This window comes from Lolium perenne, chromosome 7 (assembly GCF_019359855.2).
Source record: "Lolium perenne isolate Kyuss_39 chromosome 7, Kyuss_2.0, whole genome shotgun sequence".
In the NCBI taxonomy this organism is placed as follows: Eukaryota; Viridiplantae; Streptophyta; class Magnoliopsida; order Poales; family Poaceae; genus Lolium; species Lolium perenne.
The window spans coordinates 211,219,818-211,291,906 of NC_067250.2; the positions used below are offsets into that span (position 1 = coordinate 211,219,818).

The window sequence follows — 72,089 nt, forward strand, 5'->3', positions numbered from 1 at the left end:
CTAGTGACAAGCATTAAGCATAACAAGTTGCAACAATATCATAAAAGTACCAATTACAGACACTAGGCACTATGTCCTAACAATCTTATGCTATTACATGACCAATCTCATCCAATCACTACCATCCCCTTCAGCCTACAGCGGGGGAATTACTCACACATGGATGGGGGAAATATGGCTGGTCGATGGAGAGGCGTCGGTGGTGATGATGGCGATGATCTCCTCCAATTCCCCGTCCCGGCGAGGTGCCAGAACGGAGTTTCTGGTCCCGAGACGGAGTTTCGCGATGGTGGCGGCGTACTGGATGTCTTCTGGCGATTTTGTCTAACCCCCCGTGCGTTTTTAGGTTGAAGGCGTTAAGTAGTCCAAAGGAGGGCGTCGGGGGCCAGCCGAGGCGGCCACACAGTAGGGCGGCGCGCCCCCCTCCTGGGCCGCGCCGACCTAGTGTGTGGGGGCCTCGGGGCCCCACCTGGCTTGCCCTTCTGGCTCTGTCAATATTCTGGGAAAATAGGACCTTTCGCATAAATTTCGAGGATTTTCCTGAAAGTTGGATTTCTGCACAAAAACGAGACACTGTGAGCGATTCTGCTGAAAACAAATTAGTCCGTGTTAGTTGCATCCAAAATACACAAATTAGAGGCAAAACAATAGCAAAAGTGTTCGGGAAGTAGATACGTTTTGGACGTATCAACTCCCCCCAAGCTTAGCTTATTGCTTGTCCTCAAGCAATTCAGTTAACAACTGAGTGCGATAAAAGAACTTTAACGAACACATTTGTTCATATGATGTAAATATTCTCATGATATGGCAAGTACTTAAGCAATTCATAATAAGATACATAAAAATAAAATCATCTAATAGCTATGTCAATCATGGAAAAGGTACCAGCAAATTAATAATGAGCATCATGAATCATGTCTATCAGCAGGATTGCAATGTTCATAGAAGGATATGATAAAGTGGTATCTCGCTTGCCCGTATTTGTACAGCAAAATATAAATGCTTGGGCACCTTTGAGGTTCATGAGAAGACTGGAAGTAAAGATTATCAAAGATAAAAGCATCAAAGTTATACCGCAATTAATCACATTTTGGGACAAGCATATTATACTAAGAATGACAGTTGTGCTCTCAAGAAAGTGCTCAAAGAAAGGATGGAGACTCAATGTAAAAGTAAAAGATTGACCCTTCGCAGAGGGAAGCAGGGATTAACATGTGCTAGAGCTTTTCATTTGTAAAACAGGAGTAAAATTATTTTGAGAGGAGTTTGTTGTTGTCAACGAATGGTAATGGGTACTCTAACTACCTCATCAACCAGACTTTCAAGAGCGGCTCCCATGAAGGACGTTATCTCTACCAGCAAGGTAAATCATCACTCTTCTCTTTTGTTTACACATATATTTTAGTTTCATTATGGATGACACTCCCCCCAACCTTTGCTTACACAAGCCATGGCTAACCGAATCCTCGGGTGCCTTCCATCAATCACATACCATGGAGGAGTGTCTATTTGCAGTTTAAGTTGCTTACTGATAAATCAGGGCAAAACATGTGAAGAGAATTATTAATGAAAGTTGATTAATTGGGGCTGGAAACCCCGTTGCCAGCTCTTTTTGCAAAATTATTGGATAAGCGGATGTGCCTCTAGTCCATTGGTGAAAGTCCGTCCGGAGTAAATGACAAGATTGAAAGATAAACACCACATACTTCCTCATGTGCTATAAAACATAAACACAAATTGAGAAGCATTTTGAAGGTTTTAAAGGTAGCACATGAGAATTTACTTGAAATGGTTTGAAATGCCATACATAGGTATTTATGGTGGACACTCTGGAATAACTTGGTTTTCAGGGGTTTGGAAGCACGAGCAGCATTCCCGCTCAGTACAAGTGAAGGCTAGCAATAGACTGGGAAGCGACAATCGAGAGAGCGAGAATCGTCATAATCATGCTTGCGGCAAAATAAATTAACGGAGGCATAAAAGTGATACAAGAACTCTGAGGTAAAGTAAATCATCGAGGCTTAATTGACTTTTGTTCAGTCATATGCATGCGTGAGCATGTGCCAAGTTGATTTAAGTGAATTATTCAGAGGAGGATACCACAATGTCATATCTATCCATGAATAAAACAATGCAAGCAAATATTTATGACATGCTACTCATATTAATAAATTGGAACTAAACATGAGAGACCATGAACTACTAGACTTTCTTAAGTGACATATACCTCACATGAACCAACTAAGCATGCTCACATGGATGAGTATATGTACAAAAATGAAAACAAATAGAGTTCATACCAGCCTCTCACCACAATCGGATTGTCGTAGATCGTCATTATTGCCTTTTCACTTGTGTAGCTTGAATAATATGGAATGAAAACCACGCTCCAGCCACCGAAAACCATTGAACTCATAATGAACTTTACAAAACCAAAGAAGAACAGCAAATATTTTTGGTGTTTTCGAATTAGAAACAAGAACAAAAGGAAACAAGCAAACAAAGCAAAATCTTTTTGGGTTTTCTTATAGCAAACCAACGATAGCAAACAAAACAAAATAAAAGCAAGAAACCAAAGTAAACAAATGGTAAGAGAAACAACAGAAATATTTTTGGTCTTTTTGTGTTTTAGGAAAGAAACAAAGCAAAAACAAGAAGATGAAAACTAAAAGAAACACAGAAAAGCAAGATGGCAGAAATCTGCCAAAACTTGACAGCAGTACAGTAATCGATTTTTACAAAAATCTTCCGTTGCTCAGTTCGAAAAGTGCTCAACTAATGAAAGTTAGATAACAACCTGGGGAACATGCACAAAAATTTGCAACTTAAAATAACGTTCTGGCTGTGCGCACGAATGTTTTTAGTAACAGTCCAGAATCTGTTTTCAGGCAGCACTTCCCCAAATATCATCCCCCTCTTATTAGAAAACCACTTAAAGAAACTAAAAAAATATGTACAAGTATCCAGCAACCATAATATGCAAAGAATGAGTGATGCTGGTATACCTTCCCCCAATCTTAGGCTTTTGGCCTAAGTGGAGATCAATCCCATGGTGCCCATGAAGTAGCACCTCCGTAGTACGACGAAGATGGATCATATTCCGGGTATGTGCTGGAAGAAGCACCCGGATACGTGACGGTGTAGTCGTAGGAGGGCTCGGCGTCCTCGGAGTCATGCTGCTGGTGGAAACCTTGTATCTTCATTTGCTCATCCACCTCCTCCTTAGAGCGCGACCATGGTTTCCTGTCAACACTGAACAAATCCGGCTGTGGCAATGGAACTTCCCTCTCTTCCCCGTCAGCAAACAACATTCTATAGACAATATTATCTGAACTAGAGTCGGTTGTGACAAATTGATGACTCTTCATAGCAGCAATATCAAGCCTTATAGGAGTTAATTTCACATCAGTAGGATCAAGAGGAAGTTCTAGATATGCTAAAATGCGTGATGCAATGATTCCTCCAAAAATAGGCCCCCTGTTAGACAAGCGGCGAGCAATAAGAGCACCAAGGTGATACGGTGTCTCTCCAGTGAGTGCAGTAATTAAGAAAGCAAGATGGTAGCTAGAAATATTGCTAGTGTTCTCCCTACCAAGAATGCTAGTAGCAAGGTAATAAGCAAAATACTTAATGGCGGGGAGTTGAATGTTTCTTATCTTGCCACGCTGAATGGTGTGGCAGTCATCATTGGTGATCTCTCGATAGAGCTCAAGCAAAACCCTGGGATTGTCCTCAATCCTCTTTGCTATACCTACAGGGGCGATATCCAATGCAGTACAAAAATCCTCCAACTTCATAGTAATAGGATTACCATAGATCCTGAATGCAACTGTTGGGTGATAGTGCTTGTTGTTGAACTTGAAGCTCTCCACAAAGATTTTAGTGAGCATGTGGTATTGCTCCCTCTCATCTCCCATGTAGGTGGTTAAGCCCGCCTTACCGACGAGGGTCAAGAAATCATCCAGCAACCCTGCATTACTCAAAAAGTCATAACATGGGAAAGATGAAGGGTTAGGGACTCCATTGTCCTCTTCGGGCTCGAAGCTTGGCGCGATGACATCCTCATTATAGGATCGCCTGAATCGGGTGGCTTCCCTTGAGGGCCTCCTCGAGCTTGTCATCTCCCCTTCAAACATTTCTCCAAAGTTATAGTTGTCCATCTCCCTTTTCTGAAATTTTTCAACAAACATTATAAAAATTGATTTGGTGACATATAATTGAGGGAAACTACTATAGGAACTTGCTAGAGTACTAAACATGCATCAAAACTAGTTTCTACAACTTAGAACAAGCATGCAAGCTCACTAAACATATTACCTACAGTAGCAAAATATTCAAGATATACTCAACCAAACAAAATTCTACTTGGATAATCGGAGGAGTCACATACCGGAGAGCAAATGTGCCAAATTTCAGACAGAAATCTGGGCTGAGCAAAGAGATCGAGAAATCTTGAGCTCTTGAGCAGAAACGCGAGTGAGAGAAAATGAGTACGAGTTTTTTCGGGAGAGAGAGTGCAATGAGTGAAAGAGATGAAGAGGTGGGGCAAGGAGGGGCCCACACAACAGGGTGGCGCGCCCCCCTTGCTGGCCGCGCCGGCCTGTGGGGTGCCACCCTGGGGTGCCCCACTGGTCATCCCCAGGTGCTCCCAGGTGCCTTGTCGAAAAATAGGACCAATGGTATAATTTTTGTGAATTTTTGAAAACTTTGAAAAATGCACATTTCTGGGTGTTAAATTTATTATTCTTTGAAATGAGAAAAAGATTTTGAAATCTCTAATTAACTAAAGAACTTTCCAAAACAAAAGTGCTACAGCAAGTAGATCAAATGGAGGAAGAAAGAGATGTTGTTTAGTTCCTCTATGCATATAAAATGAATTTGTTAACAAGGTTGATCAAGTCTTGCCACCAAATAAATTTTACATAGCATAAGAAGAAATAAACCTCAAATCAATCATGTTACCTTGTATTGTATTGATATGGATCCAATCACAAGAGTTTGATATTCTTCTTTAGGCTCATATATAGGACAATCAATGGTTCCCACTTTGATAGTTCTCACATTAGAAATTGTATTAACTCCACATGCTTTCTCAATCCTCTTGGGAAAATAAACGGTATGCTCCTTGTCATCAACATTAAAAGTAACTTTTCCTTTATTGCAATCAATAACAGCCCCTGCAGTATTAAGAAAGGGTCTCCCAAGAATAATAGACATATTATCATCTTCAGGCATTTCCAACACAACAAAATCAGTTAATATCAAGCAGTTATTAGTAACTTGAACAGGAACATCCTCACATATACCAACAGGAATAGCAGTAGATTTATCAGCCATTTGCAAAGATATATCAGTTGGTATCAACTTATCTAAATAAAGTCTCTTATAAAGAGAAAAAGGCATAACACTAACACCCGCTCCCAAATCACATAGAGCAGTTCTAACATAATTATTCTTAATAGAACAAGGAATAGTCGGTATACCTGGGTCGCCAAGCTTCTTTGGAACCTTACCATTGAAAGAATAATTAGCAAGCATAGTGGAAATCTCCTCATTAGGAATTTTCCTTTTGTTAGAGACAATATCTTTCATATACTTTGAATAAGGAGGCAATTTAATAGCATCAGTCAAAGGGATTTGCAGGAATAAAGGTTTCATCCAATCACAAAATTTATTATAGTGTTCTTCTTCCTTTGATTTTAGTTTCTTAGCAGGAAAAGGCATTTGCTTTTGAACCCAAGGTTCTCTTTCATTACCATGTTTCTTAGCAATAAAATCTTCTTTAGTATACCTTTTATTTTTAGCATGCTTTTCAGGTTCTTCTTCAACCTCTTCTTTGTCAGAAGCATCATTCTTATCGTTATCTTTATCATGTTCATTACCACTTTCAGTTTCAGCATCAGAAATAGAAATACTATTAGGATCATTAACAGGCTCAGAGGATTCTACAACAGTTTTATGTTTCTTTTTCTTTTTCTTAGATGGAGCACTAGTTTCAGTTCGTTGAGAATCTTGTTCAACTCTTTTGGGATGCCCTTCAGGATATAGAGGATCCTGGGTAGAAACACCGCCTCTAGTTGTTACTTCATAAGCATGTTTTGCTTTAGAATTTTTTTTAACAAGTCATTTTGCACTTTAGTGAGTTGATCAATTTGAGTTTGAACCATATGAAAGTGTTTAACAAGCATCTTAACATCATTGGAGGTTCTCTCCACAATACCATGCAATTCACTAATAGCTTGAGAATTTTCCATTAAATGATTCTCTACTTTCATATTAAAATTATTTTGCTTAACAATATAATTATCAAACTCATCTAAGCATTGAGCAGGAGGTTTTGAATACGGAATATCTTCCCTAGTAAAGCGTTCAAGAGAGTGTACCTCAATCATGGATGATGGGGGAGTTATCTTGCATAAATCTTCTATGGGAGGTAAATTCTTCACATCTTCGGATTTAATACCTTTCCCCTTAAGAGACTTCTTGGCTTCCCTCATATCTTCATCATTTAATTTAATCATACCCCTCTTCTTCAATATTGGTGTCGGGGTTGGTTCAGGTGTAGACCAATCATCATGATTCCGGCCTATTCTAGCCAATAATTCTTCAAATATGCCCTGAGTTCTTTTCCTGAAAACACAACCAGCACAACTTTCCAGGTATGCCCTAGACTCAATGGTTAGTCCACTATAAAATATATCAAGTAAATCATGCTTTTCCAAATCATGTCCAGGCCGAGCTCTGATAAGAGAGCAAAATCTTGCCCAAGCTTCAGGCAATTTCTCTCCATCTTCCTGGTCAAAATTGTAAATTTTCTGCAAAGCAATATGTTGAGCACTAGCAGGAAAGTATTTCCGGAAGAAAACATCAAGCAATTATTTTGGACTATTAATAGAATCATGTGGCAAACTATTGTACCAAGTTTTAGCATCATCCTTTAATGAGAAAGGGAAAATTTTAGCAACAAAATAAGTACGCTTCTTAACATCATCAGAAAACAAGCTACTCAGAGTAGATAGCTCAATCATGTGTTCTACAGCACTTTCTTTTTCAGTACCACAAAAAGGTGTTTTCTCAACAATAGCTATATGAGATAGATCAAGAGAAAAATCATAATCCTTATCCTTAATGTTTATAGGAGATGTGGCAAATTTAGGATCAGGAGACAGTTTATATCTAACAGTATGTTATGCAAGCAACTTTTTAATTTTTCTTGCATCGGTAGTAGCATTGCATTTATCAATGAAATCATCATCAAGTTCTACATAATCTTCATCAAGATCATCACTAGAGTATTCAACAGACTCAGGTGAATTAACAGGTGTAGTAACATCTTCATTAGGAGTTTCAGTATTTTCAATTTGTCTAGACCTAGCAATTGTAGCATCTAGAAAAGATCCTAACGAACCATCATTATCAAGCACAGCAGAAGCATCATCAAAATTATAAGAGGAATTTTCAGATCTAGCAGAAGTACCAGCATGTGAAGCTTGTGGTGGTGAAACAAGTTTATCTATCACAGATGGTGAATCAAGAGCAGCAGAGGTACTCAGAGTTGTACCTTTTCTTGTAGTGGATGGTGTAATATGGCGACTTTAGTATCACGAGGTTTACCCATGATGGAGAATTTGCAGCGAACAATATCAATCCAAGTGAACTTCCAAATAAAGCTATGCTCCCCGGCAACGGCGCCAGAAAATAGTCTTGATGACCCACAAGTATAGGGGATCGCAACAGTCTTCGCGGGAAGTAAAACCGAATTTATTGATTCGACACAAGGGGAGACAAAGAATACTTGAAAGCCTTAACAGCGGAGTTGTCAATTCAGCTGCACCTGGAAACAGACTTGCTCGCAATAGTTTATCAGTAGTAACAGTTTTATAGCAGTAGCAGTAGTGAAATAACATCAGCAGAGTAACAAAGACAACAGTAGTGATTATAGTAAACAGCAGGATTAAAATACTGTAGACACAGGGATGGATGAACGGGCGTTGCATGGATGAGAGAAACTCATGTAACAATCAAAGCAGAGCATTTGCAGATAATAATAAAACGGTATCCAAGTACTAATCAATCAATAGGCATGTGTTCCATATATAGTCGTACGTGCTCGCAATGAGAAACTTGCACAACATCTTTTGTCCTACCAGCCGGTGGTAGCCGGGCCCCTAGGGAATCTACTGGAAATTAAGGCACTCCTTTTAATAGAGCACCGGAGCAAAGCATTAACACTCCGTGAACACATGTGATCCTCATATCACTGCCTTCCCCTTCGGTTGTCCCAATTTCTGTCACTTTGGGGCCTCGGGTTCCGGACAACAATACGTGTATACAACTTGCAGGTAAGATCATAAACAGCGAATATCTTCATGAATCAATAACATGTTCAGATCTGAGATCATGGCACTCGGGCCCTAGTGACAAGCATTAAGCATAACAAGTTGCAACAATATCATAAAAGTACCAATTACGGACACTAGGCACTATGCCCTAACAATCTTATGCTATTACATGACCAATCTCATCCAATCCCTACCATCCCCTTCAGCCTACAGCGGGGGAATTACTCACACATGGATGGGGGAAACATGGCTGGTCGATGGAGAGGCGTCGGTGGTGATGATGGTGATGATCTCCTCCAATTCCCCGTCCCGGCGAGGTGCCAGAACGGAGTTTCTGGTCCCGAGACGGAGTTTCGCGATGGTGGCGGCGTACTGGATGTCTTCTGGCGATTTCGTCTAACCCCCCGTGCGTTTTAGGTCGAAGGCGTTAAGTAGTCCAAAGGAGGGCGTCGGGGGCCAGCCGAGGCGGCCACACAGTAGGGCGGCGCGCCCCCCTCCTGGGCCACGCCGGCCTAGTGTGTGGGGGCCTCGGGCCACCACCTGGCTTGTCCTTCTGGCTCCGTCAATATTCTGGGAAAATAGGACCTTTCGCATAAATTCCGAGGATTTTCCTGAAAGTTGGATTTCTGCACAAAAACAAGACACCAGAGCAGTTCTGCTGAAAACAGCGTTAGTCCGTGTTAGTTGCATCCAAAATACACAAATTAGAGGCAAAACAATAGCAAAAGTGTTCGGAAAAGTAGATACGTTTTGGACGTATCAGGGCCCCCCAGGCACCCCCTCGCGCCGCCCTTTCGCCTATATATTCCTCGCGATGGGAAAACCCTACATCAATCTATCATACTCCAAAAAGACTCCAGGGGCGCCGCCGCCATCGCGAAACTCCGTTTCGGGGGACAGAAGTCTCTGTTCTGGCACGCCGCCGGGATGGGGAATTGCCCCGGAGTCATCACCATCGACACCACCGCCATCTTCATCGCCATTGCTGTCTCCCATGATGAGGAGGGAGTAGTTCTCCCCCGAGGCTGAGGGATCTACCGGTAGCTATGTGGTTCATCTCTCTCTCCCATGGTGTGATCTTTATGAATATGTAGATGTTACTCTTGTCTATTATGCACTCTAGAGGTTACTTTAAATATGAACTCCAGATGTTGTGGAGCTTGTTTACTCCGGCTTGAGGGAGCTCTTGTAGCCCTACACAATGAATGGTGTTTGTTATCCAACAAGAGAGTGTTTGAGAGTAGCACTTATTTGTTCATCTATGTGATCATAGGCTTTGCAATCTAGATGTCATATGCTATTCAAGTGTTTTATTATGTGAACTTTGGAGTTACTGTGACCTCGGTGTAATGGTGACAGTGTGTGCGCCGTGTGTAACTCCCTTATGAATTGTGGTGTGTTAGTACCTCCTATGAATGCTCACGGTGACAGTGTGGGGTGTTTATTAGTACTTGGGAATACGCCTTTGAGGTGTGCTTTTGCACACTTGCCCAATGAATTTGAGTTCTTTATCCAATAGGAGATTAGTATGATGAAGTGCTTATATTTATATTCAATTATGATTGCAATGTTGAGAGTGGCCACTAGTGAAAGTAGGATCCCTAGGCCTTGTTTCCAAATACTGCAAACATCGCTTATTTACTATTTTACTGCATCTTTACTTCCTGCAATATTTACTTCAGATCGCAATTACCGTTTACCACCATCTATACCACCTGCGTTTTAATATCTCTTCACCGAACTAGTGCACCTATACATCTGACAAGTATATTAGGTGTGTTGGGGAAACAAGAGACTTCTTGTATCTTAATTGCAGGGTTGCTTGAGAGGGATATCTCTGACCTCTACCTCCCTGAGTTCGATAAACCTTGGGTGATTCACTTAAGGGAAACTTGCTGCTGTTCTACAAACCTCTGCTCTTGGAGGCCCAACACTGTCTACAGGAATAGAAGCGTGCGTAGACATCAAGCTATTTTCTGGCGCCGTTGCCGGGGAGGTAAGGTAAAAGGTATTCACATCCTCCGTCTACTAAGCTATTTCCTAGCACTGCTGCCGGTGTGTGAGTGCTCGAAGCTATCTCCTTTAGATCCTGCAATTATATCTTTTTGTTTCTTGTTTTTATTTTCACTAGTCAGGCTTAATGGAAAACAACAACAAAATTAGAGATCTTTATGAACTTTATATTGAATTAGGACATGATGTGTTTGAAGAGAGAATTAAAAAAAACCATGGAACTTTGTTTGCAAAATAGTTGTAGCAATGTTATTAGCATGAAATCTTTGAATACTATTATTGCTAATGCTATGGAAGAATTTAAGCTTGGGGAAGCTGGTTGTGATATTTTTAGTCCCCCAAGTTTTGAGGAGAAAATTTTATTTGATGATACTTTGCCTCTCATTTATGATGATTATAATGATAGTGGTATTTTGGTGCCACCTACTATGGAGGATAAAGTTTATTATGATTATACCATGCCTGCAATTTATGATAATTACAATTATGGTTGTGATAGTTTTACTCCCACTATTACTAATAAAATTGATTATGCTTATGTGGAGAGTAATGATACTTTTATGCATGTGAATAAGAATGCTTTATGTGATAGTTATATTGTTGAGTTTGTTCATGATGCTATTGAAAGTTATTATGAGAGAGGGAAACATGGTTATATGCATCTTAATAATATTAAGTTTCCCCTCTTTGTGTTGAGAATCTTGAAGTTGCGCTTGTGTTGCCTTTCGATGCTTGTTGAATTATGCTTACATGACTTGTTTATTTACAAGATTACTTTTCATAGGAAGTGGGTTAGAATTAAAAGTGTTTCTTATTTGCTTTTGATGCTCTCTTTTGCTTCAACTCTTATTTCTTGCGCGAGCATCATTAAAATTACTGAGCCCATCTTAATGGCTATAAAGAAAACACTTCTTGGGAGATAACCCATGTTTTTATTTTGCTACTGTTTTGTTGCATCTTGGAAGTTGTTACTACTGTAACCTCTCCTTATCTTTGTTTTATTGCATTGTTGTGCCAAGTAAAGTCTCTAATAGAAAGTTGATACTAGATTTGGATTTCTGCGCAGAAACAGATTTTTAGTTGTCACGAATTTGAGTAGATATCTATGTAGGAGAACCTTAAAATTCTGCAAAAATTCATGCGTGTTCCTCAGATATGTACGCAACTTTCATTAGTTTTGAGTTTTCTGATCTGAGCAAGTTAAGTGCCTCGAAAAAAATTTGTCTTTACGGACTGTTCTGTTTTGACAGATTCTGCCTTTTATTTCACATTGCCTCTTTTACTGTGTTAAGTGGATTTCTTTGTTCCATTAACTTTCAGTAACCTTGGGTAATGTCCAGAAGTGTTAAGAATGATTGTGTCCTTGCTGAACATGTGAATTTTTGATTATGCACTAACCCTCTAATGAGGTTTATGAGAAGTTTGGTGTGGCGGAAGTTTTCAAGGGTCAAGAGAGAAGGATGATATAATGTGATCAAGAAGAGTGAAGAGCCTAAGCTTGGGGATTCCCCCGTAGGTCACCCAAGCATATTTCAAGAAGACTGAAGCGTCTAAGCTTGGGGATGTCCAAGGCATCCCCTTCTTCATCAACAACTTATCAGGTCATCTCTAGTGAAACTATTTTTTATTCCGTCACATCTTATGTGCTTTACTTGGAGCGTATGTGTGCTTTTATTTTCGTTTTGTTATTTTCATTCTCTGAATAAATCGGATCCTATCATGCTTGTGTGGGAGAGAGACACGCTCCGCTTTTTCATATGAACACTAGTGTTCTTCGCTTTTACTTTTAATGTTCAATGGCGAAAGTTGATCGCTTCACTTATTGCTATTTCGTTGGAAACAGAAAATGCTTCATATTGTCTTGAATAATTTGATACTTGGCAATTGTTTTGAGCTCTCATAGATCATGTTTAAGCTCTTGCATCATGTAGTTTAAATCTATTAGTGGAGAACTACCGTAGAGCTTGTTGAAATTTGGTTTGCATGATTGGTCTCTCTAAGGTCTAGATATTTTCTGGTAAAAGTGTTTGAACAACAAGGAAAACAGTGTAGAGTCTTATAATGCTTGCAATATGTTCTTATGTAAGTTTTGCTGTACCGGTTCATACTTGTGTTTGCTTCAAACAACCTTGCTAGCCAAAGCCTTGTACTGAGAGGAAATGCTTCTCGTGCATCCAAAAACCTTTAGCCAAAACTCATGCCATTTGTGTCCACCATAACTACCTATTATGTGGTATTTTTCTGCCATTCCAAAGTAAATTGCTTGCGTGCTACCTTTAAAATTTCATTCCTTGTCTTTGCAATACATAGCTCATGGGAAAGTAGCCTAAAAAACTATTGTGGTGATGAATATGTCGCTTATGTATCTTATTTCTTATAAGTTGCTTGTTGAGCGGTAACCATGTTTCTGGGGACGCCATTAACCTATTACACCTTTGTTGAATATCATGTGAGTTGCTATGCATGTTCGTCTTGTCTGAAGTAAGGGAGATTTGCCATGAGTTAAATGGTTTGAGTATGCATATTGTTAGAGAAGAACATTGGGCCGCTAACCAAAGCCATGTATCATGGTGGAAGTTTCAGCTTGGACATTAATCCTCAATCTCTTATGAGAATATTATCTGTTGTTGAATGCTTAAGCATTAAAGAGGAGTCCATTATCTGTTTTCTATGTTGTCCCGGTATGGATGTCCTCAAGTTGAGATCTATCAAAATTGAGAAATCAAATGCGATCTATCTCCTTGGACATTTGTAAGAGTGGCATAGAGGTACCCCTTTGTGACACTTGGTTGAAACATATGTAATGCAATGATAATCCATGGAAATCCAAGCTAACTACAAGAAATCTGCCATAATATGATGTTTTTTTTATGACTGGAAATCAAAATGTCATAGCTTTATGACGTTCCTAGCTTTGACCGTCCTTGGCCACTCCGGGGGGCAAAACCCTAGAAAATCGTGACGTTATTGGGCAAAAACGTCATTGGCAATTTAGGTCAAAACATCATTAGCAAAATTAAGTGGCCTACGACGTTTTTCCAATGCCGATTGCGACAAATCAATAACGTCATTGGCATTTGGCTCAATACAATGGTATGTGTTTGGCTGCCATGTCATCCATTTTGCCTATGTGTCCCTTTTCGGGTCCCACGCGCCTCACACGTGTCACTAGAAGCAACTGGCTTGAACTAACTGACATGTAGGACCAACTGATACTTGTGGGACAAAGGCGTCTTGTTATTTTTTTTTCTCTGTGCCGTCCACCATTTTAATGGGCTACTGGTGATATCCTCCTCTTTTGGGCTGTCCTCTACTAGGCTGCTGGCTGCTGGCCTACCCCACGACGGCCCATCCGGTGGTTGAATTGCTGGCCCGACGGCCCATCCGGGGGTTGAATTGCTGGCCCGACGGCCCATCCGGGGTTGGAGTGGCTCCCGATGGAAATAACTGGCAAAAATTGCGCTTGCGGGGACTCGAACCCTCGACCTGGCGCTGCCGCACTACCACTCCTTACCGCTTTGCTACAATAGTGTTGTTGACACAAGTATGGTTGTCCATGTATATAGACATGATAGACTAATCAGTTGTCTTCAAAATCCCTCCACCTCGACCAAAATCCCTCCGACCAGGTGCATCTAGCTAGGGTTCCTCCTCCGACCAAAATCCCTCCGACCAGGTGCATCTTGCATGGCGGCGCAGTTCCCAGCCTGCTCGGGCAGTTCTTCTAGGTCAGGAGCGTCGTCGCGTCGCCGCCGGCGGCCGGGCACGCCCATCCCGTATCGGCAGCGGACATTCGATTATGAGCCCGCCGACGTACGTGGATCGTGGCGAGAAGATGCCGCAATGGATTTCTTGGAGTGATCCGAATCCTGGGAGAAGATACCGGAACTGCAAAATTCGCTCGGTTAGTCTTCGAGCACGCCCCCCCGCCCCCATTCTGAATTTCCTGGAGCCCGCCGTCTTCTAAATTTTCTTTTCTACTATGGCTTACTTATCCTCTTTTGTTCTTCATCTGTCAGATTGCTGGTGGAATAGGGTGTAAAGTGTTTAAGTGGATTGATGATCCGCTGGATGCACGTCACAAAGAGTTAGTTCGTGATCTGCGTGATGCTGTTTGGGATCGAGATGAAGAAATTGAGAGGCTCCAGGTAGAAATTGAGAGGCTCCAGGAAGAAAAGTTTCTGCTTGCTGCAAGGAAACAGAGCAACCCTGAACCAAAGAAAATGGGAGGCTTCATGGTTTGGGTGCTATCTGTAGTTTTTGTCATCTGTTGTACCTGGGTGATGTGTAGGAACTGAAATTAGGGTGAATTCAGTGATCTGTTGGTCAGGAGGAGAAGAAGCTAGAGTATATGCTAGAGTTATTGTGTTGTAATTCCAACCATTTGTCTGTTCGTGCCACAATGTTTAGTTCCTGAATTTGAACCATGTCTATGTATGTGTGCAATTCTGTTCAGTTGAAAATGTGTTCTGTTGAAAATGAGTTCTGTTGAAAATGTGTAGCAACTACTTTTGCACGGCGGTGATGGCGTGTAACTCACACGTTCATTGGGAACCCCAAGAGGAAGGTATGATGCGCACAGCAGCAAGTTTTCCCTCAGAAAGAAACCAAGGTTTATCGAACCAGGAGGAGCCAAGAAGCACGTTGAAGGTTGATGGCGGCGGGATGTAGTGCGGCGCAACACCAGGGATTCCGGCGCCAACGTGGAACCTGCACAACACAACAAAAGTACTTTGCCCCAATGAAACAGTGAGGTTGTCAATCTCACCAGCTTGCTGTAACAAAGGATTAACTGTATTGTGTGGAAGATGATTGTTTGCAGAAAACAGTAGAACAGTATTGCAGTAGATTGTATTTCAGTATAGAGAATTGGACCGGGGTCCACAGTTCACTAGAGGTGTCTCTCCCATAAGATAAACAGCATGTTGGGTGAACAAATTACAGTTGGGCAATTGACAAATAAAGAGGGCATGACCATGCACATACATATTATGATGAGTATAGTGAGATTTAATTGGGCATTACGACAAAGTACATAGACCGCCATCCAACTGCATCTATGCCTAAAAAGTCCACCTTCAGGTTATCATCCGAACCCCCTCCAGTATTAAGTTGCAAAGCAACAGACAATTGCATTAAGTATGGTGCGTAATGTAATCAACAACTACATCCTTAGACATAGCATCAATGTTTTATCCCTAGTGGCAACAGCACAACACAACCTTAGAACTTTCTCACATCGTCCCTGTGTCAATGCAGGCATGAACCCACTATCGAGCATAAATACTCCCTCTTGGAGTTACAAGCATCTACTTGGCCAGAGCATCTACTAGTAACGGAGAGCATGCAAGATTATAAACAACACATAGACATAACTTTGATAATCAACATAACAAGTATTCTCTATTCATCGGATCCCAACAAACGCAACATATAGAATTACAGATAGATGATCTTGATCATGTTAGGCAGCTCACAAGATCCGACAATGATAGCACAATGGGGAGAAGACAACCATCTAGCTACTGCTATGGACCCATAGTCCAGGGGTAGACTACTCACACATCACTCCGGAGGCGACCATGGCGGCGTAGAGTCCTCCGGGAGATGATTCCCTCTCTCCCGGCAGGTGCCGGAGGCGATCTCTGGATCCCCCGAGATGGGATCGGCGGCGGCGGCGTCTCTGGAAGGTTTTCCGTATCGTGGCTCTCGGTACTGGGGGTTTCGCGACGGAGGCTTTAAGTAGGCGGAAGGGCAGGTCAGGAGGCGGCACGAGGGCCCCACACCACAGGGCCGCGCGGCCAAGGGGGGGGGGGGGCCGCGCCGCCCTAGGGTGTGGCCACCTCGTGGCCCCACTTCGTCTCCTCTTCGGACTTCTGGAAGCTTCGTGGCAAAATAGGACCCTGGGCGTTGATTTCGTCCAATTTCGAGAATATTTCGTTACTAGGATTTACGAAACCAAAAACAGCGAAAAACAAAGAATCGGCACTTCGGCATCTTGTTAATAGGTTAGTTCCAGAAAATGCACGAATATGACATAAAGTGTGCATAAAACATGTAGATAACATCAATAATGTGGCATGGAACATAAGAAATTATCGATACGTCGGATACGTATCAGCATCCCCAAGCTTAGTTCTGCTCGTCCCGAGCAGGTAAAACGATAACACGAGATAATTTGCGGAGTGACATGCCATCATAACCTTGATCATACTATTTGTAAAGCATATGTAGTGAATGCAGCGATCAAAACAATGTATATGACATGAGTAAACAAGTGAATCATAAAGCAAAGACTTTTCATGAATAGCACTTCAAGACAAGCATCAATAAGTCTTGCATAAGAGTTAACTCATAAAGCAATAATTCATAGTAAAAGCATTGAAGCAACACAATGGAAGATTAAGTTTCAGCGGTTGCTTTCAACTTGTAACATGTATATCTCATGGATATTGTCAACATAGAGTAATATAATAAGTGCAATAAGCAAATATGTAGGAATCAATGCACAGTTCACACAAGTGTTTGCTTCTTGAGGTGGAGAGAAATAGGTGAACTGACTCAACATTGAAAGTAAAAGAATGGTCCTCCATAGAGGAAAAGCATCGATTGCTATATTTGTGCTAGAGCTTTGATTTTGAAAACATGAAACAATTTTGTCATCGGTAGTAATAAAGCATATGTATCATGTAAATTATATCTTACAAGTTGCAAGCCTCATGCATAGTGTACTAATAGTGCCCACACCTTGTCCTAATTAGCTTGGACTACCGGATCATCGCAATGCACATGTTTTAACCAAGTGTCACAAAGGGGTACCTCTATGCCGCCTGTACAAAAGTCTAAGGAGAAAGCTCGCATTGGATTTCTCGCTATTGATTATTCTCAACTTAGACATCCATACCGGGACAACATAGACAACAGATAATGGACTCCTCTTTTATGCATAAGCATGTAACAACAATTAATAATTTTCTCATATGAGATTGAGGATATTTGTCCAAAACTGAAACTTCCACCATGGATCATGGCTTTAGTTAGCGGCCCAATGTTCTTCTCTAACAATATGCATGCTTAACCATAAGGTGGTAGATCGCTCTTACTTCAGACAAGACGAACATGCATAGCAACTCACATGAAATTCAACAAAGAGTAGTTGATGGCGTCCCCAGTGAACATGGTTATCGCACAACAAGCAACTTAATAAGAGATAAAGTGCATAATTACATATTCAATACCACAATAGTTTTTAAGCTATTTGTCCCATGAGCTATATATTGCAAAGGTGAATGATGGAATTTTAAAGGTAGCACTCAAGCAATTTACTTTGGAATGGCGGAAAATACCATGTAGTAGGTAGGTATGGTGGACACAAATGGCATAGTGGTTGGCTCAAGTATTTTGGATGCATGAGAAGTATTCCCTCTCGATACAAGGTTTAGGCTAGCAAGGCTTATTTGAAACAAACACAAGGATGAACCGGTGCAGCAAAACTCACATAAAAGACATATTGAAAACATTATAAGACTCTACACCGTCTTCCTTGTTGTTCAAACTCAAAACTAGAAATTATCTAGACCTTAGAGAAACCAAATATGCAAACCAAATTTTAGCATGCTCTATGTATTTCTTCATTAATGGGTGCAAAGCATATGATGCAAGAGCTTAAACATGAGCACAACAATTGCCAAGTATCACATTACCCAAGACATTAATAGCAATTACTACATGTATCATTTTCCAATTCCAACCATATAACAATTTAACGAAGAAGAAACTTCGCCATGAATACTATGAGTAGAAACTAAGGACATACTTGTCCATATGCTACAGTGGAGCGTGTCTCTCTCCCATAAAGTGAATGCTAGGATCCATTTTATTCAAACAAAACAAAAAACAAAAACAAACCGACGCTCCAAGCAAAGCACATAAGATGTGATGGAATAAAAATATAGTTTCAGGGGAGGAACCTGATAATGTTGTCGATGAAGAAGGGGATGCCTTGGGCATCCCCAAGCTTAGACACTTAAGTCTTCTTGATATATGCAGGGGTGAACCACCGGGGCATCCCCAAGCTTAGAGCTTTCACTCTCCTTGATCATGTTGCATCATACTCCTCTCTTGATCCTTGAAAACTTCCTCCACACCAAACTTAGAACAACTCATTAGAGGGTTAGTGACAATAAAAATTAACATATTCAGAGGTGACACAATCATTCTTAACACTTCTGGACATTGCATAAAGCTACTGGACATTAATGGATCAAAGAAATTCATCCAACATAGCAAAAGAGGCAATGCGAAATAAAAGGCAGAATCTGTCAAAACAGAACAGTTCGTATTGACGAATTTTATCGAGGCACCAGACTTGCTCAAATGAAAATTCTCAAATTTAATGAAAGTTGCGTACATATCTGAGGATCACTCACGTAAATTGGCATAATTTTCTGAGTTACCTACAGGGAAAACAGCCCAGATTCATGACAGCAAAGAAATCTGTTTCTGCGCAGTAAACCAAATCTAGTATGAACTTTTCTATCAACAACTTTACTTGGCACAACAAAACTCTAAACTAAGATAAGGAGAGGTTGCTACAGTAGTAAACAACTTCCAAGACACAAAATAAAAACAAAGTACTGTAGGTAAAAACATGGGTTGTCTCCCATAAGCGCTTTTCTTTAACGCCTTTCAGCTAGGCGCAGAAAGTGTGTATCAAATATTATCAAGAGACGAAGTGTCAACATCATAATTTGTTCTCATAATAGAATCAAAAGGTAACTTCATTCTCTTTCTAGGGAAGTGTTCCATACCTTTCTTGAGAGGAAATTGATATTTTATATTACCTTCCTTCATATCAATGATAACACCAACAGTTCGAAGAAAAGGTCTTCCCAATATAATGGGACAAGATGCATTGCATTCAATATCCAAGACAACAAAATCAACGGGGACAAGGTTATTGTTAACGGTAATGCGAACATTATCAACTTTCCCCAAAGGTTTCTTTGTAGAATGATCAGCAAGATTAACATCCAAATAACAATTTTTCAGCGGTGGCAAGTCAAGCATATTATAAATTTTCTTAGGCATAACGGAAATACTTGCACCAAGATCACATAAAGCATTACAATCAAAATCTTTAACCTTCATCTTAATGATGGGCTCCCAACCATCCTCTAGCTTTCTAGGAATAGAGGCTTCGCGCTCTAGTTTCTCTTCTCTAGCTTTTATGAGAGCATTTGTAATATGTTGCGTGAAAGCCAAATTTATAGCACTAGCATTAGGACTTTTAGCAAGTTTTTGCAAGAACTTTATAACTTCAGAGATGTGGCAATCATCAAAATTCAAACCATTATAATCTAAAGCAATGGGATCATCATCCCCAATGTTGGAAAAAAATTCAGCAGTTTTACACGAGCGGTTTAGCTTTAGCGATTTCTGCAGTTTCTCGCTTTGCATTAGAAGTGGAAACATTGCTAACACCAATTCTTTTATTATTAATAGTAGGAGGTGCAGCAACATGTGTAGCATTAGCATTACTAGTGGTGGTAATAGTCCAAACTTTAGCTACATTCTTCTCTTTAGCTAGTTTTTCATTTTCTTCTCTATCCCACCTAGCACGCAGTTCAGCCATTAATCTTATATTCTCATTAATTCTAACTTGAATGGCATTTGCTGTAGTAACAATTTTATTATGATGATTCTCATTAGGCATAACTTTCGATTTCAAAAGATCAACATCAGCAGCAAGACTATCAACTTTAGAAGCAAGTATATCAATTTTCCCAAGCTTTTCTTCAACAGATTTGTTAAAAGCAGTTTGTGTACTAATAAATTCTTTAAGCATAGCTTCAAGTCCAGGGGGTGTGTTCCTATTATTGTTGTAAGAATTCCCATAAGAATTACCATAGCCGTTGCCATTATTATAAGGATATGGCCTATAGTTGTTACTAGAATTGTTCCGGTAAGCATTGTTGTTGAAATTATTATTTTTAATGAAGCTTACATCAACATGTTCTTCTTGTGCAACCAACGAAGCTAACGGAACATTATTAGGATCAATATTAGTCCTATCATTCACAAGCATAGACATAATAGCATCAATCTTATCACTCAAGGAAGAGGTTTCTTCGACAGAATTTACCTTCTTACCTTGTGGAGCTCTTTCCGTGTGCCATTCAGAGTAGTTGATCATCATATTATCAAGAAGCTTTGTTGCTTCACCAAGAGTGATGGACATAAAGGTACCTCCAGCAGCTAAATCCAATAAATTCCGCGAAGAAAAATTTAGTCATGCATAGAAGGTTTAGATGATCATCCAAGTAGTCAGTCCATGGGTTGGGCAATTTTTAACCAGAGATTTCATTCTTTCCCATGCTTGTGCAACATGTTCAGTATCCAATTGTTTAAAATTCATTATGCTACTCCTCAAAGATATAATTTTAGCAGGGGGATAATATCTACCAATAAAAGCATCCTTGCATTTAGTCCAGGAATCAATACTATTCTTAGGCAGAGATAGCAACCAATCTTTAGCTCTTCCTCTTAATGAGAAAGGGAACAATTTTAATTTTATAATGTCACCATCTACATCTTTATACTTTTGCATCTCACACAATTCAACAAAATTATTAAGATGGGCAGCAGCATCATCAGAACTAACACCAGAAAATTGCTCTCGCATAACAAGATTCAGTAAAGCAGGTTTAATTTCAAAGAATTCTGCTGTAGTAGCAGGTGGAGCAATAGGTGTGCATAAGAAATCATTATTATTTGTGGTTGTGAAGTCACACAACTTAGTATTTTCAGGGTTGGCCATTTTAGCAACAGTAAATAAAGCAAACTAGATAAAGTAAATGCAAGTAACTAATTTTTTTGTATTTTTTTGATATAGCAAACAAGATAGCAAATAAAGTAAAACTAGCAACTAATTTTTTTTGTATTTTGATTTAGTGCAGCAAACAAAGTAGTAAATAAAACTAAGCAAGACAAAATCAAAGTAAAGAGATTGAGAAGTGGAGACTCCCCTTGCAGCATGTCTTGATCTCCCAAACAACGGCGCCGAAAAAGAGCTTGATGGCGTGTAACTCACACGTTCGTTGGGAACCCCAAGAGGAAGGTATGATGCGCACAGCAGCAAGTTTTCCCTCAGAAAGAAACCAAGGTTTATCGAACCAGGAGGAGCCAAGAAGCACGTTGAAGGTTGATGGCGGCGGGATGTAGTGCGGCGCAACACCGAGGGATTCCTAGCGCCAACGTGGAACCCTGCACAACACAACCAAAGTACTTTGCCCCAACGAAACAGTGAGGTTGTCAATCTCACCGGCTTGCTGTAACAAAGGATTAACCATATTGTGTGGAAGATGATTGTTTGCAGAAAACAGTAGAACAAAGTATTGCGATGGGATTGTATTTCAAGATAGAGAATTGGACCGGAGTCCACAGTTCACTAGAGGTGTCTCTCCCATAAGATAAACAGCATGTTGGGTGAACAAATTACAGTTGGGCAATTGACAAATAAAGAGGGCATGACCATGCACATACATATTATGATGAGTATAGTGAGATTTAATTGGGCATTACGACAAAGTACATAGACCGCCATCCAACTGCATCTATGCCTAAAAAGTCCACCTTCAGGTTATCATCCGAACCCCCTCCAGTATTAAGTTGCAAAGCAACAGACAATTGCATTAAGTATGGTGCGTAATGTAATCAACAACTACATCCTTAGACATAGCATCAATGCTTTATCCCTAGTGGCAACAACACAACACAACCTTAGAACTTTCTCCTTTGTCCCGGTGTCCATGCAGGCATGAACCCACTATCGAGCATAAATACTCCCTCTTGGAGTTACAAGCATCTACTTGGCCAGAGCATCTACTAGGAACGGAGAGCATGCAAGATCATAAACAACACATAGACATAACTTTGATAATCAACATAACAAGTATTCTCTATTCATCGGATCCCAACAAACGCAACATATAGAATTACAGATAGATGATCTTGATCATGTTAGGCAGCTCACAAGATCCGACAATGATAGCACAATGGGGAGAAGACAACCATCTAGCTACTGCTATGGACCCATAGTCCAGGGGTAGACTACTCACACATCACTCCGGAGGCGACCATGGCGGCGTAGAGTCCTCCGGGAGATGATTCCCCTCTCCGGCAGGGTGCCGGAGGCGATCTCCTGGATCCCCCGAGATGGGATCGGCGGCGGCGGCGTCTCTGGAAGGTTTTCCGTATCGTGGCTCTCGGTACTGGGGGTTTCGCGACGGAGGCTTTAAGTAGGCGGAAGGGCAGGTCAGGAGGCGGCACGAGGGCCCCACACCATAGGGCCGCGCGGCCAAGGGGGGGGGGGGCGCCGCCCTAGGGTGTGGCCACCTCGTGGCCCCACTTCGTCTCCTCTTCGGACTTCTGGAAGCTTCGTGGCAAAATAGGACCCTGGGCGTTGATTTCATCCAATTCCGAGAATATTTCGTTACTAGGATTTCTGAAACCAAAAACAGCAGAAAACAGCAACTGGCACTTCGGCATCTTGTTAATAGGTTAGTTCCAGAAAATGCACGAATATGACATAAAGTGTGTATAAAACATGTAGATAACATCAATAATGTGGCATGGAACATAAGAAATTATCGATACGTCGGAGACGTATCAGGCGGCGCCGCCCATATATGGTCGCCGGCGTCAGCCATGCACGGCGGCGCCGCCCATATATGGTCGCCGGCGTCAGCCATCTATTGAAAAAATTGGGCATGGATTCCCCTAAAAATTGGGCATGGAGTCCCCAAAAAATTGGGCACAAATTCTGGGAACAAATAGCTGACATATTCAACATAAATTCTGGGAAAAACAAAGCTGGCATGTTCAACATAAATTCTGGGCCAAACAACCTGACACATAATCTGAAATAAACTGACATTACACAAACTACAGATTCAAACTGCTATTCATCCATTACACAAACTACAGATTCAAACTGCTATTCATCTTCTTCGGAAACTGGACGCTTCCTAGTCCTATTTCCTCCATCATCATCATCATCATCATCCTCATCGCTGCAATATTGGTACATTGTCTGATCAACCTCCTCCATTTCTTCGGGCACAACCTCTTTGCTCTGTTTCTTCAGTTTGTCCACAATGACTTTTTCAAGTAGCACACGTTCCTGGTCACTTCTCGTCCTACTCCGTGCAGTGCCTTCTTTTTCTTGCACAGGAACTTGACTGGAATCTTCATCTTGATATGATAGTACAGAAACACCGGGTCCCTGTTCATTTTCTTTTACACTCCATAGATGTCTATGGTGAAATTTCTGCACAACTTGCCATTTTCCTTTCAACTTGGTGTCTGGCACATAAAAGACCTTGGTTGCTTGTGATGTCAGAAGGAAAGGATCATTTTTGTACCAAAACTTTTCTATGTTAACACTTTTGAAGTGTCCATCATCGTCGAGCCCGGGTTTCCTACCACCAAGGTCAAACCAGTCACACCGGAAGAGGACAACTGACCGATGGACGCCACCGCTGGAGTTGTATTGCAATCTGATGATGGATATGAGCTGACCAAAGAAGTCAATGCTGTTGCCATCATGATCTCCCTCAGAAACGATTCCACTATTTTGTGTCTTTCTGTTCTTCTCGCGGTCAACAGTATGGTACCGAACATTGTCAACAACACATGCCGAATATAGTCTCACTCTAAAATCTGGCTTGCACGCCAAAGCATAGAGATCAGGACAGACATCATTTCGCATTTTTCCAATCTGCAAAAAATCAACCAGGGGGTGAGTAACACACACAGCAAAATTATATCATGAACTTTTCCAATCTTCAGAAATAAACCAGCTAAAGATCTCACATGAGTCTGAAACCATCTAGCAAAGTTCTTGGCAAGCCATCTATCAACATTGATCTGACCACCTTGTTGGTTCAACTCTTGTTTGCACAGGCTGGAATGGCAACAGAAAATAGATCCTAATTATTATTTGGAGAGGCTGCAATAACCTATCTATATATGGGGATGAAGAGAAACGTACTCGATGTATGGATCAACCTCAGGGCAACTTCGGAGCACATACCACACCATGTTGTCACAGTCCTCACCTGCAAACACATATTGAGAGGCTCCAATAAATTTCACACCGTGTTTGAAAACAGACACATCACCAATATGTGAATCATCCCGCTCCGGATTTCTGCTTGGACGGTTGAATCTTGTTTCAACATCGTCGAAGTATCTCGAGCAAAATGTCAGGCACTCATCAACAATATATGCTTCGGCAATCGATCCCTCCGGCCTGGCATTGTTCCGGACATAACGCTTCAATGTTAGCAACCTTCTTTCGACTGGGTACATCCAACCGTAATGCACTGGGCCTCTAAGCCTTGCCTCTTTTGGTAAATGGATGGCCAAATGCACCATCACGTCGAAGAAAGATGGGGGGAAGATCTTCTCAAGTTTGCAAAGAATAACTACGATTTCCTTTTCAAGTCTATCCAGAACGTCTCTCTTCAGTGTTTTGCAGCACAGCTCTCTGAAGAAATTTCCAAGCTCAGCAACCGCTTCATATATGTCTTCATGGATTGTTCCTCGCAGGCCAGCCGGTAAGATCCTTTGAAGCAATATATGACAGTCATGGGTCTTCAGCCCTTGAAGCTTGCACTTATCAATGACAACACACTTGGATATGTTAGACGCGTACCCATCTGGAAACCTCATAGCTTTTATGAATTCACAAAAAGCAATTTTTTCTTGTTTACTCATTGTATACCACGCCTGTGGAATCTCAAAAGAGTCAGCTGAAACAGGCTGCAAATGCAAGTCACGTCTTATGCCCATGTCTTCCAAATCAAGCCTTGAATTCACAGTGTCTTTTGTCTTGCCTTGTATGTTCATGAAAGTACCAATCAAATTGTCACATATGTTTTTCTCGATGTGCATTACATCGAGATTATGCCTCAGCTTTAGATCTTCCCAGTATGGCAAGTCCCACAAACATGATCTACGGCTCCAACACTGACCGTCCTCACGTTTCCTTTTCTTCTGAAGCTTGCCTGGTATCACATCTCTAACCCTATCAAGCTGTTGCTTCAGCTCTTCTGGAGTGAATTCCGCTGGCTTCTCACGGCTTTCAGAAGCACCATTGAATTCTTTGCTATTTCTCCAAGGATGGTGCCGAGGTAGCCAACGGCGGTGCCCAATAAAGCAGATTTTGTTCCTTAATTTCTTGGAGCAATTCTCTTTGTCACAACGCACACATGCCTGGTAACCAGCTGAGGCCCTCCCTGACAATGTGTGCAGTGCCGGATAATCATGAATACACCATAAGATTGCAGCACGGAGATCAAACTTGTCTGGACTATTGGCTGTAGGGATTCGTTGCATAGAAAACAAAAAAATTCCTACCGCGAGAACGCAATCCAAGCCAGGATGCAATCTAGAGGACGGGAGCAACGAGGAGATCATCGATACTCACCCTTGAAGATTTCCAAAGCCTACAAGATGAGGCTCTTGTTGCTGCGGTAGATGATCACTTGCCGCTTGCAAAAGCGCGTAGAAGATCTTGATCACGGTGCCACGATCGGGCAGCACCTCCGTACTCAGTCACACGTTCGGTGTTGATGAAGACGACGTCCTTCTCCCCGTTCCAGCGGGCAGCGGAAGTAGTAGCTCCTCCTTGAATCCGGCAGCACGACGGCGTGGTGGCGGTGGCGATGGAGAACTCCGGCGGAGCTTCGTTAAGCATGCGGGAGAGGTGGAGGAGAGAGGGGGCGGCTAGGGTTTGGGAGAGGGGGGCGCCGGCCACTATAGGGTGCGGCCACCTTGTGGTCTTAGGGTGGCCGGCCCCCTCCCCTATGCCCCTCATTATATAGGTGGAACCCCAAGTGTTGGACTACAAGTCTTCGAATAAGACCCGAAACCAAAACCTTCCATGTAGTAGGGAAACCTACCCAAGGTGGGACTCCCACCCAAGTGGGATTCCCACCCTTCCATGTGGGGGGGTGGCCGGCCCCTATGGTGGAGTCCACTTGGGACTCCACCCCTCTTAGGGTTGGCCGGCCATGGTGGTGGAGTCCCTCCGGGACTCCGCCTTCCAAAGTGATTTCTTCCGGACTTTTCTAGAACCTTCTAGAACCTTCCATAAATGCACCGGATCATTTCCAAACTTGGAATATGACTTCCTATATATATGAATCTTATTCTCCGGACCATTCCGGAACTCCTCGTGATGTCCGGGATCCCATCCGAGACTTCGAACAATACTTCGAACTCCATTCCATATTCAAGTTCTACTATTACAACATCAAACCTTAAGTGTGTCACCCTACGTTTCGCGAATTATGTAGACATGGTTGAGATTTCTCTCCGACCAATAACCAATAGCGGGATCTGGAGATCCATAATGGCTCCCACATATTCAACGATGACTTAGTGATCGAATGAACCATTCACATACGATACCAATTCCCTTTGTCACACGATATTTTACTTGTCCGAGGTTTGATCATCGGTATCACTCTATACCTTGTTCAACCTCGTCTCCTAACAAGTACTCTTTACTCGTACCGTGGTATGTGGTCTCTTATGAACTTATTCATATGCTTGCAAGACATTAGACGACATTCCACCGAGAGGGCCCAGAGTATATCTATCCGTCATCGGGATGGACAAATCCCACTGTTGATCCATATGCCTCAACTCATATTTTCCGGATACTTAATCCCACCTTTATAACCACCCATTTACGCAGTGGCGTTTGATGTAATCAAAGTACCTTTCCAGCATAAGTGATTTACATGATCTCATGGTCATAAGGACTAGGTAACTATGTATCGAAAGCTTATAGCAAATAACTTAATGACGTGATCTTATGCTACGCTTAATTGGGTGTGTCCATTACATCATTCACATAATGACATAACCTTGTTATTAATAACATCCAATGTTCATGATCATGAAACTATGATCATCTATTAATCAACAAGCTAGTTATCCAAGAGGCTTACTAGGGACTCCTTGTTGTTCACATAACACACATGTATCAATGTTTCGGTTAATACAATTATAGCATGGTATGTAAACATTATCATAAACACAAAGATATATTATAATAACCATTTTATTATTGCCTCTTGGGCATATCTCCAACAGTCTCCCACTTGCACTAGAGTCAATAATCTAGTTTACATATGTAAATATATAACACCTTGGCCTTCCGGTGCTTTATCATGTTTTGCTCACGGGAGAAGTTTTAGTCAACGGATCTGACATGCTCAGAAACGTATGTATTTTGCAATTCATTTGCGTCTCAACGCATCACTCATTTTCTAAATGAGTCGGCATTAAATATGTTTTGGTCTTCTGGTGGAACCTTAATTCCGCGGTCTGAAATATGTCACTAATATTATCATACACAATATAGTTTCAAAGTTCTGACACTATCGGAACTACACCAAGTTCTCAAAGAACCTCTTGACTTAACATCCTCAGTCATTGTCAAAACAATGACATATTCTGCCTTCGTTTGTAGAATCCGTCACAACATTTAGAACTCATCTAAATCTAGCATAGACAAATTCTAGCTCATTGTTCTACCTTTTAAACAACACTTAGCCTAATTTGAGATTGAAATTTTATTTTTTATATGTGACCAAACTAATATCGGTGCAACACCTTACAGCGATTTCTTTGTCATTACTCATACAAAACTATATATCCTTGGTTCTTCTAAAGTACTCAGGGATATTCTTACTGTTTATCCAATGATCATCACATGAATCATTCTGGTATATGCTCCTAACCATTTAGAGCATAGGACATCTGATATTGTACATATTATTCGTGATCTAAAATCACTCATGTGTTTTTACTCATTGTGTGTCAAATACACTCAAGTCTTGTAAAACCTTCACATGAAAAGAACACCTTCTTTATATTGAACTACTTCAATATTCATTCTATGTACTTTTTAACTTAAACGTTTATGTGTTTCAATCCATCTTCATAGATCTTGACACTAAATATGTTTCAGTTCATATCCTTTCATTGAAGTTTAATTCTCAATGAAACCTTTTTAATCAATTATATAATTACATTATTTATAATCAACAATATGTCACCTACATAAAGTATTACAAATATGTCTCAGCGCTCCCACTTAATTTCTTGCAAATGCAAGCCTCTTCATCGTCTCTGATGAAATCATAACTCTTTGATCATTTCATCCGGTGAAGATTCCAACTCCTCAATACTCACTTCATCCAATTGAAGTTTGTATTCCTATCTAGTATTCTACGGACTAGCAAAACTCTTGGTTGTATCTTGTATACACCTTTAATACACACTTCTGTTAAGTAATATATTTTGCCATCCTACTAACATATCTCATAAAAGAAATATGTAGTGATTACTAGAATAATCCACATAGACTATAAGCATTGCTACGGAAGATCTAATCTTATCGTAGTCAACTCTTTGAACTTTGTCGTAAACAACTTTTCGACAAGCCTAGCTTCTTTAAGGACATTTCATCCAAGTCTATCAATTTCATAGATTTATTTACTTTCAAAAAGTATTCATCTATCTTGGATTTCATGGCGTATAGCCATTTTAACGGAGTCAGGGCCCATCATAACTTCTTTGTTTGTAGTTGATTTATCATTGTTTAAAATCAATCCTTTGTTCATAAATCATTTATTTGATCACAAAGTAAACCATACCTACAAGGTTCAATATGTACTTCGATCTCCATGACTAAAACACTTTGTAGTCATGAGAGCTATGATCATCGTGACCGCTTCTGGAACCAATTCCAATGCTGCGCTACTCTGATCATTATGCTCAGGTTCATAAACCTTATCAAGTTCTATTGTCCTCCCACTCAAATACTTCGCTAGAAAACAATTTATTGGAAATAAGTAAGAAACATTGACAAACACTTTTGTCTTTGTCTCCATAGTGGAAAGAATTCCCAATCAATTCTTTGGGATAACCAACAAAGACATTCATCCGATTTTGGTTGTAAACTTATTTGCTTATGCTATGCATACCAAAATTTAAGAAAAGACTATCAGGGTTCATACCCTTGCCATAACTCGTATGGTGTCATTTCAACGGATCATGATGATGCTCTATTCAGTGTAAAAGCGGTAGTCTCTAAAGCATAATCCACAAAAATATAATGGCATCAATATTTTATCTCATCATTTGATCCAACAAGATTTGGATACATCTCTCGGATACTCCATCATCACTATGATACTCCAAGAAACGTGAGTTGTAGAACAACTTCATAACTCTCTTAGATGTTCGCTAAAACTCGTAATTCAAATATTTCCACTATGATCCAATCATAGATATTTGACTTTTCTATTACGATGATTTCCACTTCATGCTGAAATTTATTTGAATCCATTCAAATGTTTCAAACTTCTTCCTTATCGAATATATCCACATATACGGATGAAGCCTGGTGACCGGGTGTATACGTGAGCACGCGGTAACTGACTGACACGTGTCGAACGACGTTTGTCGTCCGTGAAATGATAACTCAATCCTCCTCTAACCACAGGCACTCGCCCAACCCAGAGCATCTATTCCTTCTCTCTTCAGTAATCATGAGCTTGCTCTTCACCGCATTCGCCCAACCGCCGCAGCCTTTGACCTGGAGAACGAACGGCTCCCTCAGCCAGAGGTGCGCCGGTCGACCATGCGAGGGTGGAGTCGTGGAGATCGAGATGGCCAGAGATGCATGGTGCCAAGAAGACGGCCACCTAAATCCAGTCAAAGAGGGACCTCGGGGCAGCCATGGTGGCCCAAATCGCACCCGTCCTCTGCTCAGCCTCGACACGGACCACCGCGCCATCCCTGGCCTCCATGCAGCCCGTCGATCCCCTTTTCCCCGCCTCTATCGCCACCTCCTGTCTACGAGCTCCTCTGGTGGAGGTCAGGGCGTTTCTTGTCCGTGAGGTGATAAGCTATTTCTTCCGATTCCTTTTACCGGTCCCCAATCCAACGTCTCCTCCCCAGTCCCCTCCACCAATTTCTTCCCCAATGTCACCATGAATGCCAGCCCAGATCTCCGTTACGAGCGGAAACAAGTTGCCGCGCAGAATCGAACCAGCACTTTGGCACCATCGAGCAGTTCTATCACGAGTGGAATTAGAGAGAGAAAGAAATTTGGCAGAGGAGTGCGAAGCTGAGGGTCCGGTAGCGGTCGTGCAGCTTGGCATGAGCACCTGCCTGCCCATTCTCCGCCGCCGGAGAGGTAGCCATGAAGCGGTGGCCCTGGGTAGCAATCCCTCTTAAAATCTTATCTATTCATTTGCATTTCACGAATGGAAGCCCATCAATCACACAATTACCGCATCCAATCTGGTCGGCCAATCCCGTGCACATTCCGGCCCCTGCCGCACGCGCGCCCGTGAGCCCCGGCCGTGCGCCGCCTCGAGCAAGCGACCTACCCCGACCCTGCGCCACCTCGACTGTCCCCTTGTTCCTTGGCCCTCTCCATTCCAGCTCGAGCTGCCTCGACCGTCCCCGACCCCGATCCCGATAGCTTCCTTCAACTGAATTGCTGGCAGCGCAGCGCGCCATATGTGTTCTCCTCCAAACCAGGATCGGCGGCAGTCCGGGTCAACCGAATCGGCTATGTAGGTCGGCTCGCGGTCAGTCGAGCTTGAGCGCTCACTGAGACAGACCTGCTCCAGCCACCAACCACCCAATCTTTGGATGAAGCTGCTGATGGTGCCAGGCCCGGGATACAACAGCTGATGGCACGGTTCGCCGCAGTGGCGGAACACGGTGGCGCGGCGGCGTAGGTGTTGGGGGCGGATCCAGCGAGCGGATGCTATCGGTCCTTTCCAAACTCCAAACAACCAGCTTGGCCCGTGTGGTCCAGAAGGGTCACATCAGCCAAAAAAGTAGATACACGCCGTCTGTCGCCGTGAGCGTCTTCGCGCATGTAGTACGAATCTGAAAGCAAATCCAATGATGATCAGTGCGTGCTCACGTATACACCCGGTCACCAAATCCACTCTCATCACATATATATACTCAATTCATTGTTTGGAAGTTTTTCATGAAGTAGAAGAATCTCCCGCACACAACTATGCCTAGTGAACGTCATACATCATCATGTATGTTTCCACTAAGTTAGTTGTCCGTTCAACTCTTGGCCTATGTGTGGGGACCCCGGACTAGCTGTCCGAAATTCCCTGTTATGTATACAGTTCACGATCCCATGATCAGTGCGCCGTAAACACATAACCGAACTGATATCAAATTACACCATCCATTACAAAGCGGAATAAGAAAATTACAACATGGTCACATGACCGATACTTACATAATAGCCTCGAAGGGCCTACCTAAACATCAGAGTAGCATCATCACTTCAGCAGCGCAGTACTCAAGTCATCGCCATAACCCTACAGGCAACTGACTGGGAAGACGTTCCTAGCTCGCATAGACGTCGTCAACTCCTTCTTCATCCATCGTGTTCCTCCAAGTCTGGCCAAGTAAATAGCCAGGGACAAAGCCGTGAGTACATTTGGAATTGTACTCGCAAACCATCAAGAAGGTACTTTGCAAGAGTGCAAGATAACAAATGCTAATCTAAGATGACAAGAGGGAAGAGCTAATTTCTCCAGTGGAAATAGCATGAAGAAGAGAAGTAGTTTCTCTTGTGGATATAGCATATGAAAGAGTAATAGTTTCTCTTGTGGATGTAGCATCCCAACATCACAATTGAAGGGGACACTAAGAAGATCATATGACATCTCTATATCTTTGTTGAAGAAGATACTTCAAAAGAGTTCCTATGACATCTCTATATCTTTGTTGAAGAAGATAATCTAAAAGATATCCTATGACATCTCAATATCTTTGTTGAAGAAGTTACTTCAAAAGAGTTCCACAACATAAAACACTAGGATGGGGTAACCCAATTTTATTTATCCTTCCCGACCATCTCCATATGGTCGACACATCCTTTCCCGTACCCTTCCGGTACTTCAAAACAAGTTCTTTCCTTTCCTTTGTCAAATTTTTTTGTAAAACAAAACTCATCAGGCTAAGCAACAGCCATTCCAACCGTCCATGACCGCGGACACGGCTATTCGAATAGATTTGACTCTGCAGAGTTTGCACACTTTCCCCACAAGATCCGCGAGTTCATCATGTGGGCATCATCCCTGCATATCAACTATGCCATGACAAAAACTCGGACATAGCCTTTCGCCTATTCGTCTTAGCACGGGATCCTACCCTATGGAGTATGTACCTCCCCGGCACCGTGGCAGCTCACCTCACTTTGAGCGTGGCTCCACCGCCAAGCCAGGAGACCCATAGTGTCTTCCGGACGGGTCAGCCCCGAAGGCCTCCCGTTATACTATTGTCTCCACCAACGACAATCCGGATTCAGGGGTAACCTTACCCTTATATAGTTGTGCGGTGTCCCATGTTAAGAAGAACAAACTACGAGCTAAGCCCCGTCCCACTCCAGGGTAATGTGGTTGCGCGGGTTAATTGTCACGGGTGAATACTTAGACGCCAAAGTTTTCGAAAACAAGATTTTCTTTCCAACCATCTTTGCCAAGATCCTTTTCTTTCATAAACACACACTTGGGTAAGTCCAACTCACCCAAGGTTTTCATAAAACATTTACAACAAGGTAAGCCTTGAGGGGTTCCCAACCTAAAGTTTCATGAGTTGAACTACTATTGCACTACGGCCGAGATGAGAGTCATCACGCCATAGATGGTGTGAAAAGGAGTAATGGAGTGGATCATACTTGCTTAAGGTAAGCATGTACTATGACCACACAAGGAGGATTATACTTTCAGATTTGTGGTGCTAAATATACAACTTAGGTAGTGGATTATCACTATCCAACATACTCTCCAATGGGTACACGGCATACTCCTCTCAAGTTGAGAATACACCAAGATCATGACATTGATACCTCTATACTACAAAAGTGGTGGGTGTAGTGTAAGTCATTATCTTGAGATGGAACATGCTCAAGTCGAGCATACAAGATAACCAAGAGGAATAGCACGGCCATGATACCATGCATCCCATAATCACAAAGACAATAGTGGAGTATCACCACTAGGAGTACTCCACTAGCAACCATACATATATGACAATAATAAGGAGAACAACACACATAGAACCAAGGTGCTTTGGACATCAAAAAATGACATCCAACTAGAGACCGAATCAGAGGTCAAAAGATGGCTTGCCTTGGCTTATTTGTCCCTGTACTTCTTCAACTCCATCAATATAAGAATTCCAACAATATAAATAATCTTCTCATCCGATTCCACTTCTTCTTCTCCGGAATTGTTCGCATCTATCGCCGGAAAATATAAAAGGAACACAATCAATCACATTGCATCAACAAGACAACATTCAACAATCAACAACTAACCATGCAGCCAAGGTATAACATACTAAAGACCTATAGACACCACAAAACAATTTTAAGAGTTTTAATTTAGAAAACCCCATTTAATTACCTAGTAAAGGTATGAGTGCATCACAACTTAGCAATTGCCTCTCTCGGTTATCACCATGGTATAAACCAAATATCCCCTGGTAGATAACATCATAAAGATGACAAGTGCATTAGTTTGGCAACAAAAACATTCACATTATAATTTGAAACATTTTTGGAAAAGCGGGCAATCATTCTCCCTATTTTAAGAAGCTTACATAACACTACACAAGAATAGGAGCAAATGATATGCCCCACCATTTGAAGACTTAAGCAAAACAAAAGAGCTAAAGTTAAATTGCAGAGGTTTTGTTTTGCAAGCATAAAACAAAGGTTGCCCATCTCTAATAAAAAGAGTTGGTCAAGGGTTTTAAATAAACCGAAAAGTTTTGCTTCAACAATGCATGTCACACATAAACATTACTAACAGCAACAAATATGTATTAACAGAGACTAATAATATTTTTCCTATATAGCCAGTACTAATACAAGACTAACCCAATTGAAATCACCCAAAAATATTAAACCTACAATTTTAGGAATTTCTTTGAATCTGACTGTACAGAAAAAAAGATCTGTAAGCCATAAATCGTAGAAAAATCCTAAAAATATGAGGTCACTTGCATTCGAAAGATATTTAAACAGAGATCCACACACAATTGGATTTGGGTTCAAATTGTTTCTGAAACTCTCACAATTGGATTTACAAGTTTACTGCATGTTTTCACCTTTTGCTTTAACTATGGAGTTGCAGAACAGATAAAGGTTTGAATCTTGTTTGAGATGATTAAGAAAAATTCAGTAATCCTACAGAATTGGAATCACTCAATTAGGTTCAAAAATGGATTTTTGATGAATTAAAAGCTAACAGCCGTGTCTGCAGAACACACAGAACAAGTTTAATTCACCACAAATCGTACATAAATCATAAAAATATGAGGTCAGCTGCATCTGAAAGGTATTGAATAGGTGTTTCTTACCCAATTGGTTTCATACAAAGATTCGTTTCCAAGCTCCTGGTTTAATTCGACAAAGTCAGATCTGACCAGATCTTGATCTGTGAACCATTTCAATTTTAGGAGGTCATTTGAAGTGAAACCAACGCCAAAATGAAGGAACTGGAGAGTGCTTTCACCCACAGTTGCGTTTGCTCAAAAAGGTTTTGTAAAACGGAAGAAATCTAACAAACAGTGATTCTGCATGTTTGCAGAACTTTATTTACCATGCAAAATCCGTAACGAATTTGGGGATCAGGCCAACGCCAAGTTTTAGATCTTTTCAATACCTATCAGTGGAACTTTGAATCACTCGATTTGGATCTGCACACGAGATTTGGCGGATTTTTCAAGTTCGTACCAGAATCTGAAACAGCAAGATACAGAAATTACTGCAAGGTTTTGGACGAACTTTGCTCAAGAACTTCAGATCTGAGGATAGCTCAACCTTCTCCATGCTTGGACCAACATGCACCTGCATCAAGATCCAATCTAGTGAGAGGAGAAAGGAGAAAGTGAGCTGGACTCATCAAAGATTAGGGGAGAAGAGAGGGAGAGAGATGCTCTCATGGTGAGGGGAAGCTTGAGGGAGGAGGGGAGCTCCATCTTGGTGGCTTTCCATGGCCATGGCCGGCCATGGAGCTAAGGAGGAGCAGCAGCTCGTGGGGAGGAAGGGGGAGGAAGGTATGAGGGAGTGGAGTGTGAAAGAAATGAGCCAAGGGGAGTGGAGGTGGCAAGCCAAGCTCTTATATAGAGGGAGGATGGTGGCTGCCTCCATTTTGATTGGCTAAGGTGGGTGGCTGCCCATTTATTTGTTGGGGTAGTTGGGAGGCAAGGCTTGCAAGAGAAGGAAATGAAGAGGAGGGGCTGGCCGAATTTCAAGTCATGGCCGGCTCCTTTCTTGTCATGAGCAAGAGAGAAATGTGAGAGAGATGCACAACATTCATGTGAATAGTTCAAGGCATGATGTTGAGAAGATGATGTCAATGAGTGACTTTGATAATGATAAAAATAGGAGTAGATACATATAGATAAAAAAGGAGTATGAAGGTGACATGTGCCATGAGAATAATCTCCACCACTTTGGTTGAGACCAACTTATGATGAAGATGGTTCCCAAGGTATAGTTGATGAATAAAAGTTTTTAATAGAATTCAAAATTGAAGGATTGGGGTTGGCCGCATGCAACAATGCATGAGCATGCCAAGGTAGATGGGATGGTGATGGTGGTTTAGTCAATGATAGAGCAAGGTTAAGAGAGAAGGTGAGTGAAGTATCCATATACTCACAAGGATGAATATATTGACATAACTCATCAATTTATGAGATCAAGGTGATGATGGAAGAGAATATAAAGTATTTGAAACACCTCAATTGTCTAGGGACAATTGGGAATGAACTCAAGTGGAATGGAATTTGAAAATGTTGAGAGAACTAGTTGGAACATAGGAGTTCAAAATGTTCTACTTACTTTCCCAAGTGAAGTAGAGTTTTCTCAAATTTAAAGCAAACAAGAAATGGTATAGGTACCATAAACAAGCCTTTTGTTAAAAAGAAGGCAAGATAGAAAATAATTGTTTTAGAAATCATTACTAGGTAGAAATGGGATGAGAAAACAAAACCCATTTCAGTTCCTTGTTTTCCTCGGAGAAATATCTTGAAAAGTTTTAGTAAAACTAGAAGTAGTTTTGTGATCAAAACTAGAGAAGGAAAATCAATAGGATTTTTGAGAGAGAAAACTAATTTAGGGAGAAGTGTTCTCAAGGGTAGATGATGGCTACAAAATGTACCCATCATTCCCACTCTTGGTTTTGTGAAGATTGATCTTGAATAAAAACAAGAGGTAAAATTGAAGGAAGTGATCTAGTGTTGAATCATTGAATAGGGTACAAGATCAAGTTGAATATATGAGCTGCAAGGATAGACTGAGACATGCAAGACGTGGAGGTTGAAGAGGGTGTTGCATAGATGAGATCCATGCATTGAAGTCAACAATAACAGTTGTGAGTGCTTAGAGATCAATTGCCAAAGTCTGGACATTTTAAGCCTGTCAACACAGATGGTCGACATGGCCTCAAAACCAACAAGGATGAGTGGGTACAAGAGAGGGATGTAGCTAGGGGTAGATGATCCCAAATTTTGAATTAAGGATGATTGAGCTATCTTGTACCACCAAGAGAAAAATAAAAATAGCACACTCATGTTGCCATGAGGAGAAGAGTTTGATGTAGTAAGAAGGAAAACAATTCTTCCTAAGCCACACATGTGTTTTATTTGGTGAGTTGCTGGTTTAACCACTAGAGGTGTTGTTCTTTGAGGTGGCTCAAGACAAAACTAAACAAGCAATCAAGACAATACATCAACCAACAGATCAAGGCAATTCATCACAACAAACAGATCAAGGCAATTCATCTAATTAGTCTTTTAGAAAAAAAATTGTCCCCCTAATTTTTGCAATAAGGACAATTAATCAAGGTTGCAAAAGTTGGGGTGTTACACTATGAACGGTATTTTAGTCATTCTCTTTAGAAAAGATTTGCAAGCGCCAAACGATTCATAAATCAAATGACTCCAAAAAACCATTTGCATGGAGTTCCTTCATGCGTTCTTCTCTAAAATGACCTAAATGGCGGTTCCACACATAAGTGGAATTCAAATCATTTGCCTTATGGCATTTTAACATCAGTATTATGTGTGTGTGTTTCACCATTAAGATTTATAATAACTTATCCATCGTACATGGAGTAATGCCATAATTTGAACAACTCATTGTTTTCATTTGACCAGAGCAAAATAACAATTATTAAGTTCTTTATTATAAATTCTAAGGGCTAGATAAAATGCCAATGATGAACATAATAACACTTTATTTTTGTTCCAGACGTGCATTCCTATCATATTTCTTGTCAGTCACTTAGGCCATTGTATTCTTGTATTGCGTTGTTTTGTATGACACTTCATACCAACCAATATGGTACAAATACCCAAGAATTTCATTGTGTGACCAAACGAGGAGTACATCCATAACATGTATATCATTTATATACACCTGAGCTAGACTTTCTAGTCTTTTCTTTCTTTCTGCCAAAAAAAAATCTTTTGTTGTTTCTCTTTTAGCTTTCCTCATTCTCAGAAAACACTTCACCTTCAATAACTTCTAGGTTTGTTGGTCAAATACCAATAACCTTGAGGTTCTTACTTTGAAGTTGATCATCATATGACAAGTGTTCAGGATTTCACTATTAGTAACCTTGTAATATGATGAACAATTTCACTCATAATTTTATCCATTGTTTCATGATGACTTACCGAGACCATGTCTGTACATGCTAGGCTCGTTTAAAGTTTAACCTCAGTATTCGCATGTGCAAATCTGACTTGCACCCGTTGCATGCACTCGTAGAATCTATAACACCCGATCATCACGAGATGCTTCAAAACAACGAGTCTTAGCAACGGTGCATACTAAGGACGATCATTTCATAGATATGCGAATATCTTTAGTGTCCAACTTAGTTGGAGGATTGGGACGCCGGGCGTCTTCAACCTTCGTACATTCCCATAAAACTTATGAGTTTATGTAGTCTCACTAGATTATATTCTATCATCTTGCAATAAGGTCTTAGATATCACATATATCTCATACCTTGCTTATTTCTGAATACTAAATTTTCAGCTCCTTACTTTTTCAAACAGATTTGAACTTCAAGTTTCATGGAGACAAGATAACTTTAGGTACTAATTGAAACCATAGCTCTCTGAATCAACAATGTGAGGTTTACTAAAAGTTTGCAATAGGACTTAATCATTTCTTGATTCTTTAACAATACGGTACCAATCCGTAAAGTTTCTTGTCAGATTTTAACAGTATTTCTATCTCAATAACAAGACTAGCGCATGGTAGAAAACGGATGCCAATACTACAAAATTAATTCAAAATACTACTCAGACTATGTTCATGATAATTAGTTCATGTTTTAATCTAATTACTAATGAACTCCCACTTAATACAACATCCCTCATAGTTGTTAAGTGGTACACGATCCAAATCCACTACACCAAAACCGATCATCACGTGAGATGATATAGCTTCAATGGTGAACATCAACATGTTGATCATATCATCCATATGACTCGTGTTCAACCTTTCGGTTTCCGTTGTCCCGAGGCCATGTCTGTACATGCTAGGCTCGTCAAGCAAACCCTAGTATTCCACGTGTGCAACATGGCTTACACCTGTTGTATGTGAACGTTGAGTCTATCACATCCGATCATCACGAGATGCTTCGAAACGATGAACTGTGCAACGGTGCATACGAGGGGAGAACACTTTATTATCTTGATATTAATGTGAGGGATCATCTTATAATGCTACCGTCGCGTTCTAAGCAAAATAAGATGCATAAAGGATTAACATCACATGCAATTCATATGTGATATGATATGGCCCTTTAGTCTTTGCGCCTTCGATCTTCATCTCCAAAGCACGGACATGATCTCCATCATCAACGGGCATGATCTCCATCATCGTCGGCGTAGCGTCAAGGTCCATGGCGCCGTCTTCATGGTTGTTCACCGCATGTAGCAACTATTACAACTACTTTGAAATAATACTCAACATGAAATATAAAGACAACCATAAGGCTCCTGCCGGTTGCCACAATACAATAATGATCATCTCATACATATTCATCATCACATCATGGCCATATCACATCACCAAACCCTGCAAAAACAAGTTAGACGTCTCTAATTTGGTTTGCATATTTTACGTGGTTTAGGGTTTTCGAGTAAGATCTAATCTACCTACGAACATGAACCACAACGGTGATACTAGTGTTGTCAATAGAAAGAGTAAATTGAATCTTCACTATGGTGGGAGAGACAGACACCCGCAAAGCCACTTATGCAATACAAGTTGCATGTCAAACGTGGAGCAAGTCTGATGAACGCGGTCATGTAAAGTTAGCCCGAGCCGCTTCATCTCACCATGCCACAAAGATGCAAAGTACTCGAACTAAAGACAGCATAAGCATCAACGCCCACAAAACAATTGTGTTCTACTCGTGCAACCATCTATGCATAGACACGGCTCTGATACCACTGTAGGGATTCGTTGCATAGAAAACAAAAAATTACCTACCGCGAGAACGCAATCCAAGCCAGGATGCAATCTAGAGGACGGGAGCAACGAGGAGATCATCGATACTCACCCTTGAAGATTTCCAAAGCCTACAAGATGAGGCTCTTGTTGCTGCGGTAGACGATCACTTGCCGCTTGCAAAAGCGCGTAGAAGATCTTGATCACGGTGCCACGATCGGGCAGCACCTCCGTACTCGGTCACACGTTCGGTGTTGATGAAGACGACGTCCTTCTCCCCGTTCCAGCGGGCAGCGGAAGTAGTAGCTCCTCCTTGAATCCGGCAGCACGACGGCGTGGTGGCGGTGGCGATGGAGAACTCCGGTGGAGCTTCGTTAAGCATGCGGGAGAGGTGGAGGAGAGAGGGGGCGGCTAGGGTTTGGGAGAGGGGGGCGCCGGCCACTATAGGGTGCGGCCACCTTGTGTTCTTAGGGTGGCCGGCCCCCTCCCCTATGCCCCTCATTATATAGGTGGAACCCCAAGTGTTGGACTACAAGTCTTCGAATAAGACCCGAAACCAAAACCATCCATGTAGTAGGGAAACCTACCCAAAGTGGGACTCCCACCCAAGTGGGATTCCCACCCTTCCATGTGGGGGGGGGGTGGCCGGCCCCTATGGTGGAGTCCACTTGGGACTCCACCCCTCTTAGGGTTGGCCGGCCATGGTGGTGGAGTCCCTCCGGGACTCCGCCTTCCAAAGTGATTTCTTCTGGACTTTTCTAGAACCTTCTAGAACCTTCCATAAATGCACCAGATCATTTCCAAACTTGGAATATGACTTCCTATATATATGAATCTTATTCTCCGGACCATTCCGGAACTCCTCGTGATGTCCGGGATCCCATCCGAGACTTCGAACAATACTTCGAACTCCATTCCATATTCAAGTTCTACTATTACAACATCAAACCTTAAGTGTGTCACCCTACGGTTCTCGAACTATGTAGACATGGTTGAGATTTCTCTCCGACCAATAACCAATAGCGGGATGTGGAGATCCATAATGGCTCCCACATATTCAACGATGACTTAGTGATCGAATGAACCATTCACATACGATACCAATTCCCTTTGTCACGCGATATTTTACTTGTCCGAGGTTTGATCATCGGTATCACTCTATACCTTGTTCAACCTCGTCTCCTGACAAGTACTCTTTACTCGTACCGTGGTATGTGGTCTCTTATGAACTTATTCATATGCTAGCAAGACATTAGATGACATTCCACCGAGAGGGCCCAGAGTATATCTATCCGTCATCGGGATGGACAAATCCCACTGTTGATCCATATGCCTCAACTCATATTTTCCGGATACTTAATCCCACCTTTATAACCACCCATTTACGCAGTGGCGTTTGATGTAATCAAAGTACCTTTCCAGCATAAGTGATTTACATGATCTCATGGTCATAAGGACTAGGTAACTATGTATCGAAAGCTTATAGCAAATAACTTAATGACGTGATCTTATGCTACGCTTAATTGGGTGTGTCCATTACATCATTCACATAATGACATAACCTTGTTATTAATAACATCCAATGTTCATGATCATGAAACTATGATCATCTATTAATCAACAAGCTAGTTATCCAAGAGGCTTACTAGGGACTCCTTGTTGTTCACATAACACACATGTATCAATGTTTCGGTTAATACAATTATAGCATGGTATGTAAACATTATCATAAACACAAAGATATATTATAATAACCATTTTATTATTGCCTCTTGGGCATATCTCCAACATTGGCATCATATGATTTTACACCTTTCCAGAGCTCCTGCAGCTCTTCCATCAAAGGCTCCATGAAGACATCAAAATCTTTTCCTGGAGAGGATGGACCAGGGATTAGCAATGTAAGCATGAAGTTGGACTGATCCATACATGCCCACGGCGGAAGGTTGTATGGCACCACGAATACAGGCCACATGCTGTAGGAGTTGCTCATATTCCCGTAGGGATTAAAACCATCCGTGGCAAGTCCAAGCCTTATGTTCCTGGCATCAGCGGCAAAGTCTTTATGAATATTATCAAAATCCTTCCATGCATCCCCGTCTGCCGGATGACTGAGATCATTCTCCACGTCTTGCCGCTTCAGTTTGTGCCACTGTACTTCCTTTGATTGCTCCTTTGAAAGAAACATTCTTTGCAGCCTTGGAATCAATGGGAAGTGCCTCAGCACCTTCTCTGGGATCTTTCTCCTACCATCAGCATCTTTCCATCTGGAGGCTTTGCACTTGGGGCAATTATTCTCCTTGGCATAATCCTTCCGGAACAATACACAGTTATTCGGGCACACATGGATACTCTCATAACCAAGTCCCAACCTGCCGACTATGCTAAGTGCCTCCTCGTATGACTTTGGTATTGAGCTATTAGGGTATTGCAAGGCCAAAATCAGGAGTATCGCGTTGAATGCAACGTTGCTAATCCGGTAGTACGACTTGGCCTGAAGTAACTTGACTGTGAGTGAAAACCTTGACATTGTACCCCCATCGTTGGCTGCGCGCTTGGCTTCCTCTATCAACTCAGCAAATATAGTGTCCTTTCCAGCACCTTGCGGTTCTGACTTGTACAAATCAGCAAGCAGATCAGGAATTCTATCATCTTCGTAACCATCTTCCTCTTGCAAACCAAAATAGTGTGCCTCTGCATTACCTCCACCAACATGGTGTGCCCCTGCATCACCTCCATGTCCAGCCTCAGGTTCACCTCCATGTCCAGCCTCAGGTTCACCTCCATGTCCATGTCCGGCTTCAGGTGCACCTCCTTGTCCTCCATGTCCATCTTCAGGTACAGGATGTAATGGTTCTCCATGGAAGACCCATCGGTCATAAGTGCTTGCCATCCCAAAAAGAAGCAAATGAGCCTCTACTACATCTAGAGGTTTTGTGCACCGGTTGAGACAGCTACGACATGGGCACACCACCTGATCATCATTGGCAGCATTCAAGCGAACAAACTGCATAAACTCTGCCACTCCCTTTGTGTGTTCAGGGGAAAGCCTTCTAATTCTTGTTGTAATCCAAATGTCCATTCATCTGCGGAAGAACAAAATGATGCAATTAGTACACACCTAACTGCACAGCAGTTCCAATTTCAAGCAATGCACAGCAGTTCAATTCGATTTTGTGAACTGATGAAGAAGAACAGATCGAGAGGGGAGAGATGAGAGGGGTGCAGACCGGGAGATGCGGAGGGGCTCGTCCTGGAGAGGGCGAGGGGCTAGTCCTGGAGAGGGCGAGGGGCTCGTCGTCGGCGAGGCAGATGGACAACAGATCCCTTGCTCGGACGCAGCGCCGGCACACCCACCACCGCCGTCACCTCGGACTCGGTACTTTAGTCCTAGTAACAACACATATTGGATCACAGAGATTCGATATTGTGAACTGACGAAGAAGAACAGATCGAGAGGGGAGAGATGAGAGGGGTGCAGACCGGGAGATGCGGAGGGGCTCATCGTCGGAGAGGGACGGGGCTGCCACCACCGCCGCCGCCGCTCGTCGTCGGAGATTCGAATTTCTGCTAGGTTATAGGAGGGAGTTGGATTCAGAAGGGATATTTGGGCTTCTCCTGGGCGCCAAAAAAAAAATCAAAAAGAGTGAGGGCTGGGAGTCGAACCCAGCACCTCTAGATATGTCAACGTGCCAGTTAACCAGTTGAGCTATTGGAGAGATCTTGTCAGCTTACCATCCTTTATCTTTTACATAGTGGAACTAAGGCAACTTCTATTTTTTTTAATTTATGGATGTGATCTTGTTACATAATCTATCAGAGGGGATACTGATTTAGGACAACAGTTAATTTTTATAGGAGCATTAGCTAAGCAACAGGCTAATATATGACTAATAATTAATTACGGCTAGCAAGCTATATATATCTATATATACTCCAGCATATATAGACCACCAAAAGCACATTATATTACACATATATAGTGACATCCTTGAGCTCAATAACATAGTACCAAAAGGACACGTTAATTACAGATACTACCGAGGAGGTTCAACGCTCATTTACTTGAGCACATTACATAGACCAACATGCCATTAGATAGTACCAGATCGATAATTAAGAGGTTCAACGCTCATATTACTTGAGCTCATACACACATATATATAGTACTACTAGCTTAATTAGAGAGGTTTAGCCAGCTAGCTCATTTCTCGAGCTTCCTGACATACAACTTGAGACCGCCCCGGGCGCGAATGCGGAACCAAAACACAAAGATATCATTTGCCTTCATCTTGCTCTTCCGCACCACAACACTCCAGTTTGTTGTGATCACTGCACCGTCAAACTTCCCTTTGCCCTGGAAAATCCTCAGTTTCACACCATGTCTCTCACTGTAAGAGACAAGAAAGTCATTATCTGGAAGCTGCATATTCGTCGAGATGTACTTCTTGGTAAACTTCCGGTTGAAGTACTGCAGATTATAAGATGCAAAACTTCGTTCAGATGAAGTAATTGTCAACATATAAAGATGCAAAAACATCCTTGATCGAGATGGAGTAATTATATTTACCATTCTGGAACTGCCTTCCACGGTACTTGCACTCTTTATAGTGCACACATAAAAAGGAATTGTGGGGCGCTTTTGGTCAACAAGATATTGATACGTCTCAAACGGATCTATAATTTCTTATGTTCCATGCTACTTTATTGATGATACTCACATGTTTTATACACACTTTATGTCATTATTATGCATTTTCCGGCACTAACCTATTGACGAGATGCCGAAGAGCCAGTTGTTGTTTTCTGCTGTTTTTGGTTTCAGAAATCCTAGTAAGGAAATATTCTCGGAATTGGACAAAATCAACACCCAGGGTCCTATTTGTCCACGAAGCTTCCAGAAGACCGGAGGAGATAGGAAGTGGGGCCACGAGGTGGCCACACAACAGGGCGGCGCGGCCCAAGCCCTGGCCGCGCCGGCCTAGCGTGTGGGCCCCTCGTGTGGCCCCCTGACCTACCCTTTCGCCTACATATAGTCTTCATCGCGAAACCCCCAGTACCGAGAGCCACGATATGGAAAACCTTCCAGAGACGCCGCCGCCGCCAATCCCATCTCGGGGGATTCAGGAGATCGCCTCAAGCACCCTGCCGGAGAGGGGAATCATCTCCCGGAGGGCTCTTCATCGCCATGATCGCCTCCGGATCGATGTGTGAGTAGTCCGCCCCTGGACTATGGGTCCATAGCAGTAGCTAGATGGTTGTCTTCTCCTCATTGTGCTATCATGTTAGATCTTGTGAGCTGCCTATCATGATCAAGATCATCTATTTGTAATGCTACATGTTGTGTTTGTTGGGATCCGATGAATATTGAATACTATGTCAAGTTGATTATCAATCTATCATATATGTTATTTATGTTCTTGCATGCTCTCCGTTGCTAGTAGAGGCTCTGGCCAAGTTGATACTTGTGACTCCAAGAGGGAGTATTTATGCTCGATAGTGGGTTCATGCCTCCATTAAATGCAGGACAAGTGATGAAAGTTCTAAGGTTGTGGATGTGCTGTTGCCACTAGGGATAAAACATCGATGCTTTGTCTAAGGATATTTGTGTTGATTACATTACGCACCATATTTAATGCAATTGTCTGTTGTTTACAACTTAATACCGGAAGGGGTTCGGATGATAACCTGAAAGTGGACTTTTTAGGCATAGATGCATGCTGGATAGCGGTCTATGTACTTTGTCGTAATGCCCTGATTGAATCTCATAGTACTCATCATGATATATGTATGTGCATTGTTATGCCTTCTTTATTTGTCAATTGCCCAACTGTAATTTGTTCACCCAACATCTGTTTATCTTATGGGAGAGACACCACTAGTGATCTGTGGACCCCGGTCCTATTCTTTACATCTGAAATACAATCTACTGCAATTGTTCTTTACTGTTCTTCGCAAACAATCATCATCATCCACACTATACATCTAATCCTTTGTTACAGCAAGCCGGTGAGATTGACAACCTCACTGTTACGTTGGGGCAAAGTACTGTGATTGTGTTGTGCAGGTTCCACGTTGGCGCCGGAATCCCTGGTGTTGCGCCGCACTACACTCCGCCACCAACAACCTTCAACGTGCTTCTTGGCTCCTAGTGGTTCGATAAACCTTGGTTTCTTACTGAGGGAAACTTGCTGCTGTGCGCATCACACCTTCCTCTTGGGGTTCCCAACGGACGTGTCAACTACACGCATCAAGCAAATTTTTGGCGCCGTTGCCGGGGAGATCAAGACACGCTGCAAGGGGAGTCTCCACTTCCAATCTCTTTACTTTGTTTTTGTCTTGCTTTACTTTATTTACTACTTTGTTTGCTGCACTAAAACAAAACACAAAAAAATTAGTTGCTAGCTTTACTTTATTTACTGTCTTGTTCTCCATATTGAAAACACAAAAAAATTAGTTACTTGCGTTTACTTTTCTTTTGTTTATTTCATCATGTTTCCTCCTAATTACACTCTAAAAGACATACCGGTAGGACGTGGGTCTATCATTGTAAGAGATAATTGTTATCACCAGAATTTGACCGGATCAGAGGTGGGCCGCGATTAAGATGGGCTTGAAGAATATACACGGAAGATATACATGAATCGGCCTTGTATACAAAGTTTGGGCTAGTTTGCCCGTGTATCTGTAAATATAGTAGGATACGTGTCGGTTAGATAGAATTTGGCTCGTGCACGGTTGGGATTATTCCCACGTTAGAAAGTCTACGGACTATAAATATGTATCTAGGGTTATTGAGAAAAACAACAAACACGTTCACAACAAATCAATCTAGGCGTATCGCCACCCCTTGTTTCGAGGGTTTCTCCCGGGTAAGCAACATGCTGCCTAGATCGCATCTTGCGATCTAGGCAGTATCAGTTTATTCGTTATTGGTGTTGCTCGTGCTGAAGCCTTTTTGATGGCGAGCAACACCCTTATCTTAGGTGTTTTGGGGTTGATCACAATGCTTTCACGATGCAATTGTTTAGTTACGCTACCCCTTGATATCTAGCTGCCCTTACACCTATCTCAGGTGTAGGGGCAGCATCTTGCTTAATCGTTATTTAGTAGATCTGATCCGTTATAGTTGCTCCTTGTTCCTCAAGGATTGGTTTGATATCTGTATGGTTAGGCCTTATAAACGGGTTGAACGATCCGGTAGTGCGTGAGGTGTGGTTTATTAAGCTCTAGAGGGATTGTTCCGGGGATCAACTTTACGTTGGTTTTTAGGCCTCTTTAGGGCTGGTTTTCCGTTATCTTACGTATCTGCTAGGCTCAACTACGCATAGGATGTTCCGATTATATGGTGAAAACCCTAGACTATCGTAGATTAGTTTAGCTTGATATCGATAAAGCATGATCCCCATGTCCTTATAAATTTAACATGAACCATGGGGCAATCGGCTCTTTGAGCCGATCCACAGAACAATTTAAGAGCCGATCGGGGCTCGTATTTAATGTTTACGTGTTTGCCATGCAGGAAATTAGTCGAAGCAATCCATCACCTTCCTGACCAGGTATAGGTCAGGTGGCACGCCCTCGTAAGCACCAGGACGCGTGTACCAGAAGGCTTTGCGGGCCGTCGCCTGAGGGACCAGGGTCAGCCGCAATCCTGGGAGCCTCCCGGCTCTACGGTGTTGCCCGTCGCTGCTCGCCGGTGGGTTTCTGACCACAACACATTCTGGCACGCCCGGTGGGACACTCTACAGCAACCACTACGTCGACATCTGCAGCAACCATGTCAAAAGCCGCGGATGAGGTGGTGGGCGAACCAGTCACGTACGCAGATCTGCCGGAAGAACACAAGAAGAAGTACGATGAGATGAAAACCATCTTAGAAGCCGATCTCATCGGCTCTTTCACGAAGACCCGTTCACATGGCATCAGATGCAAAGGGTTCTCCCCTGAAGGGGCCCTCGATGAAGTGGACCTCTCTACCTCTTCAGAGGAACGCACCAGAGCTCTACGCTAGGAGATTAATTACATGGTAGCTCATTCCCTACACTGCCATTCTGAGAGCTTGGTGAACGCTTTTGAGCGCGTTGCGGTCCGAGTGGTGCAAGAGATCATGAAGCATCAATATTCTCCGTCAGGACCTACCCTGGGAACTCACCAGGGAGAGATACCACTCCAGATTAGACCACCGCTGCCATTCGCGCTCGCAGCACCAGAACCGCCGGGTTCACCGGCGTACGTTGTCTACAAGGTTGGAGGCGATCCTAGCGATTGCCAATTCCTATATGAGCCGCCCAAGGAAATCCCACATGGATACGTGTGCACATACGTGCCGGACTGCAATGCCTTGGCGCGCACAAGCCAGATCGCACCAACAGGGATCTCTAGAGTAGATGCTGACAAACAAGCATGGCTGGCTAAATATGCTACTGGAACGAGTCATGAAGGTTCGGTCCCTACAGCTAATACCATGGAGCAGATCAACACTATCTTGAGAGACCAGTTCGGCATCTTGCCGAAGAGGAAAGCAATCGGCTATTCCAAGCCGTACCCCGATGAGTACGATCTGATCCCGCTGCCACCCAAATATTGGCTCCCTGAATTCTCAAAATTCAATGGAGCGGAAGGAGCTAGCTCAATAGAGCACGTAAGCCGATATTTGGCACAGCTGGGCTTGATTTCAGTGTCAGACCCGTTACGTGTGAGGTTTTTCGCACAATCTCTTACGGGATCAGCCTTTGGATGGTACACCTCGTTGCCACCAAACTTAGTCCGCACATGGAAACAGCTAGAGGAACAATTTCACGTGCAATATCACTCAGAAGCTACCGAGGCTGGCATCGCCGATCTAACACAGGTGCGGCAGAAGCGAGGAGAAACAGTATCTAAATACATCCAACGTTTCAGGACTGTCAGGAACCGATGTTATTCGGTTCGATTATCTGAGAAGGAAGCGATCGATCCGGCGATGCGGGTCTCGCGACGCCGATCAAGGACCTGACTTCCCAAGCAGAGTACAGTTCATTGTCGCACATGGTGCAGAAACTCACATCATATGAGCAGCGACACCCTGAATTGTACCAAGATAAGTTCAAGCGTCCGATAGGGCTGGTTGAGATGGAAGAAACTGAAGATCCTACACCAGACCTAGAAGTAGCTGGAGCTGAATGGGCTCGGGGGGCAAACCCCGTGTCTTGCAAATGGGTGAAACAACCAGGGCCTCCAAAAGGGTTTGACTTTGATTTAAGCAAAACTGAGCAGATTTTTGATTTGCTGCTGAAAGAGAAACAACTGAAGTTACCCGAAGGCCACAAGATCCCTATGTCACAAGAGATGAATGGCAGGCCATACTGCAAATGGCATCACACGTTCACCCACGCCACCAACGACTGCAAAGTATTGCGCACACAAATTCAGATGGCAATAGAATCAGGCCGATTAATCTTCGGACAATTTGCCATGAAAGTAGACACACATCCGTTTCCTGGCGTCAACATGGTGGATCTCAGTCACTCCATAAGATGCGAGCCAGGTTTCTCTTTTGATGTCAACATGGCCGGGCTGGTGAACCGCCATGGAAAGGATAAAGCGGTAGCGCTCACGCCCGTGGCAAGGATAAAGAGGAGGCCGATCCACGCGACCGGCCCCGATATGATGACAGACGATACTTGACCGAGGAAGAAGTGAGAAGCGTGCGATATCAACGACCACTCTCCGCGCATCTCCTTAACAAATATGAGCAGCAGTATGACCGACGTCGGCGCTACGGCGTAGATGATGAGAGATATCGTCAGTCTGATACAGATGACAGGAAGTATCGTCGATATGATAGAGACAACGACGGGTATGAGCGTCACACTAGAGGGAGGTCAAGAGAGCAAGAAGACATGGGTATGCATTGGAACTGTCCTTTCTTTAAACACTGCTGGGACTCAGGAATGAGCCGATTACCCACAATCGAGAACTGCCCAGAGTGTAGACAGCAAAGGAAGGGAACAAATGAAGTTTCAGTGTTCAAGCGTCTAGGGCCTCTCCCACCTCAGAACAAACGAGCTGAGTCATCTCAAGATGAAGACTTTGAGGAGTCAGATGAAGAAGAAGATAGGTACCACCAGCCAAGGTGGTGCCCTGATGGACTCAGCCATTCTCAAAAGCGTAGGGTGCAGCGGCTACGAAATCTGGAGGAAGCCGAGGCGCAGTACCTGTACACGTTGAGGAAAGCACGGCCCGATCTGGCCGTGAAAATTCAGCAAACGTTGGAGACGGAGACGCGCCCACCAAAGAAAGTGTGGCGCCCCAAATAGACAAAAGCCGATGCAGAGGCATCGGCTGATACAAACATGGTGTTCATACTCCCGTCAGAGTTTTGTGCTCCAAACGATGAGGAAGTATCGGTGGCTCAATTCGACTGCGGTCCACGGCCAGTGATCTTTGAGAAGCCACGAGAGAGGAGCTACATGCATTTGAAAGCTCTATACCTAAAAGGTTATATCGATGGGCAGCCTGTCAGCAAGATGTTGGTTGACACGGGAGCGGCAGTCAACATAATGCCGTATTCCATGCTACGACGTTTGGGACGTTCCAACGACGATCTGATCAAGACCAACGTCACATTAAGCGATTTCAACGGCCAAGCATCAGAAGCAAAAGGTGTTCTGAATGTAGATCTGACCGTAGGTCGAAAAACCATCCCTACCTCGTTCTTCATCGTCGACAGCAAAAGCACCTACGCTGTCCTGTTTGGAAGGGATTGGATTCACGCTAACTGTTGCATTCCATCCACAATGCACCAATGCATCATACAGTGGGATGGAGATGAAGTGGAGGTTGTTCAGGTAGATGACTCAATCACGATCTCACTAGCTGCCATGAATATTTGGGATGCAGACGACCAAGAGCCGCTCTCTGGAATCAGTTTGGACGGCTGTGAACGCATCGAAGCTTCAAAAAACGGAGTGAGGCTGGTCTTATCCACCGGCCTGACAGAGTAGCAAGATTTAAGGCACTAGACGTACGTGGCAAGGCCGATCCCCGCGATCGGCCCCAAAATATGAAAAGTAGTTATCTTACCTCAAGCGCGTCACGTAGCCATAGTGAAGCACCAAGAAGTTGTAAACCCTCATTGAGCATTGCAATGAAAAAGGAGGCCGATTCTAGCGATCGGCCAAAATTATCCTCAACATGCATTTTACCGGTGTTCAGCATTGATCTAGCAGGCGATGGAAAGCTGGGGTATGGGTTTACATCAGCGGATGAGCTGGAAGAAGTCAACATTGGTCCTGATGGAGCCAGTGTTCAAGTACAGTGCCTTGGCTAACTACAGAGCCGATATCTGCAGTCACCTGACAGATTCGGCTCGGGGGGCACCTAATCGGATGAACATGTGCGATACATGGGCGGTGGAATATTGGGGGCCGACAGAAAAATCGGCAAGTAAAAAAAAATGTACATGCAAGTCACAGCCGATGCACAGACATCGACTTGAGACAATATGCGAAGACAACAGTATACAAGTAAAAAGCCGATGCATAGCCATCGACTCTAGAGGTACAAGTTCAGCAAAACATTTATCAGTTTACACAGAGAGGCTCTACTGAAGAAACGCGTTGAGGGCGTGAAGGGCATCAGCACGGATACAATCCACCTCGGCAATCTCAGCCTCGTCGTCCTCGTCTTTGCCCGTCACCAGCTGATTGCTCAGGGCACGAATTTCAGCCAGATCGGTCTCCAGATCGGCTGTGAGGCCTTTTGCTTCCTCTTGAGAGCGGGCAATGAGGGTTTCCTTGTCTTGGATAAGCTGCTTGGTCACCCTGACCCTCTCTTCAAGGTTCTCCAGTTCCTTACGCAGGGTCTCGAGTTCGGCACTATTGGCAGAAGTGTCAGTTTTGGCGTCTAAAGCAGCCTTTTTCTCGTTGATCCGTTGACACTTGTCTGCAATATCGGCTCTCAACGGAAGCTGGGCGTGACGAAGGGTAATTCTTTGACGAGCCGATTGCACCCTTGACCTGAAGACCGACAGAGTCACAGCTGGCCAAAGCTTCACCTGCAGTGTCACCGGGAGATGTGGCTGGATGTCTTCGAGGATGCCCTTGACTGCCTCGGGGTTTTCAACAAGGGTCTCAACTGAGGAGGAGAGCAAAGCCTTGAGACGCTGGAGTGGACCATGGACCGTGCTAGGATTTGGCTCTTCACCTGCCTTGGAAGTAGCTGGTTCGATGGATTCAGGATCGAACGTCAGCAAGCTTGAAAGATCACAACCCTGACAGACGAACAAGAGCAGTATTAGTATACAACAAAGGAAAGGGTAGAGCCAAGGGAGTGGAGTGTACCTCTCCCAAAGTAGGAGGAGCAGCCGATGTTGTGATAATCGGCTTTTCCGTGGACTTGGCTAGGTTAGCCACTTGGTCAGCCACGCTCGTCGAGGTGGCTAGGTCTAGCGTGGCGCCTGGCATCAGTACCTCTTCAACGTCCCCGCTAGAGGTCTCATTAGTCTGCAAAAGAAATGGTGAGCCGATCCAAGTAGCAATGGGACGGCATGAAATATGAACTGGTGAAGTAATTACATTTGAAACCTCCTGGCTTGGCGAGGAAACTCGTGGGTCTTTGTGAGCCCTTTTGATGCATCGACGCTTCACGCGTGACCCTATTTTGATCGGAGCTTGAGGAGCAACAGGCTCGGGAGTCGACCTTTTCCTAGAAGTCGACGCTGGCGAGTCCGTCTGACTCTGTGTGGTGGATCTCCCGGAGTTGCCCGGGTTCGAGTCCCTTTGGCTGGACTGTGCCTCCCCGCTAGAGTTCTCTTCGGTGGAAGTCTGTAAAAAGAAGTACAAGCATGTTGCAAAAGACTGGGAGGACAGATAAATTTAGTCAAGGCACGAGTCAGCTTACATGCAAGCTTTCTTGGACAGGAGCTTTGCGCTTCAGGGTCTTTCTGGCAGCTACTTTCCTCACTGCCTTCCTCGCCTGGGTTGAGGCTCGGGGGGCAACTGGCCCCGAGGATGCTTTACTCTTGGGAGCCGATTTCGGTGAAATTGGCTGGCTCTGCATTATGACCTTCTTCAGGGGTGGCGAGCTCTGGCAGAAGAGAACCACCGGGGCTGGTGGAAGGAATTTGAAGGGGGAGCCATCGGCTTGCGCGGGCTCTGGGCCATCTTGTTGCTGCCAAGAGATAGAGCCAGGTTTCAGACAATCATCATGAGCCAGTGCAAGAAATTTATATGTAATGGTACCTGGTGTGCAGGAACGTCATATTCGGCATCAAGTTGCTTCAGCAACGGTCCTAGAGCTCTTCTGAAGGCGTGGGTCTTCCACATGGACCACCAAGTCTCGAAACCATCGGTAGTGATGGTGAAACAGAGGTTGTGAGGAATTGGAATGGCCAGAGCGTCAAAGAAGGTATAGCACCTTTGGCCAGTAAGGATGTCAGGCAGTTCAGCTCTGCTTGCTGTCAGGTGGTGGAGAAAGAAGTGTGGGGGCACTTGCCCGAGACCAAGCTGCCGGGCTACTACCACCGGTTGGTAAGACTCATAACCAGGCTTGATGATCCTGTTAGAGGTACTCATGCCAACTGGGAGAAAGCAAGGACGGATCATGATAGAGTACAAGTGCCGGGTGCTAGCGTCATCGGCAAAGCTGTCTAACCGGAAGGAGACTGGATTCTCAAAGTTCTCCGATTCAGTATAAGGGAAGAACAGGGGGTTGCCCAAGCCTTGGAAGAAAATCTTGAACCACTCTGCTGCTTCCTTAGGGATCAGCCTGCTGCCTGGGAGGCTATACAGAGCTTGGCCATAGCTAGTGCATCGGATCTCCTTCCCATTAGCATCTGGGAAGGTGCAGGTGGCCAAAGGTGGGAAGTTTGGGATCTGGTTCTGAAAGTACAGCTGAGCCCATAACTGAATAAACCACCAGGGGCCTCCTGTTTTAACTGTCTTTTGGGAGAACTGTTTGACAGACATCAGTTGAAGAGATCGATAGACCTCTCCAAGGAACAGTTTGCCAAGGCCAAGTTGAGTGCCTTTGGCGAGTTCATAGGCCAGGGAAAGGTAATTCTTGGTTGGGGCGAGTGAAGGACCACAGAATATGAAGTGCTCCAGCCAGAAGTTCAAGAAGGCCGTGTGCTCTATCTCTGTTACAGGGCCTTTGGTTTTCATATAACGCCTGAGGTAGGCGCCCCAGCTTGTACACTCTGTTTTAGAGGAAAGGGTGAAAGGGACCTTTGGCAACTTAAAGGCAGAGGGGCTTGAGGATGCAATGTCCAGGCCTGTGATCATGGCCACGTCCAGCAGAGTTGGTGTCATGGGGCCATGGCCGAACATGAAGCAATTCAGTGCATCAGCAAAAGTAGCCGATGGTTTTCAGAATGTTCTCATTCTTTTCAAGAGGAGACAATGATAATGACAAAGCATCGGCTATCCCTATCGTTTCCCAGGTGGCATAATGGGTTTTAGATACTCTACTGTACCATGCCACCCAACTTTCAGGAGGATTAGGCCAGGCTCGCAGGCAGTCGGCCCAGGAAGTCAGATCTAAATTCTGGTTCACGAAGGGGATTCTATTGGCCTCGCATGAGATTAAGTGAGCGGGACTCTCGGAAGAACGGGGGCCAAGACACATATAATTTGGGAGAGAAGGATGCGGCAGCAGGATGTCTGAAACCTAAAATTAATAACGGAATAGGACGTTAATTCAGGTGTTTGCTGTTTAATCCTAACATTGATTCGAATGGCGAAGAAGCGGTTAAGGATTACCTTCAGACCGGAGACCATGGCGTTGGCGTTGGATGATTCCGCCATTTGATGCATTGCGGAGTTGGGACGGCGCGGTTGAGATCTGAGATCCGTGGAGCTGCTTGGGCGGCGATTTTGGGGATCTGAGTTTGCTTTCTCAGACGGAGGCCGCAGGTTACCGTTTGGAGGGGCAATCAGGTTGGCCTTACTCGTGTTTTATGGTAGAGGCCGATGCGATGCCATCGGCTCTTTTGGGGATTGTTTGACTTTGACTATCGGCAAAATTAACTGGAAGCACTTCTTCATTAATAAGAGGGGTTTTTTACAATGAGGAGCCGATTGCTCAAGAGAGGAAGAGCAAAAGAAGAGCCGATTGCTCGGGAACTACTAATCCTACACTACTAATCCTCGCTGGCCTCGTCGTCGGCATCGTAGCTGCCGTCGGCGCTGCTTCCGGAGAGTTCCTCGTCGCTGCTGACCCAGCCCTCGGCCGGAACCTCTTCCTCCTCGTCATCATCATCGTCTTCGCTGTCCGCCCAAGCGCGGAAGCGCTTCGCCGGCGGATACCCAGCGGAGGAGGAGGAGTCATCCTCCTCCTCTTCCTCCTTTTCCTCCTCTTCTTCTTCTTCCTCCTCCTCGTCGGAGGAGGTGGAGTTCGCCCAGGAGTGGAGGTCGTCCTCGCTCTCGCTCTCCAGCTCCCCTTTGATGAGGAACTGGAGGTCGTCCTCCCCATCGGTCAGGGGTAAGTCACCATCTGATCCGACGAGGGCCTCGGGTGGGCCATCTGGCACGTAGTCAAAGTCCCACTCTTGCTCGCTCGAGGAAGAAGATTGGAAAGAGAGGCCTGATGAGATGGAGGAAGAGGAAGACATTGCTACAGGGAAAGAGGGTTTTTTGGTGCCGATGGTTGGAACTGAACAAGGGGATGAAGAGGCGAGCCGTTCGGCACGGTTAAATAAGGGGGGTATAGTGGAGATTTAATGCCACTACGGTTTCCGAGGAAGTGATGTTAAAGCTATCAAATCTTGCAGAGAAGTTGATAAGGCAAGGCATCATGATGAAGGATACTGCGACGGTTCTGCTCTGCCACGACATGACCCGACGAAGAAAAAGCAGAGTGATTTTGGAATTATCGTTTCCAAAACCAGGGGGGCATGTGTTATCACCAGAATTTGATCGGATCAGAGGTGGGCCGCGATTAAGATGGGCTTGAAGAATATACACGGAAGATATACATGAATCGGCCTTGTATACAAAGTTTGGGCTAGTTTGCCCGTGTATCTGTAAATATAGTAGGATACGTGTCGGTTAGATAGAATTTGGCTCGTGCACGGTTGGGATTATTCCCATGTTAGAAAGTCTACGGACTATAAATATGTATCTAGGGTTATTGAGAAAAAAAACAAACACGTTCACAACAAATCAATCTAGGCGTATCGCCACCCCTTGTTTCGAGGGTTTCTCCCGGGTAAGCAACATGCTGCCTAGATCGCATCTTGCGATCTAGGCAGTATCAGTTTATTCGTTATTGGTGTTGCTCGTGCTGAAGCCTTTTTGATGGCGAGCAACACCCTTATCTTAGGTGTTTTGGGGTTGATCACAATGCTTTCACGATGCAATTGTTTAGTTACGCTACCCCTTGATATCTAGCTGCCCTTACACCTATCTCAGGTGTAGGGGCAGCATCTTGCTTAATCGTTATTTAGTAGATCTGATCCGTTATAGTTGCTCCTTATTCCTCAAGGATTGGTTTGATATCTGTATGGTTAGGCCTTATAAACGGGTTGAATGATCCGGTAGTGCGTGAGGTGTGGTTTATTAAGCTCTAGAGGGATTGTTCCGGGGATCAAATTTACATTGGTTTTTAGGCCTCTTTAGGGCTGGTTTTCCGTTATCTTACGTATCTGCTAGGCTCAACTACGCATAGGATGTTCCGATTATACGGTGAAAACCCTAGACTATCATAGATTAGTTTAGCTTGATATCGATAAAGCATGATCCCCATGTCCTTATAAATTTAACATGAACCATGGGGCAATCGGCTCTTTGAGCCGATCCACAGAACAATTTAAGAGCCGATCGGGGCTCGTATTTAATGTTTACGTGTTTGCCATGCAGGAAATTAGTCGAAGCAATCCATCACCTTCCTGACCAGGTATAGGTCAGGTGGCACGCCCTCGTAAGCACCAGGACGCGTGTACCAGAAGGCTTTGCGGGCCGTCGCCTGAGGGACCAGGGTCAGCCGCAATCCTGGGAGCCTCCCGGCTCTACGGTGTTGCCCGTCGCTGCTCGCCGGTGGGTTTCTGACCGCAACACATTCATATAGAAGCATTTTTCACTCATGTTAGTAAGGTTGAAGATTTTGAAGATAGACACTTGGTAGAACTTGCTCCCACTTATGAAATTGCTGCTGCCTCTTTAGTACGCATGTTGGAAACTAAATTTGTTAATCTCAATCCTATAATTCAACATATGTTTCTTACACTCAGTGATATGGAAGAAGGGGAAAAGAAAGATTTTGTTTTAGAGACCCTTCTTAAAGAATTTGGTGGTGTAGCAAGAGAGGCTAGAAAAGTCTTTATTAAATATAAGATGCTTGGTTCTTACACCAACTTTGCTAGTACCCTTGAAAAGATGGACATTGATAGAGTAAAGTACACTAATAATGTTAATGATGGAGGGGAGATTAAAGTACCGATACCTAGTAAGCTCCTAGGAATGCATGAAGCTCTAGAAAATAACTATGGTTGGCTTGTTCCTGAAAATTTGTTTGATGAGAATAGCAAGCCTAAGAGTAATGAAAAAGGAGCCTCTGAAACTTACATAGATAAGATAACATGTATAGTTGAGAAAACTCCAAACCCCTCTGTTAATGCTTCATCTCTTGATAATACTTGATTCACACTTTCTGCGCCTAGCTGAAAGGCGTTAAAGAAAAGCGCTTATGGGAGACAACCCATCATTTTACTACAGTACTTTGTTTTATATTTGAGTCTTGGAAGTTGTTACTACTGTAGCAACCTCTCCTTATCTTTATTTTATTGCATTGTTGTGCCAAGTAAAGTCTTTGATAGTAAAGTCAATACTAGATTTGGATTACTGCGCAGAAACAGATTTCTTGCTGTCACGAATCTGGGCAGGGTTCTCTGTAGGTAACTCAGAAAAATCTGCCAATTTACGTGCGTGATCCTCAGGTATGTACGCAACTTTCATTCAATTTGGGCATTTTCATCTGAGCTAGTCTGGTGCCTCTTAAAAATCCGTCTTTACGGACTGTTCTGTTTTGACAGATTCTGCCTTTATTTCGCATTGCCTGTTTTGCTATGTTTGATGGATTTCTTTGTTCCATTAACTTTCAGTAGCTTTGTGCAATGTCCAGAAGTGTTAAGAATGATTATGTCACCTCTGAATATATGAATTATGCACTGACCCTCTAATGAGTTTGTTTCGAGTTTGGTGTGGAGGAAGTTTTCAAGGGTCAAGAGAGGAGGATGATACAATATGATCAAGAAGAGTGAAAAGTCAAAGCTTGGGGATGCCCCCGTGGTTCATCCCTGCATATTTTAAGAAGACCCAAGCATCTAAGGTTGGGGATGCCCAAGGCATCCCTTCTTCATCGACAACATTATTAGGTTCCTCTAATGAAACTATATTTTTATTCAGTCACATCTTATGTGCTTTGCTTGGAGCATCTGTTTGTTTTTATTTTTGCTTTTGTTTGAATAAGATCGGATCCTAGCATTCTTTGTTTGGGAGAGAGACACGCTCCGCTGTTTCGTATGAACACATGTGTTCTTAGCTTTATCTTTAATGTTCATTGCGAAAGTTGGACTATTTCATTCATTGTTATATGGTTGGAAACGGAAAATGCCGCATGTGGTAAATGGTTTAATGTCTTGAATAATGTGATACTTGGCAATTGTTGTGCTCATATAGATCATGTTTAAGCTCTTGCATCATGTACCTTGTACTCATTAATGAATAACTACATAGAGCTTGTTAAAATTTGGTTTGCATGATTGATCTCTAGAGTCTAGATATTTTCTAGTTAAGGCGTTTGAACAACAAGGAGACAATGTAAAGTCTTATAATACCTACAATATGTTCATATGTGAGCTTTGCTGCACCATTTCATACTTGAGTTTGTTTCAAACAACCTTGCTAGCCTAGCCTTGTATTGAGAGGAATTCTTCTCGTGCATCCAAATCCTTGAGCCAAATACTATGCCATTTGTGTCCACCATACCTACCTACCACATGGTATTTTTCTGCCATTCCAAAGTACATTACTTGAGTGCTACCTTTAAATTTCTATTCTTTGCCTTTACAATATATAGCTCATGGGACAAATAGCCTTAAAAACTATTGTGGTGAAGAATATGTACTTATGTGTCTTATTTCTTAATAAGTTGCTTGTTGAGCGGTAACCATGTTTCTGGGGACGCCATCAACTTTTACCTTTGTTGAATATCATGTGAGTTGCTATGCATGTTCGTCTTGTCTGAAGTAAGGGCGATTTTCATGATCAAATGGTTTGAGTATGCGTACTGTTAGAGAAGAACATTGGGCCGCTAACTAAAGCCATGATTCATGGTGGAAGTTTCAGTTTGGACACAAAACCTCAATCTCTTATGAGAATATTACCTGTTGTTGAATGCTTAAGCATTAAAAGAGGAGTCCATTATCTGTTGTCTATGTTGTCCCGGTATGGGTGTCTAAGTTGAGAATGATCAAAAGCGAGAAATCCAATGCCAACCTTCTCCTTAGACCCTTGTACAGGCGGCATAGAGGTACCCCTTTGTGACACTTGGTTGAAACATATGCTATGCAATGATAATCCGTGTTAATCCAAGCTAATTAGGACAAGGTGCGAGCACTATTAGTATACTATGCACGAGGCTTGCAACTTATAGGATATCTTATACATAACACATATGCTTTATTACTACCGTTGACAAAATTGTTTCTTGTTTTCAAAATGAAAAGCTCTAGCACAAAAATAGTAATCCATGCTTCCCTCTGCGAAGGTCCTTTCTTCTACTTTATTGTTGAGTCAGTTTACCTATTCCTTCTATCTTAGAAGCAAACACTTGTGTAAACTGTGTGCATTGATTCTTACATGTTTACCTATTGCACTTGTTATATTACTTTGTGTTGACAATTATCCATGAGATAAATATGTTGAAGTTGAAAGCAACCGTTGAAACTTATATCTTCCTTTGTGTTGCTTCAATGCATTTACTTTGAATTTATTGCTTTATGAGTAACTCTTATGCAAGTCTTATTGATGCTTGTCTTGAAAGTACTATTCATGAAAAGTCTTTGCTATATGATTCATTTGTTTACTCATTATCTTCATAATTGCTTCGAATCGCTGCATTCATCTCATGTGCTTACAATAGTATTGATCAAAATTATGATAGCATGTCACTTCAGAAATTATCTTTGTTATCGTTTACCTACTCGAGGGCGAGTAGGAACTAAGCTTGGGGATGCTTGATACGTCTCAAACGTATCTATAATTTCTTATGTTCCATGCTACTTTATTGATGATACTCACATGTTTTATACACACTTTATGTCATTATTATGCATTTTCCGGCACTAACCTATTGACGAGATGCCGAAGAGCCAGTTGATGTTTTCTGCTGTTTTTGGTTTCAGAAATCCTAGTAAGGAAATATTCTCGGAATTGGACGAAATCAACGCCCAGGGTCGTATTTTTCCACGAAGCTTGCAGAAGACCGGAGGAGATAGGAAGTGGGGCCACGAGGTGGCCACACAACAGGGCGTGATACGTCTCCGACGTATCGATAATTTCTTATGTTCCATGCCACATTATTGATGTTATCTACATGTTTTATGCACACTTTATGTCATATTCGTGCATTTTCTGGAACTAACCTATTAACAAGATGCCGAAGTGCCGCTGTCTGTTTTCTGCTGTTTTTGGTGTCAGAAATCCTAGTAAGGAAATATTCTCGGAATTGGACGAAATCCAAGCCCAGGGGCCTAATTTCTCACGAAGCGTCCATAAGTCCGAAGGAGAGACGAAGAGGGGCCACGGAGGGGCCACACTATAGGCGGCGCGGCCCCCTTGGCCGCGCGGCCCTGTGGTGTGGGGCCCCGTGCCGCCTCTTGACCTGCCCTTTCGCCTATAAAAGTCTCCGTGACGAAAACCCCGCACGAGAACCACGATACGGAAAACCTTCCAGAGACGCCGCCGCCGCCGATCCCATCTCGGGGGATCCAGGAGATCGCCTCCGGCACCCTGCCGGAGAGGGGAATCATCTCCCGGAGGACTCTACGCCGCCATGGTCGCCTCCGGTGTGATGTGTGAGTAGTCTACCCCTGGACTATGGGTCCATAGCAGTAGCTAGATGGTTGTCTTCTCCCCATTGTGCTATCATTGTCGGATCTTGTGAGCTGCCTAACATGATCAAGATCATCTATCTGTAATTCTATATGTTGCGTTTGTTGGGATCCGATGAATAGAGAATACTTGTTATGTTGATTATCAAAGCTATGCTTATGTGTTGTTTATGATCTTGCATGCTCTCCGTTATTAGTAGATGCTCTGGCCAAGTTGATGCTAGTAACTCCAAGAGGGAGTATTTATGCTCGATAGTGGGTTCATGTCTCCGTGAATCTGGAGGAGTGACAAGAACCACTAAGGTTATGGATGTGCTATTGCCACTAGGGATAAAACATTAGTGCTATGTTCAAGGATGTAGTCACTAGTTACATTACGCGCAATACTTAATGCAATTGTCTGTTGTTAGCAACTTCATACTGGAGGGGGTTCGGATGATAACCTGAAGGTGGACTTTTTAGGCATAGATGCAGTTGGATGACGGTCTATGTACTTTGTCGTAATGCCCAATTAAATCTCACTATACTCATCATGATATGTATGTGCATGGTCATGCTCTCTTTATTTGTCAATTGCCCAACTGTAATTTGTTCACCCAACATGCTGTTCGTCTTATGGGAGAGACACCTCTAGTGAACTGTGGACCCCGGTCCAATTCTCTTTACTGAAATACAATCTACTGCAATACTGTTCTACTGTTTTCTGCAAACAATCATCTTCCACACAATACGGTTAATCCTTTGTTACAGCAAGCCGGTGAGATTGACAACCTCACTGTTTCGTTGGGGCAAAGTACTTTGGTTGTGTTGTGCAGGTTCCACGTTGGCGCCGGAATCTCTGGTGTTGCGCCGCACTACATCCCGCCGCCATCAACCTTCAACGTGCTTCTTGGCTCCTCCTGGTTCGATAAACCTTGGTTTCTTTCTGAGGGAAAACTTGCTGCTGTGCGCATCATACCTTCCTCTTGGGGTTCCCAACGAACGTGTGAGTTACACGCCATCAAGCATATTTTCTGGCGCCATTGCCGGGGAGATCAAGACACGCTGCAAGGGGAGTCTCCACTTCTCAATCTCTTTACTTTGTTTTTGTCTTGCTTAGTTTTATTTACTACTTTGTTTGCTGCACTAAATCAAAATACAAAAAAATTAGTTGCTAGTTTTACTTTACTTGCTATCTTGTTTGCTATATCAAAAACACAAAAAAAAAATTAGTTTACTTGCATTTACTTTATCTAGTTTGCTTTATTTACTGCTACTAAAATGAGTAATCCTGAAGTTGAAGTTCGCACGTTTAAGCAACGAGGGGGAGAATGTTTGAGAGATGCTTGGTATAGAATTAGCGATGCTCATAATAGATGCACTAAGAAGCACTCCACCATTATTTTACTCAGGAATTTTTATGTTGGTATATCTAGCTGGAATAGATATGTTCTTGATAGTCTCGCAAAAGGTGACTTCCTAAGTACTCCTGCATTAGAAGCTAGTTGCATTATTGAGAGCTTATTTGGAATACCCCCTGTTGATAAAGTTAAAACTGAAATCTCTCTTGAAGATGTTATGAAAAAATTGGAAACCATAGAGAAAAATTTTCCAAGTATTGAAGCTAAATTGGAAATATTACTTGATAAAACTGATGAACTTGATAAATCCTTAGGAGGAATTGATGAAAGAATTAGTGTCCTAGGAACTAATGCTGACCATGATGATCAAATCAATAGGATTGATGAACTTGAAAAAGCTATGGGAACCTTGGGTTCAACATTTTCTTCTCTTAAATATAAGGAGAAAGCTTATGTGGGTAAGGAGCAAAAGTTTATGTATGTCTCTAAAGTGCCTAGACCAAAGAAGTATTATTATAGACCTAAAATTGACAAAGCCCTTAGTACCACTATGGATGGGGGAGCTCATGATAACGATGCACCATCTCTTGATAATACTTGATACACACTTTCTGCGCCTAGCTGAAAGGCGTTAAAGAAAAGCGCTTATGGGAGACAACCCATGTTTTTACCTACAGTACTTTGTTTTTATTTTGTGTCTTGGAAGTTGTTTACTACTGTAGCAACCTCTCCTTATCTTAGTTTTGTGTTTTGTTGTGCCAAGTTAAGCCGTTGATAGAAAAGTAAGTACTAGATTTGGATTACTGCACAGTTCCAGATTTCTTTGCTGTCACGAATCTGGGTCCACCTCCCTGTAGGTAACTCAGAAAATTAAGCCAATTTACGTGCATGATCCTCAGATATGTACGCAACTTTCATTCAATTTGAGCATTTTCATTTGAGCAAGTCTGATGCCATTTTAAAATTCGTCAATACGAACTGTTCTGTTTTGACAGATTCTGCCTTTTATTTTGCATTGCCTCTTTCGCTATGTTGGATGAATTTCTTTGATCCATTAATGTCCAGTAGCATTATGCAATGTCCAGAAGTGTTAAGAATGATTGTGTCACCTCTGAATATGTCAATTTATAATGTGCACTAACCCTCTAATGAGTTGTTTCGAGTTTGGTGTGGAGGAAGTTTTCAAGGATCAAGAGAGGAATATGATGCAACATGATCAAGGAGAGTGAAAGCTCTAAGCTTGGGGATGCACCCGGTGGTTCACCCCTGCATATATCAAGAAGACTCAAGCTGTTTAAGCTTGGGGATGCCCAAGGCATCCCCTTCTTCATCGACAACATTATCAGGTTCCTCCCTGAAACTATATTTTTATTCCATCACATCTTATGTGCTTTTTCTTGGAGCGTCGGTTTGTTTTTGTTTTTGTTTTGTTTGAATAAAATGGATCCTAGCATTCACTTTATGGGAGAGATACACGCTCTGCTGTAGCATATGGACAAGTATGTCCTTGGTTTCTACTCATAGTATTCATGGCGAAGTTTCTCCTTCGTTAAATTGTTATATGGTTGGAATTGGAAAATGATACATGTAGTAATTGCTATAAATGTCTTGGGTAATGTGATACTTGGCAATTGTTGTGCTCATGATTAAGCTCTTGCATCATATGCTTTGCACCCATTAATGAAGAAATACATAGAGCATGCTAAAATTTGGTTTGCATATTTGGTTTCTCTAAGGTCTAGATAATTTCTAGTATTGAGTTTGAACAACAAGGAAGACGGTGTAGAGTCTTATAATGTTTTCAATATGTCTTTTATGTGAGTTTTGCTGCACCGGTTCATCCTTGTGTTTGTTTCAAATAAGCCTTGCTAGCCTAAACCTTGTATCGAGAGGGAATACTTCTCATGCATCCAAAATACTTGAGCCAACCACTATGCCATTTGTGTCCACCATACCTACCTACTACATGGTATTTTCCGCCATTCCAAAGTAAATTGCTTGAGTGCTACCTTTAAAATTCCATCATTCACCTTTGCAATATATAGCTCATGGGACAAATAGCTTTAAACTATTGTGGTATTGAATATGTAATTATGCACTTTATCTCTTATTAAGTTGCTTGTTGTGCGATAACCATGTTTACTGGGGACGCCATCAACTACTCTTTGTTGAATTTCATGTGAGTTGCTATGCATGTTCGTCTTGTCTGAAGTAAGAGAGATCTACCACCATAGGGTTAAGCATGCATATGTTAGAGAAGAACATTGGGCCGCTAACTAAAGCCATGTTCCATGGTGGAAGTTTCAGTTTTGGACAACAATCCTCAAATCTCAAATGAGAAAATTATTAATTGTTGTTATATGCTTATGCATAAAAGAGGAGTCCATTATCTGTTGTCTATGTTGTCCCGGTATGGATGTCTAAGTTGAAGAATAATCAATAGCGAGAAATCCAATGCGAGCTTTCTCCTTAGACCTTTGTACAGGCGGCATAGAGGTACCCCTTTGTGACACTTGGTAAAAACAATGCATTGTGATGATTGATGGCGTGTATTTCACACGTTCGTTGGGCAACCCCAAGAGGAAGGTATGATGCGCACAGCAGCAAGTTTTCCCTCAGAAAGAAACCAAGGTTTATCGAACCAGGAGGAGCCAAGAAGCACGTTGAAGGTTGATGGCGGCGAGATGTAGTGCGGCGCAACACCAGGGATTCCGGCGCCAACGTGGAACCTGCACAACACAACCAAGATACTTTGCCCCAACGAAACAGTGAGGTTGTCAATCTCACCGGCTTGCTGTAACAAAGAGTTAAACGTATTGTGTGGAAGATGATTGTTTGCAGAAAACAGTAGAACAAGTATTGCAGTAGATTGTATTCCAGTAAAGAGAATTGGACCGGGGTCCACAGTTCACTAGAGGTGTCTCTCCCATAAGACGAACAGCATGTTGGGTGAACAAATTACAGTTGGGCAATTGACAAATAAAGAGAGCATGACAATGCACATACATATCATGATGAGTATAGTGAGATTTAATTGGGCATTACGACAAAGTACATAGACCGCCATCCAACTGCATCTATGCCTAAAAAGTCCACCTTCAGGTTATCATCCGAACCCCTTCCAGTATTAAGTTGCAAAGCAACAGACAATTGCATTAAGTATGGTGCGTAATGTAATCAACAACTACATCCTTAGACATAGCATCAATGTTTTATCCCTAGTGGCAACAGCACAACACAACCTTAGAACTTTCTCACACGTCCCCGGTGTCAATGCAGGCATGAACCCACTATCGAGCATAAGTACTCCCTCTTGGAGTTACAAGCATCTACTTGGCCAGAGCATCTACTAGTAACGGAGAGCATGCAAGATCATAAACAACACATAAGCATAACTTTGATAATCAACATAACAAGTATTCTCTATTCATCGGATCCCAACAAACGCAACATATAGAATTACAGATAGATGATCTTGATCATGTTAGGCAGCTCACAAGATCCGACAATGATAGCACAATGGGGAGAAGACAACCATCTAGCTACTGCTATGGACCCATAGTCCAGGGGTAGACTACTCACACATCACACCGGAGGCGACCATGGCGGCATAGAGTCCTCCGGGAGATGATTCCCCTCTCCGGCAGGGTGCCGGAGGTGATCTCCTGGATCCCCCGAGATGGGATCGGCGGCGGCGGCGTCTCTGGAAGGTTTTCCGTATCGTGGTTCTCGGTACTGGGGTTTTCGTCACGGAGGCTATTTGTAGGCGGAAGGGCAGAGTCGGGAGCCAGACGAGGGGGCCACACCATAGGGCGGCGCGGGCCCCCCTGGGCCGCGCCGCCACGTGGTGTCGCCACCTCGTGGCCCCACTTCGTGTGTTCTTCGGTCTTCTGGAAGCTCCGTGGAAAAATAGGCCCCTGGGCTTTGATTTCGTCCAATTCCGAGAATATTTCCTTACTAGGATTTCTGAAACCAAAAACAGCAGAAAACAAAGAATCGCACTTCGGCATCTTGTTAATAGGTTAGTTCCAGAAAATGCACGAATATGACATAAAGTGTGCATAAAACATGTAGATAACATCAATAATGTGGCATGGAACATAAGAAATTATCGATACGTCGGAGACGTATCAGCATCCCCAAGCTTAGTTCTGCTCGTCCCGAGCAGGTAAAACGATAACACAGATAATTTCTGGAGTGACATGCCATCATAATCTTGATCATACTATTTGTAAAGCATATGTAGTGAATGCAGCGATCAAAACAATGTGTATGACATGAGTAAACAAGTGAATCATATAGCAAAGACTTTTCATGAATAGCACTTCAAGACAAGCATCAATAAGTCTTGCATAAAAGTTAACTCATAAAGCAATAATTCAAAGTAAAGGTATTGAAGCAACACAAAAGAAGATTAAGTTTCAGCGGTTGCTTTCAACTTGTAACATGTATATCTCATGGATATTGTCAACATAGAGTAATATAATAAGTGCAATAAGCAAGTATGTAGGAATCAATGCACAGTTCACACAAGTGTTTGCTTCTTGAGGTGGAGAGAAATAGGTGAACTGACTCAACATTGAAAGTAAAAGAATGGTCCTCATAGAGGAAAAGCATCGATTGCTATATTTGTGCTAGAGCTTTGATTTTAAAAACATGAAACAATTTTGTCAACGGTAGTAATAAAGCATATGCATCATGTAAATTATATCTTATAAGTTGCAAGCCTCATGCATAGTGTACTAATAGTGCCCGCACCTTGTCCTTATTAGCTTGGACTACCTGGATTATCACCACAATACATATGCTTTAACCAAGTATCACAAAGGGGTACCTCTATGCCGCCTGTACAAAGGTCTAAGGAGAAAGCTCGCATTTGGATTTCTCGCTTTTGATTATTCTCAACTTAGACATCCATACCGGGACAACATAGACAACAGATAATGGACTCCTCTTTTAATGCTTAAAGCATTCAACAACAATTAATTCTTTTCTCATTAGAGATTTGAGGATGTTTGTCCAAAACTGAAACTTCCACCATGGAACATGGCTTCGGTTAGCGGCCCAATGTTCTTCTCTCACAATATGCATGCTCAAACCATTCAACTCAGAGTAGATCGCCCTTACTTCGCACAAGACGAACATGCATAGCAACTCACATGAAATTCAACAATGAGTTGATGGCGTTCCCCGCAAACATGGTTATCGCACAACAAGCAACTTAATAAGAGATAAAGTGCATAATTACATATTCAATACCACAATAGTTTTTAAGCTATTTGTCCCATGAGCTATATATTGCATAGGTGAATGATGGAATTTTAAAGGTAGCACTCAAGCAATTTACTTTGGAATGGCTGGAAAATACCATGTAGTATAGGTAGGTATGGTGGACACAAATGGCATAGTGGTTGGCTCAAGTATTTTGGATGCATGAGAAGTATTCCCTCTCGATACAAGGTTTAGGCTAGCAAGGCTTATTTGAAACAAACACAAGGATGAACCGGTGCAGCAAAACTCACATAAAAGACATATTGTAAACATTATAAGACTCTACACCGTCTTCCTTGTTGTTCAAACTCAATACTAGAAATTATCTAGACCTTAGAGAAACCAAATATGCAAACCAAATTTAGCATGCTCTATGTATTTCTTCATTAATGGGTGCAAAGTATATGATGCAAGAGCTTAATCATGAGCACAACAATTGCCAAGTATCACATTACCCAAAACATTTATAGCAATTACTACATGTATCATTTTCCAATTCCAACCATATAACAATTTAACGAAGGAGAAACTTCGCCATGAATACTATGAGTAGAAACCAAGGACATACTTGTCCATATGCTACAGCGGAGCGTGTCTCTCTCCCATAAAGTGAATGCTAGGATCCATTTTATTCAAACAAAACAAAAACAAAAACAAACCGACGCTCCAAGAAAAAGCACATAAGATGTGATGGAATAAAAATATAGTTTCAGGGGAGGACCCTGATAATGTTGTCGATGAAGAAGGGGATGCCTTGGGCATCCCCAAGCTTAGACGCTTGAGTCTTCTTGATATATGCAGGGGTGAACCACCGGGTGCATCCCCAAGCTTAGAGCTTTCACTCTCCTTGATCATGTTGCATCATACTCCTCTCTTGATCCTTGAAAACTTCCTCCACACCAAACTCGAAACAACTCATTAGAGGGTTAGTGCACATTATAAATTGACATATTCAGAGGTGACACAATCATTCTTAACACTTCTGGACATTGCATAATGCTACTGGACATTAGTGGATCAAAGAAATTCATCCAACATAGCGAAAGAGGCAATGCGAAATAAAAGGCAGAATCTGTCAAAACAGAACAGTTCGTATTGACGAATTTTAAAATGGCACCAGACTTGCTCAAATGAAAATGCTCAAATTGAATGAAAGTTGCGTACATATCTGAGGATCACACACGTAAATTGGCTTAATTTTCTGAGTTACCTACAGGGAGGTGGACCCAGATTCGTGACAGCAAAGAAATCTGGAACTGTGCAGTAATCCAAATCTAGTACTTACTTTTCCATCAACGGCTTAACTTGGCACAACAAAACACAAAACTAAGATAAGGAGAGGTTGCTACAGTAGTAAACAACTTCCAAGACACAAAATAAAAACAAAGTACTGTAGGTAAAAACATGGGTTGTCTCCCATAAGCGCTTTTCTTTAACGCCTTTCAGCTAGGCGCAGAAAGTGTGCATCAAGTATTATCAAAGGGTGGTGCATCGTTATCATGAGCTCCCCCATCTATAGTGGTACTAAGGGCTTTGTCAATTTTAGGCCTATAATAATACTTCTTTGGTCTAGGCACTTTAGAGACATACATAAACTTTTGCTCCTTACCCACATAAGCTTTCTCCTTATATTTAAGAGAAGAAAATGTTGAACCCAAGGTTCCCATAGCTTTTTCAAGTTCGTCAATCCTATTGATTTGATCATCATGGACAGCATTAGTTCCTAGGACACTAATTCTTTCATCAATTCCTCCTAAGGATTTATCAAGTTCATCAGTTTTATCAAGTAATATTTCCAATTTAGCTTCAATACTTGGAAAATTTTTCTCTATGGTTTCCAATTTTTTCATAACATCTTCAAGAGAGATTTCAGTTTTAACTTTATCAACAGAGGGTATTCCAAATAAACTCTCAATAATGCAACTAGCTTCTAATGCAGGGGTACTTAAGAAGTCACCTTTTGCGAGACTATCAAGAACATATCTATTCCAACTAGAGATACCAACATAAAAATTCCTGAGTAAAATAATAGTGGAGTGCTTCTTAGTGCATCTATTATGAGCATCGCTAATTCTATACCAAGCATCTCTCAAACATTCTCCCCCTCGTTGCTTAAACGTACGAACTTCAACTTCAGGATTACTCATTTTAGTAGTAGTAAATAAAGCAAACTAGATAAAGTAAATGCAAGTAAACTAATTTTTTTGTGTTTTTGATATAGCAAACAAGATAACAAATAAAGTAAAACTAGCAACTAATTTTTTTGTATTTTGATTTAGTGCAGCAAACAAAGTAGTAAATAAAACTAAGCAAGACAAAAACAAAGTAAAGAGATTGAGAAGTGGAGACTCCCCTTGCAGCGTGTCTTGATCTCCCCGGCAACGGCGCCAGAAAAAGAGCTGTTGCCGTGGGAGGCAATTCTCTGTGGTGTAGCTTTTCTTCAGTTCCCCGGCAACGGCGCCAGAAAAAGAGCTTGATGGCGTGTATTTCACACGTTCGTTGGGCAACCCCAAGAGGAAGGTATGATGCGCACAGCAGCAAGTTTTCCCTCAGAAAGAAACCAAGGTTTATCGAACCAGGAGGAGCCAAGAAGCACGTTGAAGGTTGATGGCGGCGAGATGTAGTGCGGCGCAACACCAGGGATTCCGGCGCCAACGTGGAACCTGCACAACACAACCAAGATACTTTGCCCCAACGAAACAGTGAGGTTGTCAATCTCACCGGCTTGCTGTAACAAAGAGTTAACCGTATTGTGTGGAAGATGATTGTTTGCAGAAAACAGTAGAACAAGTATTGCAGTAGATTGTATTTCAGTAAAGAGAATTGGACCGGGTACAAAAGTTAAATATATGTGTCTCTACCATAAGACAAAAAGCAAGTTTGTTGAAAAAATAACAGTTTGGCAATTGACAAATAAAGAGACCATAACAATACACATACATATCATGATGAGTATAGTGAGATTTAATTGGGCATTACGACAAAGTACATAGACCGCCATCCAACCGCATCTATGCCTAAAAAGTCCACCTTCAGTTATCATCCGAACCCCTTCCGGTATTAAGTTGCAAAGCAACAGACAATTGCATTAAGTATGGTGCGTAATGTAATCAACAACTACATCCTTAGACATAGCATCAATGTTTTATCCCTAGTGGCAACAAAGACAACACAACCTTAGAACTTTCTCGTCACCGTCCCTGTGTCAATGCAGGCATGAACCCACTATCGAGCATAAGTACTCCCTCTTGGAGTTACAAGCATCTACTTGGCCAGAGCATCTACTAGTAACGGAGAGCATGCAAGATCATAAACAACACATAAGCATAACTTTGATAATCAACATAACAAGTATTCTCTATTCATCGGATCCCAACAAACGCAACATATAGAATTACAGATAGATGATCTTGATCATGTTAGGCAGCTCACAAGATCCGACAATGATAGCACAATGGGGAGAAGACAACCATCTAGCTACTGCTATGGACCCATAGTCCAGGGGTAGACTACTCACACATCACACCGGAGGCGACCATGGCGGCGTAGAGTCCTCCGGGAGATGATTCCCCTCTCCGGCAGGGTGCCGGAGGCGATCTCCTGGATCCCCCGAGATGGGATCGGCGGCGGCGGCGTCTCTGGAAGGTTTTCCGTATCGTGGTTCTCGGTACTGGGGTTTTCGTCACGGAGGCTATTTGTAGGCGGAAGGGCAGAGTCGGGGGCCAGACGAGGGGGCCACACCATAGGGCGGCGCGGGCCCCCCCTGGGCCGCGCCGCCACGTGGTGTCGCCACCTCGTGGCCCCACTTCGTGTGTTCTTCGGTCTTCTAGAAGCTCCGTGGAAAAATAGGCCCCTGGGCTTTGATTTCGTCCAATTCCGAGAATATTTCCTTACTAGGATTTCTGAAACCAAAAACAGCAGAAAACAGCAACTGGCACTTCGGCATCTTGTTAATAGGTTAGTTCCAGAAAATGCACGAATATGACATAAAGTGTGCATAAAACATGTAGATAACATCAATAATGTGGCATGGAACATAAGAAATTATCGATACGTCGGAGACGTATCAATGATCCGGTAGTCCAAGCTAATTAGGACAAGGTGCGGGCACTATTAGTATACTATGCATGAGGCTTGCAACTTGTAAGATATAATTTACATGATACATATGCTTTATTACTACCGTTGACAAAATTGTTTCATGTTTTCAAAATCAAAGCTCTAGCACAAATATAGCAATCGATGCTTTTCCTCTATGAGGACCATTCTTTTACTTTCAATGTTGAGTCAGTTCACCTATTTCTCTCCACCTCAAGAAGCAAACACTTGTGTGAACTATGCATTGATTCCTACATACTTGCTTATTGCACTTATTATATTACTCTATGTTGACAATATCCATGAGATATACATGT

The 72,089-nt window shown here is 42.7% G+C and overlaps 1 protein-coding gene across 1 annotated transcript; it reads right to left on the reverse strand.

Moving 5' to 3' along the window:
• Window positions 1–23,789: 23,789 nt before the first annotated feature.
• LOC139833835 (uncharacterized) lies at window positions 23,790–42,708 on the reverse strand. The gene is made up of 7 exons (XM_071824188.1): window positions 42,673–42,708; window positions 41,759–42,583; window positions 32,361–32,375; window positions 24,409–25,721; window positions 24,231–24,321; window positions 23,937–24,135; window positions 23,790–23,836 (listed from the first exon to the last, which is right to left on the reverse strand). The coding sequence occupies exons 1-7, from the start codon at window positions 42,706–42,708 to the stop codon at window positions 23,790–23,792; spliced, it is 2,526 nt and encodes an 841-aa protein (XP_071680289.1).
• Between the last annotated feature and the right edge of the window lie 29,381 nt (window positions 42,709–72,089).

Coding starts and splice junctions, on each gene's coding strand:
- LOC139833835 (XM_071824188.1), bottom strand. CDS start 42,708: ATGGAGGTGATGCAGGGGCACACCATGTTGGTGGAG. Junction 24,136..24,230: donor CTAGATGGTTTCAGACTCAT/GTGAGATCTTTA, acceptor GATTTTTTGCAG/ATTGGAAAAATGCGAAATGA. Junction 23,837..23,936: donor CAACAGCATTGACTTCTTTG/GTCAGCTCATAT, acceptor CCTTGGTGGTAG/GAAACCCGGGCTCGACGATG.